Below are 72,089 nucleotides of genomic sequence, written 5' to 3'. Positions count from 1 at the left end.
TTCTTCTTCAGACGAGGTAGATGCTGAACTATAGAGATTACTATAAAATTCTTTAAATGCCTGATTAATATCTACAGTTGCAGTAAGCAGGTCTCCAGCCAGCGACCTAACAGCAGGAATAGTGGAGGACAACTCCCTCTGCTTTATATAACTGGCAAGCAACTTTCCTGCTTTGTCTCCTGACTCAAAATATGTTTGTCTAGACCTAAATAGATTAAATTCAACCTTCTGGGATAGTATGTTATTATACTGATATTTTAACTTTGTCAATTTTCTCATGCCGTCTTGTGTCATATGTTGCTTCAACTCTGTTTCGGCCTGTTTAATTACATTTTCCAATTCTAGCAGCTCCCGTGTTTTAATTTTCTTATGATATGACGTGCGTTGGATGATCCGTCCCCTGATCACAGCCTTTAGGGCCTCCCATGCAACACCTGCTGATGATACAGATTGCCAATTAATCTCCAAATAATTATTTAGTTCTGTCCTTAGCCACTCAACATTTACTGGGTCCTGCAGAAGAGACGAGTTCAAACGCCATCTGTAAGACTTTCTTCTCTCACTTTGGGGTAAAAGGTCCAAGCTGACCCAAGCATGATCAGAAATAAGAATGTTCCCTATTTCACAACCTATAGCAGAGGAAATGAGTGCTTTGGATATTAGGAAAAAATCTATTCGGCTATAGGTCTTGTGTACTGGTGAAAGAAAAGTGTAGTCTCTGCCAGAGGGGTTCATGATCCTCCAAATATCTATTAATCCTAAAGATTTGCAAATTCTCTGTAATGTTATAGCAGCCCTTGGCACTTTACGCAACACTGTCCCACTGTGGTCAAGAGCTGGATCCATTAAAAGATTAAAATCCCCTCCCAAAACAACAGCATGATTCCCAGCAGTTTGTAATTTCCTTTCAAGGTCAGTGAAAAAAGTTTGGTCATCCAGATTAGGTGCATATATGTTAGCCAAGATCAGCTTCTGAGACTGTATTTCAGCCAGTACAATTATCATCCTTCCCGAATTATCCTTAATTTGCTTAAGACAGTTAAACTGTAAATGTTTACTTACTAAGGTTATAACACCCTTGCTCTGGCTAGAGCCTGTGCTGTAAAAAACATGTCCAACCCATCCTGCACAGAGCTTCTCAGACTCCTCTTTTGACATGTGTGTTTCTTGAAGAAACACCACGTCATATTTTTTGTTCTTAAGCATCATCATAACCTTTTTTCTCTTAACCGGGTTCCCCAGCCCATTTACATTCCAAGTGGCGAGACGCATTAAACCTATTTGTGAAGGCATTCCTGCCCGCGCATTAATAACATACAACCCTTCACCAAAAACAATGACCTTACACAGTGGTGGTGTCTAAACACAATCCCCATAAAACTAACAAAACAAAGCGTGTGCAACTGAACCTGAACTTTGCACATTTCCACCCCCACAAAAGTCCCTTCAACGAAGGTCCGACGGTCCGTGTCTGGTCCGCGAGACTCCACTTGTCGTAACCCCTCACGCGCGTCGCTGCCATAACAATGAGTCTACACCAGTGTCTTTAATTGAACATTTAGGTGCTTGGGATGAGAATGAAAACACTTCCGTTATCAGCACTTACTGCATAGCGTCTATGAAAGCCATAGCTTCCCGGGGACTGTCAAACGCCCTCTCCCCCTCGTCGGTCTCGATCCTCAGTTTAGCCGGGAATAGCATCCTGAAGCGTACTTCACGATCATGCAGCTTTTTCTTGCATTCCCTGAACTTGTCGCGCTTCATCTGGGTAGCTCTGGAGTAGTCGGGGAAAAGCATAATAGTGGTGTTTTCCCAGCTCAGCTTGCCTTTGTTCCTCGCAGCCCGCAACACCGCATCCCGGTCCGACGATCTCAAAAACCTGGCCAGTATCGCTCTGGGTCTGTCACCTGGTGTGGATCGTTGGCTAGCAATCCGATGAGCCCGTTCAATCTCTCGTCTCCCTTCCATGTTCAGCAAATTTGGCAACAGCTCCTCCAAAAATTTCACCACATCTCCCCCTTCTTTGCCCTCCGGAAAGCCGACGAAGCGAACATTATTGCGTCGCGAGCGATTCTCCATGTCTTCTAGTTTATCCCATATCTGTCCGACATCTGACTTGCTAGCTGGCGGATTAGCTTGCCACGTCTCCTGCTCGGTCATTTCCAAAGACTCCACGCGCTTCTCCATGTCGTCCATTCTTGTAATTAGGGATGAGAGTTTAGTCTCTACCGACGCGGTGGTGCGACGTATTTCTGCCAACCCCGTCAGATTTTCAGATATTTTTGTTAGTGCGGAATAGATGTTACTGATATCCTGTGCTATATCGTTAGCTTGTTGCGGCACCTCCGCTCCCTCATGGTCTTGCATCATGGCGTCAGCCCCGCATGAACGCAAATGTCTTTTAATGTCTCCACAAGCCGAAGTCTTAGCATTTTTCGACATTTTTGCAACTTCTTTAGTTAGTATCAAGTATACTGGAAGCTATTATCTCTGGTGTAAATATTTTAAAGGATAAAGGCAACGACGCGAGCGGAGCTCCCCTACTCCGTGGCTTCCTCTCGCATCGCGTCACGTGACTCAGGAAGTGTAATTTTTGATTTGATCCATTTTTCTAAGCAATTCCAAAATGTTTTGGTTTGGTTGCATTCATAAAAGATATGGTCTATCGTTTCTACATCACTCTCACAGAATGAGCATTTATTGTCATCAATATTAAAGCGATTTCTTAGTAGTTCTTTTGAGGGATAAATTGCATTTAAAATTTTAAAGTGTGTTTCTTTAGCTTTGGGTTGTATGGGGAGTTTTAAATAAAGAGTTCTTAACCTTTCAATAGATTTTTTCCCAAATTTGCAAAGAATGTTATTTTTATTTATTTTCCCAGGGAATAAAGTTTCGTTTAGACAGCTTCTAATTGTGTGATTATTGAATTTTGGGTCAGTGAATGATATTCCATTAATAGACAGATAGGGTAATTTTGGGGATATGGGATGATATGTTATTATATTTTTAAACTGATTAGTAAATTGTTTTGGTAAGGCATTATATAATCTGGTAAGGCATTATACAATTCAGCTTTTGGGGGAAAGAATTGATATTTTGCACAAAATTGTTCGTAGTTTAACATGCAACCATTAGCATCCATTAAGTGTATAATAGACCAAATATTCTTCTCCATCCAATATTTGTAAAATAAGGATTTATTGCGATTTAGTATGAATTTGTTATTCCATATGATAGATGAGTGCGGCGAGTAGTTATGTACGTAGAGCATTTTCCAGTATAGTAACACTTGTTTATGGAACTCTGATAGTTTGATGGGCAGTTTATGCATATTGAAATCAGCTAGAAGTACAAGTTTTAGACCACCTATTTTGTTAAATATATAATTTGGGACACAATACCAAAATAATTGAGAATTTTAAATCCAGAATTTTAACCAATTAATTTTAAGGGTTCCGTTAAGACATTCAAAGTCAATTACTTTCAGACCACCATCTTTGATTTCTTTGACCATATGACTTTTCCGTAGGTAGTGTGGCCTGTTCCTCCAGATAAAGTTCAAGTTCATTTGGTTTATAGTTTTAATTAAACTATTTGGGACAGCAGTGTTGCAGGTTGAATAAATTAATCTTGACAAACTTTCCATTTTTGATAAATAGATTCGTCCTAAAATAGATAGGTCTCGCTGGAGCCATGAGTTAAGCTTGGATTTACCTTCTTTAATCTTGTTTTCAATAGTTAAGGTTGATTCTTGGTTGTTGGTTATAATAGTTCCCAAGTATTTAACTTCAGATTTAATTGGAATGCTTTCTTTTAGGGAAGTGTCATGAATGGCTATAAGTTCACATTTTTTTTAAATTAAGCAGTAGTCCTGAAGCCTCTGAAAAGGATTTAATTCTATCAATTACAATTGGAACCTGCTTATCATTTTTTAAGAAAACAGTAGTGTCATCTGCTAACTGGCTAATGATTAATTCTGCACCGAAAACATCTAATTTCTCAACGTCTACACAGTTTTTAAGATAGATTGCTAACATCTCTACAACTAAATTAAATAGATAAGGGGAAATGGGACATCCTTGAGGAATTCAAACATTAATGTTAAATCTAGCTGTGGTTCCCTTAGGTAAAATTACACAACTATTAATGTTTTGATATAAACCTTTAATTAAGTGAATGAAGTGCGCTCCAAAACCTAAACTTTCAAGAACTGAGAATAAGAATTGGTGTTCCACCGAGTCAAAGGCTTTATAAAAGTCAAGGAAAAGAATGAAGCCATCATCTTTGATCATGTCCCTATATTCAATCAGGTCCTTTACCAATATTGTTGTGGATTGACCTTCCTTTTAAGAAGCCAGATTGTGATTCTGCAATAATGTTTGAGATTCCTGATTGGAGACGCATGGTAAATATGTACGTTAGTAATTTATAATCGGTTATCATCTTAAAGCAGTAAAGGTTAGCCTTTATTGTTTTAGAGATCATATTAACATGACTTCAAAAATTTAGCTGATCTAAATAGTTCTCCTCTGCCTCTTTTCACCAATTCTGAGTTAATAGTTATCAATATTCATATACCATTTAACTATTTAACTAAATCATTTAACTATTTAACTGCAGCAGATCTATGAAACAATTAATATGCTCTCTTAACAAAGCAGCAAAGTGCTTTATAGAGAGGTTTAAAATAAGTTAGGTTATTAGGATATTAACAAAAACACAACTATAAAAGGCGCTACAGGAGTCAGATATCACCAATAGCTTTCTTAAAGAGGAAAACTACAGCTGCAGTGAGACTGATTCATAACAAGACAAGATAAGGTTTGTTTTTATGACACATTTAAAAACAGCCACAGTGACCAGAGAGCCGTACAAGAGAAACAATATATCAACACGATTAGCAGTTTCTAACCCTGCAGATAAATGATAAGTGAATGAAACAGTATAGCATTGGATAGAATGGGTGAAATAGAAATAAAATGCTATTTACAGTTAAAGAGATGCCACTCAACCATATTAACAAACTGAGAAAAGGAGTGAATTTTAGAACATTTTAAATAATTAGAGGTCTGAGCCGCTCTGATTGGAAAAGGTAGATTAATCCGTTTATAAGAAAAGTTTTTGTGATCTCAGCCGGCGCCCTGTTAAACACCTACATCAACTCAAGAAGCAGATAAAACAAAGCAGTGAAACCCAAGGCCACATACAGACACACGCACACGCACAAATAAAATACACTTCAATTCAATTCAAAAATACTTTATTTATCCCAGAGGGAAATTAAATGTTGATGTAACTCAATTAAATCAAGGAGTTATTATAGATGCTGATGGCTGTGGGCAGGAAAGATTTCCTGTAGCGGTCCGTTTTGCATCCAAACTGAAGAAGCCTTTGACTGAAGAGAGATGGGACTTGGTCGGACGGATTTCATGCGAGAACTCTGTCTCTCCAAGTCCAGCGCTGATACTTGACTTGTGACCTCCAATAAATACTTTGTTTAACTTAAGACTTCTCCAGCTTGTTCTTGGGCTTCCAATAAAAGAATCGGGCTAACAGCTGGTGCCGTGACACCCGGATTGGCTGACTCCGAGGGAGGACTGCCGGAGCCGATCGAGGGGGACCCTTTGTTCAGACAATTCAAGGTGCCCGAAAAAAAAAAAGAAAAAAAAGAAAACCTCTTATATATGAATATATGTGAAATTTCTGCACATTGGACAAGCTAAATTAAGTTGTCTGAATTAAGATGTCCTCTGATCAGTAAAAATCAAAGTATAAATTTACTGTTTGTTTGTTTTATTGAATGATCACACGTAAAGTATAAAAACACATAGTCTCACATAGGGAAAGAACATGAGTGTCCTGCAATAGGTTTAATTCGAACAAATAAAAGAAACCCTGTGAGAGGTTGTCTTCTAAATGGTTATCCTCATGGGAAGAGTCTGTAAAATTGTCCGCGTCGGTGGTTTGACCGTAAATAAATAAAGTGTTTCCTCATAAGAAGGACACGGCCTAAGGACACAGGGCTAGTTTTTTTTTTAATGTTTCATGAAACTGTGGGGTGGGTCGCCACTTGAATGATATTTTACTGTGATAGTACACAGATCTCAAGTGGTTTTGCATATTGGGGTTTGGAATAGAAAAAGGGGGAAGTAAGATAGGGTGTTTCAGAAATTGGTGAATTAAAACGAGTGTGTGGACTGGGAAAAGACCCCCAGCGATCAAGCGCAAAGGTGTTTTAGACCCTGTGTAGAAGCTTCTTGAAACGAGTCCTACCATTCGGGCACTGAGCCATTCACCCATTCTGACTAACATGTGTAAAAAATATCTAAATATGTCACAAACAATGATCAATGAGTGGAAAACATGTGAACCCGGCTCTTTGGGGTCGGTACTATTTGACACCTTGACTAGATGGCAGAAAAAGGTCCCAAAGGAAGAAGAAAAAAAGGGGACTGATAGATTTGTAGATTGGACGAGAGAGATGCAAAAAAGAGGAATGTTTGGAGGATGTTTGGAAGGGGCTTCGCCGAAGCTGAGTGAGTTCAGTATCTTCTTAAAACGAGCAACCGGAAGTAAAGAACAAGCAGTAACACAGCTAAAAGAGGCAGGCATACTGCAAAGAGCGAGAGCAGAGAGGGAAGAAAAACAGGCATCAATCTTTCTCGCGGACTGTCAGTGTTTTTTAGGTGAAGTTAAATTCTCTATTCAGACACAGTCCTCTGCACAAATACAGCACCTCATGCCAGTAGGGCCGCAATCTTCTCCAGGGACACATCCTGATACACAAAAAGATAAGACACCTCTACACAACATAACTGCAACCGAGGAGAATAAGACAACACTGTCTCCTCCTCCTTATGCTGAGGCCCGCAGGCTACAGCATCACAGTAAATAATGAATCGCACAGATTAAAAGCTCCAAACACTTTTTCAGATAACTGATAGCCTCCAAGCTGCTCCATAATGTTATTAGTTGTTCTCATAAAATACTATCACCCTAAGATTGTCTCATCTTAATCCTGCTTCTTCTTCTCTCATTCAGCCTGAGAGCGAGGACAGTCCAAACAATACGTTTATCTACAGACTCTGAGTGATCATTGGCCGGTACTTTAAGAGTACAAGAACTACATATGATAATTGATGTTTAGTTTTATACTAGAGCAATTATTATTACCTCATCTAGTTATTTTAACATGAACATGATTAGGAGAGATACCAAAGTACTTAGATAAACTGAAAACAGCTTTCCAATGCAATAATCACAGTGAAGAGATAAGAAGCAATAAAATGTCCAAAATAAATCCAGGAAGGACACAATGTTTAAAACAAGACATTCATACAAGTTGTTGAAAACTGTCGGAACAAAACGTTCTACAAATTGAGACTTTATAACAGGGCTATTCAAATGGTGGCCCGCGGGCCACATGCGGCCCAGAAGCAATACCCGAGTGGCCCAACTTGTGGTTCAGCCAAAAAAGCAGAGAAAAACCATGAAAAACACAGATTGCCAAAATTAACTCAAAATTCCTACGGTAGATCAGATAGTGAATGCAACGTAGCCTAGCAACACACAACCAACCCACAAGGCAGCGCGTTGTTCTGAAAGTTACTGATAGAACCATGTTAGCAGCTCAACTCCAACTGAAAAGGTACGTCTCTCTCAACCCTCAAACGAAAAATTGATGAAAATTGGCGTTTTAACCCTGCCTGGGCGGATAGATACTGTTTTATTTTACCACCAACTCCAAACGCCAAACTGTTGTGGAGAAAAGGAGTTGAATCCGCATCGGTCAGCCTCTCATGGGGAAGTTTATTTGAACATACCGTCACAGAAACGTGCATTCGGAAATGTCCGAAGATTCCCTCTGACTTCAATTTGTGACAATCTTTTATACTGCCCTGCTTCCTACAATGCGTACGTGGCTCAAGAACAACAAAGCACACGATGTAATTAGGCCATGTCATGACATTTCTTTCCCACAGAAACTGACCGTGCTCGTTGCCCACATTAGTGCACCAGGCAGCTGTACCTGCAGCAGCACCAGCAAGTTTCTTGGTGACCTATTCAGAAAAGATAAAGATTAGGAAAAAAAAAAGAGTTAAAATCTGTATTCATTATGTATACACTCAGAATTCTGCATATAAACAGAGCTGTGATACCTTTTTCGTGGAGTCCATCTTGAGGACAGAGCCAAAGATGCTTGTTATTTTGGCTTTGACCTCATGAAGTCGCCCAAGAACATCCCTGGCATAGACGGCTAACAGCCACTTGGGCTTAGGAAGCGCAGGTAAGAGGGGAGGCTCAGCGAATGCAGGGAGGGGCACAACAGAGGACCTTGTGAATGGTTCACAAGCTGTCAGGTACTGCAGGACACGCTGCATCCATGTTTCGCTGTGTTGTTCCAGCAGCTTTTTGTACAGCTGAGTCACACTGTTGCCCATCGTCCTCTCCCTCTTCATCCTCAGCACCCAGATGTCACATGAGTATCTAAGGGAAGGAAAGAGTGTAATGTCAAGAACAACTCAAATGCAAGCACCTCATAATGGTTAACATTCATTATGAATGACCTGTATGTAAGCAAAGCTGGAAACTGGCTGCGGCGGCCCATATCCAGCTGGCCTAAGATGTCCTCGAACCAAGCAGGATACTTTTTAGAGCAGCCTTTGCACTCCAGGTACTCAGTGGCAAGGTCATACCACCCGTCAATGTCCAACACCTTGCGCACCGTTTGGTACAGCCCTGCTGCTGTTAGTCTGCGCTTGCCACAGGCTGGACGGACACAGACGAGAGGAAACAGCCACATCTTCTGGGGCATCCACAAGAAGACTGGCCGACAGAAGAACTGGTCGGGTGAGGCGGGAGGCTGGCTGTGGATGAGGGGGGGCTGAGGAGGATGCCACCAAAGCTTCAGCGGAGCCACCAGCTCCGGCTTGCCGGTTCGTGGGTTGGCCTTGAACAATGTGCGCCGAATCCACTCCTGCTGGAAAGGTGGAAGCTGACTCTTCCAGTGACTGGGAAGCTCAGCCGGTGGCTGATGAAGAACCAGACCTGGTATCGCTGCTGGTGGAGGATCGGCACCGGCCTCGAGATGCACAGTGGGTGCAAGAGCTGATGAAGGAGAAACGAGGCAAGCAGGCAGCAAAACAATATTAGATTGACTGTTGCGTTTGATAGTAAGATGCCATAAATGCAGCGCACAAACAGGCGCAGTGCAGAAATACTACAGAAAGAGACTGAAGGAATAGTTTTAAGAAGCAAAGAACCCAGTGTACACTTTCTGATGCAAGAAATATGAAGCTGTGAATACAAGAAATGATGTTAAAAAAAGGTAACAATTAAATGGAATAGAGCAAGAAAAATGATGCAAAATTAATTCAGTAGTATTAATGATGCCCACAGATATGAAACATGCACAGAGACACAGTAAAGAGACCACGATTACTAATTGATTCTAATGGTTAGAACAACGAATGGCCACCGTCTGTGGGCTCAGAGGAGCTGAAGCGTGAATGAGAGGAGCATGCAGTGTAACTGCGAAAAATGGCATTAAAATTCAGGTGATTGTATTAGAGCACATGGGTGCGCAGAGTTAAGTGGAAGTGAGCTGGGGGAAGCAAAATCACAAAACAATACACAGACACCTTTGTACATCCTTAAGGTTTGGAAGAAGTGCACTCAAAGAATGCATCCCGGTTGATTTAATTCTGTATTGTGAAGAAAAATATATTAAAACACAGAAGTTTTCCACAAAATAATACTTTTTAGTGTTGTCACTAAACATTCGTATAATATGTGTGTCATATGCCACACCTGTATTTAGCTGTGCTTCACATTGCTCTGCAGCAGATACCAGTTCCTCATCATCAACCTCAGAAGTGCCTGGAGAACAAATGTTTGAACCATCAGGCCTGCTGCTAACAACACACAGAGACAAATGTACACAGGATGGTGCGTACTTACCAGAGGGGAAAAGCTGCCGTTGGGCCAAGTGTTCGGTAGGGGTTTTGAAGGTGGTGGTAAAGGCCCTGTCACACTGTTGCGTATGAGAGAAGCGTATGAGTTGCGTATGAAAATTAATCATACGCACGAAAAGTCCTTGAAAATAAAGAATGACTAGCGTATGAGTAGCATATGAACTGCGCATGCCCAGCGTACGTTTCAACGCGCCTATTGAGAATGAGGAGTCACGTGACTCCGGTCGGCAGGTCGGCCATGTTGGCAGAAGACGCTATTGGTTGCCAGGGCCAACGCCATTAACTCAGCAGCCTTTCCACATTGCTCCATTATTGCAGTAGACGACGCACTAACAACATCTCTCGAGACATTCATCTTGATCATGCCTCCCAAGAAGCAATCGTCGTTTGCCCGGGCCCTGGGCCGAGGAAAAGGCAAAAAAACACAAGAATCATTCTCACCCAAACCTGCTGAAATGCCTGATGCACCTGCGGCTGATGAGTTACATGCTTCTGAGCGATCAAGATCCCCAACTCCTCCTCCTGACCGCTCCCGTGAATCGTCGGTTGCCTGCCGCAGGCTATAAAAACGCTAGCTGTACGGTACACCTTCATGCCAACATATGGCAATTTATGTCCAGCGTTCTCGACCTATCAGTAACGTACCTATATCGTACCTCTAGCGTATGCCAACGTATGCCAGCGTGCTTGAAACGTATACAACCTATGCCTAACGTTCCCCTGGCGTATGTCAGCGTATACCAGCGTATGAGTGATAATTTTCATACGCTAGTGCCATACGCAACAGTGTGACAGGGCCATAAGGGGCACTGTGGTGCTGGAGCTGAAAAAAGTGGAGGGTCTGCGTTTTACAAGTCTGTAAAATGGTAAAGCTACACATGTAGAAATGATGGAGAGAAAATTCAAACTGCTACTCACAGGGTTCGGCTGGTGATGTCAGCTTTTTTGCCAGCTGTGAGGGAGACAAATGTTTGCTCCGTGCCAGCAGCGCTTTCACAGTGGCAGTTTTCCATGGGCCAGTTTGGATTCCAGAGGAGGTGGAGGCTGCAGGTGGAGGTGCAGGGGAAGTGGAGTCTGCAGGTGGAGGTGCAGGGGAAGTGGAGTCTGCAGGTGGAGGTGCAGAGGAAGTGGAGGCAGGTGTCTGTCTCTTCAAGACATATGCCTTGAACAAGGCCATGTTGGTGTTGGGCCGGGCATCTGCTCTAAGCAGGTACTTAATGAGGGCCTGGGCCTCCCTGCTCTGCTCCTCATAAACCTCCTTCATGGAGCGGCCCTTGAAATCTCCAAACTCCACCATCAAACAGCCCGAGTCTCCAGTTTCCCGTGCTCTTGCCTGCATGCCCTGCTTCTTCCTAAATTTCTCCAGTTCCTCTGTCATCTCTCTGATTTGGGAAGTGTACTGCAGGAACAGCTGTTTATTTTGGGATAGAGGGGTTTCTTGTGCTCTTTCATTTGAAATACTATGCACTAAATATATTGCATAGCCAAGACTGTTCTCCAGGAGCCATCTAAATCTCTGGCCTTGGTACATACCAAACTGAAGCTGGCAGTGAGCCAGTACTAAAAAGTCATCAGTTTGGTCTCCACCATGGCCAGTGACAAAGCTGCTGGCCTCTGCCAGCACCTCCTCTTTGGGTTTAGCTCTTCCAGACCTGACATTGCCAAAGCTCTTTGCCTCCTCCGATGGCGCCATGAGCAGTCTGGTTGAACTGGTTGAACTGGCTGACTGGCGGCGAAAAACTGGATACGCATGCATTCTGTGAATGAAAATTTTAAAAAGTGTGTAAATTCAACTGTAACAGAGGCTGCCCCCCCCCCCCCCCCCTCATTAAAAAAAAACAAACACAGAGCAGCTGCACACAGAGCTGAGGGAAAGTGTCAGAGATGGGGACTCGAGTCGACTCGAGTCTCTGTTTTGATGACTTGTGACTTGACAAAAAATAAAAGACTTGAGACTTGACTCGGACTTGAAAGTTAAAGACTCGGGACTTGACTTGACTTGACTTGAGACAAGATGACTTGAATTATTTGAGTGTTATTCAGTTCATGTTTTCAGTTTGAATATAAAATTAATAAATTAATTTAAAAAACAATATCGATTACCCGGTAGGAGCGCAGGCTGAATGGCGTCATGATTGGATCGCTACCCTGTCAATCAGTCATGCCCTCTCGTACCTTATGTGTTTATTGGAGAGACCCGCCCTCTCATATCAGATACGCATCAGCATGTCAGCGGGAGGGATACCGAGAGTCATCGTCTTCGGCTTTCATAATTTCAACATTGACAGCAAAAGACGGAAGTGTACAGCGCGGCTACTTTTTCCGGCTCCATGCCGAAAATGTCCACCACCGCAGCACGCTGTACATTCCTCGCCTCATCCCAGATGTGTAATGTGTTCACAGCCCAAGTCTCGAGAACCTGCTTTCTCAAAAAAAATCCAGGAGTTCATTAGACACCTTGACCAAGAGCTGCTGTCCCGTGCTGAGCAGCTCCAGAGTTTACCGGCCAGCTCCCAGAATGCCTCGAAGTCCGCCGCGTCCATGTTTGGTCAGATGAAAACACTTAGCTTGGTTCGGCATGAAGACGTGGCGTGAATGTGCAAGGATCTGACCCCGTGCATGGGGAAATCTGGAAACTAAATACTGTGGAGGGTGATTGGTGAGTGCAGCTGATGGGGTAAACACAGGTGAGGGAAGTGAAGCTGATGGCAGGGCAGGAGAAAGACTGAGGTGGCATAGCATGGCAAAAACTAAAAACAAGACCTAATGCTAAAACTTAACAAAACTAAGACATGAAAAACTAAAACATGGTAAAACTAAGAACTTAAACAGACACTAAAAACGTTGCAAAAACCCACAGACATGACATTTTTCTAAGAACAATAAGTTAAGAATCTGTTTTTTGTTGTGTGTTTAGAGCTCTCTGTGTCTCAAGATGATACAGATCAAACATACTGATGTTTCTGATGCTCTATACTGTAGTATGTTTTTACTTTCAGATGATTTTATGTTTGCCTTTTTTCTTGTTAGGCAAATAAAAGACTAAACTAGTGGCAGAAGTGAGGCAGAAGTGACCCTGTTTAGATTGAAAGCCAACAATAAATAATTTTATTGAGTCATTTCTGTTTTGTTTGATTCCATTATGTATTTTACTGATGACCAATAACTACAATCCAAATCCAAATTATTGTCATATTTTTTAGACAGGTTGGACACATTGGACAATGATGTTTACTGACAGTTACTTATATCTTGTCTTTTCACTTTATTAAGATCAGGTTCTGTGGGTAAAATTGCAATAATAAGGTGACTTGACTTGGACTTGACTTGACCTGTTACAGGACTTCACTTGACTTGCCCAAGAAAAAATGACTTGGGACTTGTACATGTGTGACTTGGTCCCATCTTCAGAGATCAATCTGTGCAGAAGTTCATGTGATCAACGACACGTCTGGCCTTTGTTTTGTCTAATCAAATGGTCCAAGGAACTTGTGCTTCTTTCCAGGTTAACTTTCAGCAACCCTGAGTCAATAATGTTATCATTGTCAGCAGGACTCGAACATGCGCGGGGAGACCCCAATGGATTTCTAATCCATCGTCTTAACCTCTCGGCCACGACAACGACATACATTCGTGTTCACCTTTGACATTCAACGGTTACAGATTATCATTTTCATGAAGGACTTCAACTCCTGAGACAGACCTAAGTTGTGGTGATCAAGAAAAAGATTGTTTTTTGTTTGTTAGAAATTGTCAGTCTTCGAAATGGGTCCGAGGAAGGAGCTGTCTCTTCAGAGATCAATCTGTGCAGAAGTTCATGTGATCAACGACACGTCTGGCCATAGTTTTGTTTAATCAAATGGTCCAAGGAACTTGTGCTTCTTTCCAGGTTAACTTTTAGCAACCCTTAGTCAATAATGTTATCGTTGTCGGCAGGACTCGAACCTGCGCGGGGAGACCCCAATGGATTTCTAATCCATCGCCTTAACCTCTCGGCCATGACAACGACATATACTCCTTTGACATTCAACGGTTACAAATCATCATTTTCATGAAGGACTTCAACTCCGGAGACAGACCTAAGTTATGGATATCAAGAAAAAGCTTATTTTTTGTTTGTTAGAATTGGTCAGTATTCAGAACGGGTCCTAGCAAGGAGCTGTGTCTTCAGAGATCAATCTGTGCAGGAGTTCATGTGATCAATGACACGTCTGGCCTTTGTTTTGTTTAATCAAATGGTCCAAGGAACTTGTGCTTCTTTCCAGGTTAACTTTCAGCAGCCCTGAGTCAATAAAGTTATCGTTGTCGGCAGGACTCGAACCTGCGCGGGGAGACCCCAATGGATTTCTAATCCATCGCCTTAACCTCTCGGCCACGACAACGACATATACTCCTTTGACATTCAACAGTTACAAATCATCATTTTCATGAAGGACTTCAACTCCAGAGACAGACCTAAGTTATGGATATCAAGAAAAAGATTATTTTTTGTTTGTTAGAAATGGTCAGTCTTCGAAACGGGTCCGAGGAAGGAGCTGTCTCTTCAGAGATCAATCTTTGCAGAAGTTCATGTGATCAATGACACGTCTGGCCTTTGTTTTGTTTAATCAAATGGTCCAAGGAACTTGTGCTTCTTTCCAGGTTAACTTTCAGCAACCCATCGCCTTAACCTCTCGGCCACGACAACGACATACATGTGTGTTCACCTTTGACATTCAACGGTTACAAATCATCATTTTCATGAAGGACTTCAACTCCTGAGACAGACCTAAGTTATGGATATCAAGAAAAAGCTTATTTTTTGTTTGTTAGAATTGGTCAGTATTCAGAACGGGTCCTAGCAAGGAGCTGTGTCTTCAGAGATCAATCTGTGCAGGAGTTCATGTGATCAATGACACGTCTGGCCATAGTTTTGTTGAAATGAATGGTCCAAGGAACTTGTGCTTCTTTCCAGGTTAACTTTCAGCAACCCTGAGTCAATAATGTTATCGTTGTCGGCAGGACTCGAACCTGCGCGGGGAGACCCCAATGGATTTCTAATCCATCGCCTTAATATCTCGGCCACGACAACGACATACATGTGTGTTCACCTTTGACATTCAACGGTTACAAATCATCATTTTCATGAAGGACTTCAACTCCGGAGACAGACCTAAGTTATGGATATCAAGAAAAAGATTATTTTTTGTTTGAATTGGTCAGTCTCCGAAATGGGTCCGAGGAAGGAGCTGTCTCTTCAGAGATCAATCTGTGCAGTAGTTCATGTGATCAACGACACGTCTGCCCTTTGTTTTGTTCAATCAAATTGTCTTAGGAACTTGTGCTTCTTTCCAGGGGCCCGTTGCACAAAAGTAGGATAAGGGATTAAGCCGGGATATGTTGGCGATCCTGGATCAACTTATCCGTGATCCGGTTGCACAAAAGTGGGATAGAGGGAAGTGGGATATGTTCAGACGTAAGTTACCATGGAGATTTATTCTGTGAAGCTAGCCTGCTCCAGACCAGGCTAAGTTCCAGGATCTATTTAATCTCATTCCTTATCTCAGTCAGCGGTCGCCACAAATGGAAACCAATATTTATTCCACTGCCTAGAACATATTGTTAAAACATTTAACTATACCCACTATCATTATTGAAACATTTGTGATCATTTAAGATAACTGATGATTTTAGATGAACCACTAGATAATTTAGTTTCCCACTGACTACACATAAAGTACGTCACCATATAAATATAAATACACATCAGAGCGTACCATGATGTTCCTTTATTGAACAAGGATGAATCAAAGCAAGTAAACCATCAGCTCCTTTCAAAACTGAAGTCACACAGTGCTCTACAAGACAAAAAGCACAGAATCAAAGCATGCAGCTTGAGACAAACTGTTTGTAAAAATGGGCTATACAATTAAAATTGCCTTGCCTATACAGCCCAAAAACCTAACAAAAATTCCTCTGCCATTGCAGGCCCAACTTAAATAAACATGCAATATTAATTAAAATAATTTAACACATATTGGTCTCCGACCAGCCGACCAGTCCCAGAATGTCCCAGTCTATGAGAGCTGGCACTCTGGGGGCCCTCTCCTTTCTCAGGCAGGCCACATTGTGGAGGACAGCACAGGCCACAATGATATCACATGCCCTGTCTGGGCTGACTCTCAGGTGGTTCAGACACTGAAAACGTGCCTTCAGTAGGCCAAATGAAATTTCTATCCGGGCCCTTGTTCTGGCATGGGCATGGTTGTATGCCAGTTGCAAATGGAGTGAGCAGAAAAGGCTGGCAGGCATACCCTCTGTCACCCAGCAATACACCCAGGAATTCATCTGTGAATACAAAATGTTACCATCACAACCTCATAAGTAGTGACATTCTTAACACAGCCATTATGTTAAAAGTGGTTGTCAATAGAGGTTCTGTGGCTCACCTTGTGATAGGCGCCGATAGATCTGAGTTCCGAAACACTCAGGAGTCGTGGACCGAGCCGGGCCACTTTGCCACAACATTACTGATCAAATAGTTAGCATTGCAGACCATCTGAAATGATAAGATGTTAAACCAATGAATGCACAGTACAGGCAATGTGTGGGCAGGCACATTCTTAATAAAAAGTACACTTGTTAAGTATTTGTCAGGGGACTTACCATTCTGCAGGATGTTCTTATATTTTACTTTGACTTGCTGCCATGTCCGTTTTGGCCCAGTCATGTTAAATCTACACACACACACACACACACACAATGAAACAGTGGAGGAGCATGGAGTTACATTTAGATAGTTTCACTCACATGCAGTCAATTTCAACTTATTTATAATCAAAGTAGGCTACAAATAGCTTTTCAAATATCGCCACCTTCCTAAAATAATCGCATAAGTCATTTTTTCAGGAAACACAAAAAAACTCCCCCCAAAAGTTAAATTATAGCATAAAATAATAATTTCAGTCAGTAAGTATGTATCAAAGGATGCTTGACATAAGAACACTTATTGTTTTTCATAAAAACTAAGATTAAATAAATGACTTAGGCATTTTTTGGACCACACCTTTGATGCCAAAAAATGACTTGGGCGATTATTTTAGGAAGGTGACGATATGTTAATTAACATTTTATTTGGATTGTAGCCTAATTGTGATAGTTTCAGTGGAGTGGTGAGTGTGTATTTGTGCACTACTTACGCATTCAGGCGGTCAGCAATGGTTTGCCACGCTTGCTCCCTTTGTTTTTTGACTGTGGCAGTATTTCCTTTTTGTTTTATTTTCTCCTTCACCTCTTCATAGGTTTCCATGTATAATTCTTGCTCCGCTGGGGAGAAATACGCCGCCCTTGTTGCCATGGTGAATCAGTGAATCTATGATCGATCGTGGGGTCTATTTAAGCAAGCCGGGTGCAGCACTTATCCGGGATCGGTTTCACCTGGCTTAATGAATCCGTGTCTGCTCATCCTGGCTTGGCCTTTGTGCAACCAACTAAGCCTGGGCGCCCATGTTTTGGATTCCTTGAACCTGGCTAAGTAACTCATCCTGGATGTCTAAATCCTACTTTTGTGCAACGGGCCCCAGGTTAACTTTTCGCAACCCTGGGTCAATAATGTTATCGTTGTCAGCAGGACTCGAACATGCGTGGGGAGACCCCAATGGATTTCTAATCCATCGCCTTAACCTCTCGGCCACGACAACGACATACACTCCTTTGACATTCAACAGTTACAAATCATCATTTTCATGAAGGACTTCAACTCCTGAGACAGACCTAAGTTATGGATATCAAGAAAAAGATTGTTTTTTGTTTGTTAGAATTTGTCAGTCTTCGAAATGGGTCCTAGCAAGGAGCTGTGTCTTCAGAGATCAATCTGTGCAGGAGTTCATGTGATCAACGACACGTCTGGCCTTTGTTTTGTTTAATCAAATGGTCCAAGGAACTTGTGCTTCTTTCTAGGTTAACTTTTAGCAACCCTGAGTCAATAATGTTATCGTTGTCGAAAGGACTCGAACCTGCACGGGGAGACCCCAATGGATTTCTAATCCATCGCCTTAACCTCTAGGCCACGACAACGACATATACTCCTTTGACATTCAACAGTTACAAATCATCATTTTCATGAAGGACTTCAACTCCAGAGACAGACCTAAGTTATGGCGATCAAGAAAAAGATTATTTTTTGTTTGAATTGGTCAGTCTTCGAAATGGGTCCAAGGAAGGAGCTGTCTCTTCAGAGATCAATCTGTGCAGAATGTTATCGTTGTCGGCAGGACTCGAACATGCGCGGGGAGACCCCAATGGATTTCTAATCCATCGCCTAAACCTCTCGGCCACAACAACGACATACATGTGTGTTCACCTTTGACATTCAACGGTTACAGATTATCATTTTCATGAAGGACTTCAACTCCTGAGACAGACCTAAGTTGTGGTGATCAAGAAAAAGATTGTTTTTTGTTTGTTAGAAATTGTCAGTCTTCGAAATGGGTCCGAGGAAGGAGCTGTCTCTTCAGAGATCAATCTGTGCAGAAGTTCATGTGATCAACGACACGTCTGGCCTTTGTTTTGTTTAATCAAATGGTCCAAGGAACTTGTGCTTCTTTCCAGGTTAACTTTTAGCAAATGGTCCAAGGAACTTGTGCTTCTTTCCAGGTTAACTTTTAGCAACCCTAATCTGCCTAAACAGTAACTGGGACTTTGATCTGAACATGATGGATGATTTTTTTTATTGTTGTTCCTGCGGGACACAAAAGGGCTTTAGAGAAGGAGTTTTTAAAGTTGTTAAAAAGGATTCTCTGTGACCTTGAGACTCTCGTGAAAAACCTCTGAGTACATTTGGAGAATATGTGACCTCGATGTTGTAACAGCATGTAAATCTCAAAAATGGCAACTCCAGCTGATTACCTAGTCATACCAAGTCATACCTGTTGTTTGTTCATAATAATTCTGTCCTGTAAAGTACTGCCCCAACAAGCAGCATTAGGGAAATATTCCATTATATAAGCTATATCGTTTAACAAGCTGCAAAATCCACATAATCAGTAAGGAGAGGAGCTGATGAAGCGCCTAAATGCTGTACTTTGATGGATGAATCATTGACTTTTGACAGATTTGACATCAAAAACCAGCAAAATTCCCTCTGTAACACTTTTTCATTTGGAAGAATCAGAAAACGATCATGTTAGGACTAAAATCCTCTCTCCAATTCCTCCTTAAGACGATTCTGTTTTGTCCTGCTGCTTTTATGAGGATGAACGACCCAAACTTGGCAGCCACACACAACAACACTCCAATAAATCAGACCTTCGTCCAGCAGTTTGCAACCTACAACTCTGCAGGAGGTGGAGCATGTCTTTAGAAAATTAATATTGTGACCAGCAAAAAGAGACTGGCATCAGATAATCAAAAAGAAAAGAAGATGCTTCTCCAAGTTTCAACATTTTTTCATTTATTTACTATCAAATGAAGCTGAAATTACTTCATTCCCGAAATATTCATTGTACTTCCCGCAGTAACTGGAGATTTTTATTACTTTAATGAAACAACTGGTGCTCTTATCTCTCTTTTTATAGTAGTTATGAGGCTGTAGCTGGAAGCGTCTGCTCCGCACTCGCAAGTCTGATGCTTGTGTTGTGGACAGGAGCCCCAGGAATTGGTTGCGTCTTGTACTCGGTGCTCTCATGTCCTTCTGATCCCTGAGTTCGTGTTTTGAGTGTTCATTTGAAACACAATCATCTGAGACTGCAGCAGTGCCCGCTGTCACTGCCGAACAGTATTAGCCTCCATCACAACAGCTGTTCTCACTTTTCCATGACGAGGAAACCAAACCACATCATCACGGGTCCACTTCACTAGTGGGAGCTGCTAGTTGGGTTTCAAGGGGAAAAAACTGAGCTCATCGTGACATAAGACTGGAGTCTTAGTAAGTTAACCTGCTGAGTTCTGGAAATAACTCTAAAATAATGTTGACTCCTTGGGAGGAATAAAGAGCTCAGCAGCTCTCTCATCCAGAGGATCTAGAAGCATGGATGTGTTTGGAACATAGCAGAGGGTGGATTCTTACTAAAGTCACGCTAACTGCCTTTTGCTCACTCTGAGATGTCAGGAGATGTGATGTGATGAAAACAATAAGAGAACTTGATTGGACTGGAATAGAGTATTGTTCTTTGTGGCATGTTGATGGGAACGACAAACTGAAACCTTTTGCAATCGCCTGAAGTGGCCGTAACGATGGCTTCTCAAGAAAAATGATGCGGCTCACATGTGGAAAGTCCAACAATGATCCTGGTGTCGGTGCTCAAAATGACATCGAGTGTGTAGCTGAACTTTGAGTCTTTCCAAAAAGCCTCCGCACAGACTGTGGCACAGAAAATGGACTGATGGCAGCACTTCATTGTTCCTTTAGATCAGCGCACGGAGATGCATTTGCAGGAGCCAGAAGTCACATGTATGGCACTTCAACATCTGAGCAGTGAAGTGAAAGCTGCTGGTCCTGCTTTGGCAAACGAAGGTTTTTATCTCATATTCATTCTTCATTGATTATCTGCTTCACATCACACTTTTGGATTTACTGTATATGACTGTGTTGATGAAGGCAATGCTCGCTTTTACTTGGTTGTTTTTTTTTTTTTATGTTGAATCAGTTTAGTCCCTGCTTCAGATTTTAAACGTCATCTACATAATAAACTACTTAAAACACAACAGGCCACGATACAGACGTAATCTACAGGAGGAAAGTGATTTATTTCCTTGGAATAAAATGTGTGTTTGCATACCAGGACACAGCTTTGGATCGATCTGTTTGGTGACTTGAGGGAGAGGCATCTGTTCAAAAGCAGCTACGAACACACGAGGCTGCTGCGATACAGCCGGCTGGGACCGCGACAGAAAGAACCGGACAAACACAAGCACCACTGGAACGCTCACGTTATCCGTCCTGTTCGGCAGTCTAATTGAACATCTGGATGAGCAGAGGTGATGTATCGTTTAAAGCAAAAACCACAGGATGACCTTTTATTACATCTACATGAAGCATTCATGGAAAATCATGGTTACATAAGTTTAACCTGAGGTTTGACTGAGGCTGTAAAAGCTCAGAACAGTTTATGTGTTTTTTATTATAAAAAAAATTACGTAGGTCAACAATAGTTTCTTCCTTGAAGCTGTCACTTTAAAATCAGTCATTACGTCTGAGAATTTACACTCATGCTTCAGTCAGGATCACTTCTGTTTTAATATTTATTTGATGGCGTATTTGAACTTTTATTATGTCGTCTTGTGGTGTCTCTGCATACAAGTCTTGTTAACTAAATCTGGCCAATCACTGGCCTGGAAGGCCAATAACATTTAAACTTCGAGTTTGAGAGAAAAACAAACCTCGGTCAATGTGTTGCTTAGTCAGTCTGGTTGTTTTTCTGTGGTTTCTTCCCAGATTCAGTGGGATGAACTGTGAATTACCAATATCTTCACAGACCCTGAGCAGCACCAGCAGTTACTGTTGGGGCCGATGACCTCCACAAAGTGGTTTGACACCATCTCTTCAGCGGCAGTCTGCTGTAGAGAACTACATCACTCTGAACAACAGGGCTGAACTTTGATCTTCATTTCACATTTAAACAAATAAACTCAACCAGTAACTGGGATGGCGAAACATGTTATTCTTATGCATTACCCTAGGCACAGAGGAACACCAGCACCTTGTAGAGTTTAAAAAGAGAAGACAGAACAGAGGACAAAAAAGCAAGTTTAAACAGGAGTTTAAAGCTAAGTGTTTAAAATCTCCAACCTGAACAAAAGCTTTTTCTTTTGGGACATTTCAAATGTTCATAGTTCAGTGTATCCCAGCCAGGACTCCAGGAGCAGCAGAACATCCAGAGTTCAAAACAAAGATACCATGCCATGATGCATTCAGGGTCCCTGCTATAGAAGTCCGACTACTGACAGCTGTTCTGAGAACAAGCTGGGGCCCAATAGGATTCCTGTATTAGTTAGTAAAAGAAGGAATCGAAAACAGTCAACCTGCTGGGTGAATTTATCTAATCTGTTAACGGTACCACGTACAACTCAGAATACATCAGAGACCAGTGTAAACTCCACAAAGCTAGCCTTACTTAATATTAGATCTGTCCAATAAGTCACTGTTAGTTAATGACTTCATCATTTCACACAATTTAGATTTTCTTTTTCTGACAGAAACATGGTTAACAGAGAGCACAAGTGCTACTGTTCTTACTGAAACAGCCCCCCCTAAAATTTTTGCAAAAAAGTTGCAAAATGACTCAATAGTAGGACACACACACAATGGGATATGGCAAAGAGTGTCTTCATTTAATGAGGGTTGAAAGTGAGAACACTGCAGGAATTGTCAGCATGTAAGTTAGCAGGCACACCGCAGTTGGGTCTGTGGCAGAGGAGAACAGGACACATGAAAAAACAGGCAAGGTTAGGTCAAAAGCAAGATCCAAAGTTTGAGGGCTTAAACACACTACCATACAAAGTAGATTAACAATCAGGCGATGAGTGGAAGGAGAGTCCAGGTTAAATACTGTGGTAGATGAATGATGATGGTCAGGTGTGCAGGAGAAACTGGGGCAGCCACGCTTGCTCATGGGAAGGTACACAGAGTTGCTGCTCACGCCCACAGACTAGAGGTGTCAAGTAACGAAGTACAAATACTTCGTTACTGTACTTAAGTACACTTTTTAGGTATCTCTACTTTACTCCATTACTTATTTTTCTGCCTACTTCTGACTTCTACTCATTACATTTTCACACAAGTATCTGTACTTTCTATTCCTTACATTTTTTGTTTTTGTTTTGAATGAATACCTCACGACCTACCTCTTGAATACTACCTCACGTGTAATTGAATTCCAATAAAGTTTGAGAAAGAACATGCTCCTTGAGTGACTTTGTCTTTGACAGTAATGGTTTTATGATTGTTGTCTTGGGCCACATGTAGAACTATTCAGTTTTCAAATTAAGCTTGCAATTCATATAGTGGCATCTACCTTTTTTTGTGTGTGTGTGTGTGTGTTTTTTTTAATAAAAAAAACATTTTTATTTAAAGGTTACTTTATACTTTTATACTTTAACGAACATCCAAGAGATTCTTCACAGTGTAGGCCGGTTGGTTGTCAATGAGCTGCGTCGGTGGTGGGGAATTAGATGGAAGACACAGGGGGCTGGTGGAAACAGGCTTCAATTGGGACACATGGAACACATTGTGAACCTTCATAGTTTTGGGCAACTCCAGGCAAACAGAAATGAGACCGATGATCTTGAAGGGTCCAATGAACCTTTGAGAGAGTTTCTTGGACTCATACTTTAAGGGAATGTTCTTAGCAGAGAGCCAAACTGACTGACCTGGGTGGAACTCAGGGGCCGGTATGCGTTGTCGATCTGCCAGGCGTTTATTTCGGTCAGCAGTCCTAAGTAAGATGGTGTAGCAGTCACAGTGCCGTGTGGATTAAGAGTTTTTCAAACTTTGACAAAACCAACATTCCTGTGGGGGATGTTTACGTATGTGGATATAAACCAGATCTTCATTTTCTTTCCACAAAGGAAAAAGAGACAGAAACTGCCTAATTTACGTTCACCTTCTACCCTCTTAAGAGCTTTTGGGAGTGAAAAAAATAAGCAACAGACACTTGCAATAAAAATTGGGATAGACTCTAACGAACAAAGAACTCACTCTTGGAAAAGTGGGACACTTACTTTCTTATCTGGACCATAACTCGAAAGTTGACACTTTAACACCCCTTTTCACCAGCAAACCGACCAGATGGCTACATACGAACTGAGAAGACTTCATAAGACTCACTTTTAGTCGAATCTTAAAACTATATTAAATGTGTTTGATAACCGTGTACAATTTCTTTCAGGTTTCCAGCTTGATCACAAGACGCATATAGAGACAATTTGTACGATTCTGGCTTAAATATTGACAAAGAACTGATCTTGGTTGGAAATGCCCAACCTGCCTGATGGAACCACATTGCCCCCTAGTGGTCTGCAGTGTTGATTAGTTGAACATTTAAATCCCAGAGGACTCAGTAAAATGGACAATATATGCAACTAGTAACTTCTAACATGTCCCTTCGGTATCTATTTGGTATTTGTTTGGTGTCCCCATTGTTAACACAGAAAATTAACATTGTGTGGTTCACTATTCATATGTCACGATTTCATAGATATTCATCTGAATTTTGAAAGTCATAATTGTCTTTATCATGTGTGTTATTTTGATGTCTTTTATATTACAAGTCCATGTTATATCTTTAATCTGCATATCTTAACAAGATGTGGTGTTTTCAGAATCACCGAGACAAATGTTCTATGAGATGGGAGTAATGGAGAAATAAGAGTTCTCTTTGTCTAAATCCAGAAATCCCCATATAGCACAGATCACCTTACACAGACATGCACACAGTTCAAGCATGTCATTGGCTGAAAAAGTAGTGTAAGCCCCGCCTCCGAGAGTCAAAACCCGGAACCCGCGAAAAACACTGGCTCTCTAGTTCTCTCGTTTTGCTGGCTCGCTTCAGGCGTCTGCTCCCTTGCTTCTTGCCTCTTGTTCCAGAAGGGTTCCAACCCAGAGTTTCAGAAGGAGATTTGAGCAGAGAACAGCTGCTCAGAGAGTTTTGGAGATGGTTTAAGCAGAAGAGAAGAGCTCACCAGAGTTTGGGAGTTTTCCCATAATCTCAGGAGAGAACGGAACGACGTGAGGATAACGATGCAGCGGACGACCGGAGGAGACCCTCCAGAACCCAGTGAGACCCCGGAGACGAGAAAGAAAGACCCGAACAAAGAAACAGATTGAAATACTCTGAAGATGCACGTTTTACGTGTTTTTGTTCGTCCCTCGCCATCCACGTCCTTCTACGTCGCACGTCCTAACCTCCGCTGTTTCACGCCATCATCACCTTTTCCTACCAAGAAAGCCAACTCCAAGCAACCTTTTATTAATCTTCTGTGAACTTAAGTTCACTTCATCAAAGAAGCAACTGAGAAGTCCGCTAAAGTCAGCCACCACAGCCAGGAAGGCCCAGAGAGCGGAAGAGAAATCCCCTCGGACCCCGCGTGGCCGCTGCCGTGTTCCGAACCGACTAAACAGAACTTCAGCACAGTAAGACCGACCCGTTTTCACCTTAAAGTGGGTTTGATGGATGTCTCGAGGTTTTCACAGAATGATACATTAATCCGAAATGTCAGTATTTAGCGTCAAATTGTCAGCCAACCTGAACTATTTGAATACATCCAGTATCTCCCCATTCCCCATATTTTATTTTATATTCACTAAGTGTTTTATATAATCACCCATATTCCATGCATCTCCTGTTTGTTTAAAGGTTCATGTCTAAGATCATATCATTGTAATAAACAGCTCATATATCTATATATATATGTTATAATCACAGATTGTGTCGTATGCTTTCTTTACGTAATGTCTGTCCAACCAAACGAGAACTTCACGAAAGTAGCGAGATATGAGACTGAATATTAATTGAAAGATTAATTTAACATACCAGGATCGTAAGATTTCGAACAGTTTTCCTACCTGACTGTGACTTAAATTAAGTCAAAACCTAGGTAGGTGGTGCCCTGAATTCGAGGTAAGGTTTATTTGAGACTGTAAGAACATCTCATAAATCCTTATATTTAATACGTATATAAATACCCAATAACGCTACAATGGCCTTGGTGTCTCTCCAAATCTTACGGCAGCGCCTCATGAGATGTTGGACGGAGGAAACAAGGGAGTCAGATTCCAGGGCTGGAAACAGAGGGGGTTGATATCCTAAGGATACTTCAAAAGGAAAGAAGTTTGTTGTTCGGAAGAGGTCATAGAGTTGTTGTGAGCATATTCAATCCATGATAATCGAGAGCTCCAAGTAGAAGGATTAGATAACACGACACAGCGAAGGGCGGCTCCTGGTTCATGCGCTCAGTCTGGCCATTAGTCTGGGGGTGAAAACCTGTCGTGTTTTATTTGGCAGCTCATTCATGCTCGAATTATTTTCTTAGCCACCTCACAGCCGTGGGTAAACTTCCGCTCAGCAGTTGAATCTGACTTCGTTTCGGTGGTGGAGTAATATCAACGAACATCCAGTCTTCAATAGAACTCAATGGGATTTACAAAATGTCAAATAAAACACGACAGAAGCAACTTTTCGCAACGAAATTTGATATGGATTACCGGTGCACACCAGTAACCACTCCGGTGAGTTGATGATTTTGAAAACGGACGTTTATGGTGCTTATACGGACCTTTTTGGACATGCACATGACTTGCCATTCTGAAGCAGGTTGAGAAGAATCAAAATTAGGCAAATACCGGAGACAGCAGTAAACATCAAAAAAGCGGTGAGGGGGGTTCTAAAACATTGCAGACGTCTCAGAAAAGAGGCTTAATGTTGAAAATACCGCAGTTCCCCTTTAATGGATGTAGAATTATATACTTAACAAAAAAGTGTGAAACAACTGAACATATGTGTTATATTCTAGGTTCTTCAAAGTAGCCACCTTTTGCTTTGATTACTGCTTCGCACACTCTTGGCATTCTCTTGATGAGCTTCGAGAGGTAGTCACCTGAAATGGTCTTTCAACAGTCTTGAAGGAGTTCCCAGAGATGCTTAGCACTTGTTGGCCCTTTTGCCTTCACTCTGCGGTCACCCCAAACCATCTCGATTGGGCTCAGGTCTGGTGACTGTGGAGGCCAGGTCATCTGACGCAGCACCCCATCACTCTCCTTCTTGGTCAAATAGCCCTTACACAGCCTGGAGGCGTGTTTGGGGTCATTGTCCTTTTGGAAAATAAATGATGGTCCAACAAAATGCAAACCGAATGGAATAGCATGCTGCTGCAAGATGCTGTGGTAGCCATGCTGGTTCAGTATGCCTTCAATTTTGAATAAATCCCCAACAGTGTCCCCAGCAAAGCACCCCCACACCATCACACCTCCTCCTCCATGCTTCACGGTGGGAACCAGGCATGTAGAGTCCATCCGTTCACCTTTTCTGCGTCGCACAAAGACACGGTGGTTGGAACCAAAGATCTCAAATTTGGACTCATCAGACCAAAGCACAGATTTCCACTGGTCTAATGTCCATTCCTTGTGTTCTTTAGCCCAAACAAGTCTCTTCTGCTTGTTGCCTATCCTTCGGAGTGGTTTCCTAGCAACTATTCCACCATGAAGGCCTGATTCACACAGTCTCCTCTTAACAGTTGTTCTAGAGATGTGTCTGCTGCTAGAACTCTGTGTGGCATTGACATGGTCTCTAATCTGAGCTGCTGTTAACCTGAGGCTGGTAACTCGGATGAACTTATCCTCCGCAGCAGAGGTGACTCTTGGTCTTCCTTTCCTGGGGCGGGCCTCATGTGAGCCAGTTTCTTTGTAGCACTTGATGGTTTTTGCGACTGCACTTGGGGACACTTTCAAAGTTTTCCCAATTTTTCGGACTGACTGACCTTCATTTCTTAAAATAATGATGGCCACTCGTTTTTCTTTACTTAGCTGCTTTTTCTTGCCATAATACAAATTCTAACAGTCTATTCAGTAGGACTATCAGCTGTGTATCCACCTGACTTCTGCACAACACAACTGATGGTCCCAACCCCATTTATAAGGCAAGAAATCCCACTTAGTAAACCTGACAGGGCACACCTGTGTAGTGAAAACCGTTTCAGGTGACTACCTCTTGAAGCTCTTCAAGATGTAGTGAGTGTGTGCAAAGCAGTAATCACAGTAAAAGGTGGCTACTTTGAAGAAACTAGAATATAAGGCGTATTTTCAGTTGTTTTACACTTTTTTGTTAAGTACATAATTCCACATGTGTTAATTCATAGTTTTGATGCCTTCAGTGTGAATCTACAATTCAATAGTCATGAAAAGAAAGGAAACTCATTGAATGAGAAGGTGTGTCCAAACTTTTGGTCTGTACTGTATATAATAATAATAATAATATACTTTTCCAAAATGTACCAAAAGTACATCTATAAAAATTCAACTCAAAATCACGCCACTAAATGACAAATGTAATTTCTATCCGGGCCCTTGTTCTGGCATGGGCATGGTTGTATGCCAGTTGTGCCTCCAGAGGGTCTGCAAATGGAGTGAGCAGAAAAGGCTGGCAGGCATACCCTCTGTCACCCAGCAATACACCCAGGAATTCACCTGTGAATACAAAATGTTACCATCACAACCTCATAAGTAGTGACATTCTTAACACAGCCATGATGTTAAAAGTGGTTATCAATAGAGGTTCTGTGGCTCACCTTGTGATAGGCTCCGATAGATCTGAGTTCCGAAACACTCGGGTCGACAACAAAGTATATGCTATATTCTACATGTTTTTTTTTTTATGAATTTTTATGTTGTAGAGTTGTGAAATTATTTTATCAATGGAGAAATTGAGCAGCCTTGCTTTGTTGTCTACAGTAGTAGATCAACCCTCATCTTACTTTGAAGCTCCCAGCTCCCAGAAGTGACGTCGACGCAGCTTTAGCAGCAGAGAAGCTATCAGGCTTGTGTTGATGATAATAATAAACTCCTGGACTATTTTCAAACTTCCAAATGCATCGTTTTGTGAGTACAGACCATATTTGTACTACTGTAGAAGTTTGGTGTCATGGCATGTGATTTTAGTGTGGTAATTTTGGAGATACTGCCAGGATCCATTAGCGCTTGTACTAAGCTATTCGGGATAACTCGGTAACTCAGCTGATGTTCAGCCAAGATCAAAAAAACTGCGGGTGGGCTACTTGGCTGGATGTCACGGTTCAAATGACCCCAGGTTGAATCTACTCAGGAGTATCGCTTTAATTAACATTTTATTTGGATTGTAGCCTAATTGTGATAGTTTCAGTGGAGTGGTGAGTGTGTATTTGTGCACTACTTACGCATTCAGGCGGCCAGCAATGGTTTAACACGCTTGCTCCCTTTGTTTTTTTAACTGTGGCAGTATTTCCTTTTTGTTTTATTTTCTCCTTCACCTCTTCATATGCTTCCATTAATAGTTCTTGCTCCGCTGGGGAGAAATACGCCGCCCTTGTTGCCATGGTGAATCAGTGAATCTATGATCGATCGTGGGGTCTATTTAAGAAAGCCGTGTGCAGCACTTATCCAGGATCGCTTTCACCTGGCTTAATGAATCCGTGTCTGCTCATCCTGGATTAGCCTTTGTGCAACCAACTAAGCCCGGGCGCCCATGTTTTGGATTCCTTGAACCTGGCTAAGTAATTCATCCTGGATGTCTAAATCCTACTTTTGTGCAATGGGCCCCAAGCTTAGGACAAAGGCGAGAGTGATGCACTATGGTCGGACAGATACAACTCACTGGCACAAGACAGGGGGAGACGCAGACTCTTAAGCACGCCGGGATAGTGGGGAACAGGTGGAATCATTCATACCAATCAGACTGGAGCACGAGAGGAAGAGCAAGTGACCTGAAACGAGAGGGAAGTTAATCTTTCAAAATAAAACAGGAAATGACGAAACAATACATGAGACGAGACAAAAACCAGCTTGACCTCACCGCGGTGTGACAGACTGCAAACACACTGAATGACAGAACTGACTCCAGCCAGTAAGTTTACCAGTGGACCAATTAAGGTTGGGGTTATGTTTATTTAACCAGGGGTGGCCAAGGACTATGGGTGTGTTAGGCGCTTAAAAAACAAAGAACTGAATGTCCTCATGGTGATTACCTGAAATAATGAGGTGCACAGAATGGGTTTGGTGGGTTACTTGTGCGATGATCATTCCATTTAACGCAAATGCTGGTATAGGCGTTGGGAGAGGTTCAATGGGGATCTTTAATTGAGAAACCAGATGGGTATCCAGGAAACTTTGCCCCGCCCCAGAATCAATGAGTGCTTAAAAACATTTATTTTCTCATGTGTCTATGCATGAAATCTGCAAGGTATCTTTTAATTTATCTAGACTGTTGCTTGTTTTTAATCATTTTAATTATTTTATTTGTTTCTCTTTATGTTCTTTTATGTATTCTTAATGCTTTTTCCACTCCCCGCTGCAATGCTTTGAAATAAAGCACATTGAATTGTTTTGTACATGAAATGTGCTATACAAATATATTTGACTTGACTTAACACGAGTCAGTCACAGAGTACCAGATTGAGGTGAAACAACTTTCAGAGAATTGGTTCAACATTTCAGAGAGGAGATATACTTCCTGATGACACAGCTTTGCAGTCACAATGTTTTCGTTAGATGAGGCTGCCTCATCTGTAACTGCTGTGCTCTTTCTGCACAAACTGGACTGGCCTGCCTGCAGTCCTGACCTCTCTCCAATAGAGAATGTTGGAGAACTTCAAAACAACCACCACCCCATACTGTTACACACCTTAGGACATGTTTACAGGAAGAATGAGACAAATCTGGGTCCACACCTGTCAGCTGTGGACAGGGCAGTAAAAGCTAAACTGAACTGAATAGTAGGAAATAATAACAGCTGTAATAATGATCATCGAGATTATGATGGCTTTGAGGGAATACAAATAGTTAAATAACCATAATAAATCAAATTTACATTTGTGGTATAAATAGAAATAAACATAGTAACATAAAGTTACTTTAGTTAGTTTAGTTCTGACTTGGTTCTGGAGGTCTTTACCTGTATATAAAAGCAGTGCACTTCAACAGACCCGACGCTCTGACGTATATGCTTAAATAATACGTCATATTTGTGTTGTGTAGAAAGTCAAATTGTTCCTTTTTGTCCCTTTGTTCCTTCTCCTGTGATCCGTTCTTTGTATGATCCAGAAACAGTCTGATGTCCTGTTCACATTGTTCATCATGTCAAAACACAGACGCTCATCTTGGGCTTAAGAAGCCTGTTTAACATTTATTCTGTTTTATTCTGAAAAGACAGAGGCCATTTAATACAACCTGGGAGTCTCTGAAAGGCTTACTTGGTGGAAATAAAACAAAAAAGATGTGAGACTGAACACAGTCTGAAACGGAACTGTTGAACAGTGACTTTGTGGACATGCACAGCAATAATCTAACTATTGGCCTTATTTCACATAAGTTTATTCATATAGCACATTTAAAACTTGGTCAAACTACTTTACAGTCAATAAAAGTTTACAGCCAACAACAAGGTTATAACAATAAATACAGAAGATGAAAACATTAAAAACAAATTCTAAATTTGGATGTCATACTCCACTCGAGCTGAAAGCCAAGAAGAAGAAATGAGACTTAAATATCTCTACAGTCTGAGCAGAGCGTATATGTAAAGGTTAAACTGTTCCACAGGTTTGGAGCAGCCACTGAAAAAGCCCCTCTGAGTTTTAACCTGGATGTTGGATTATCCATCTTATCTGTTAGGGGAGGAGCAGACTGGATCCAGAAGCGAACAAGAGACAGTTAGGTTAGGTGTCAGAAAATTGATTTTATTTACTGAGGGGAGAGTTGGGATGCCAGGAAGTGAGGCAAGGATCCAGGATATGGGTCGGCAGGGAAGGAGGCTCCGTGTCCGGGTGTGTGATCCGTGGGGAGTTGGTCTCGTGTCATGGGGATTTCCATGCGGGGGCTCGTGTGGTGAGGCTTGAAGGTGGGCTACTGGCTGGTACGGTGGAAGGCTGGGCGGAACGCTGATAGCTGGCTGTGCGCTAGAGCAGGTTTTACTCTGAGAAAGACAATCATCTGGCACTGGAGCACAGGGGAGAGCAGGCTTTAACCGGTGCCAGATTGGTGATCAGCCACAGGTGAGGATGGAGAGAGAGCGCTCCTCCAAGCTGCTCCGCCCAGCCTGAAAACAACAAAGAAAAAACAGCCAGCGCCCAGTACAAAATAAAAATATATAAATAAATAGGAGAATAATATAATCACCACATTATCCACCTTAATAGAGCTGTTAAGAAGATCACACACAGATCGCTAACAGCAGAGCGATTGTACGGAGCCAAAAGGCCAAGAATGCCACTGTCAGGTGGATTTGATCTTCCAAACCAAATCACTTCACTCTTACTTTCATTGAAATTGAGAAAGTTTGACTTCAACCTGATTTTAAGGAGGTCTTGTGACAGAAATAAGCAACCCGATCGATAAAGAACAAGTCCAAAACAAATGTTTGGGTTCTGAAAAAAAAAAGAAAAGCCATAAGTCAGACCTGGCAACTCTACTGCTCTACAACACATGCTCAGGGATTCAGTGTGACCCAAGTGTTTGGGTTTGTGTTTTATTTAGTGACTTTGGATTTGATTTCCTTGTCTTAAGTTTTCTGTGATCTGTTTGTATTCTTAGTATTTGAGTTGCTGCCTGAATCAGGATTTATTCTCTGTTTGTGTTTGTCTGTTCTTGTGTTGCCTTTTTGGTTCTGTGAAAACAAGATGCTGTGAAAACTCCACTAGTACATAATGATAATGAAATCACATAATGTCTAGGATCTGTATACTCCACAAGCTTAATACAATAATTCCTTCCTCAGAATATGACCTTATTCGGGTTAAGGTAATTAGAAAATGCTGTTTACATGGAAGTGTCTTTTTAGGATAAAGCCTTTATCAGATTAATAAAATAATACTGCTGCTGTAAACAGCTGTAAACAGCTGCTGAGTATTACAAGAGGAGACTCTTTGTACTAAACTCAGCCCAGACTCACTGAGGTACCAAATGACCTGAACCCAAAGGCGGGATAAAGAGGTTCTTCAGTGAATGTGGTGTTGAAGGTGTGGAGGTGGATCAGTGTGTCAGAGGAGACTCTGTAGAAGGACAGAATGCCAGCAGGACGGTCCACATACACTGCTACTCTGTGACAGACAGATGTGGATGACGGGATGGCTGTTCCTCCCTTACTGTGCCAGGCAGAGTAACGACCAATATCGGCACAGTCCAGACTCCAGGACTGATCATTCCTTCCAAACACATTGTCATTTCCTCTCCTTCTGATTCCTCTGTAACTCACTGATATACGAACCTCTCCACTCCACTCAACCTCCCAGTAACAGCGACCAGTTAGAACATTTCTACACAGAAGCTGAGGAGAGAAGTCAAATCTCTCAGGACGATCAGGATACATTTGGACCTCCTTCACATGCGTCACCTTCCTGTTGTTCTCAGACAGTTTGAGGTTCCTGTTCACTGTGTTTGTGTCGATTGTGAGTTGGCAGGAATCTGATGGAGAGAACAAACACAATTCAGCTGCAGTTGTTGACATCTGCATTACTTTCAGAAAATAATAATAATTCAACATGATTAAAAGAAAATGCCATGAAATTCTTTTTGAACTTCCATATAAAGCACATATCCGTGTTGTGAAAGTTTCCATAAATAAAAAAAGTCTTGACAGTAAACTCTAGCGATTCTACTAAATTATTTTCATTTAATAGTTCCAAATCATATGAAATACTTGAACGTCCAGCAACTCTACTTTGCTTGACGATTCAGGAGGTGCCGTTATCTTATGAGGCCTCTTGCCACAGCAGCTTCCAGTAAAATAAGTAGAATGATTACGTGCAAAAAAAGTTTGCCTTCTAAAAGCTGAGAAAGTCTGTATCTTCATGCAAATTAAAACACACAACTGTCTGAGTGGCTCAAGCCCTTCATCGGTTATCAATTAAACAGTCCAGCTGTGTGGATAGGCAAACAATGTGTCGGTTAAATAAGGCTCAAAAACCAACTACTGCTGTAACGGCAAAACAGCGGCTTCACAAACATTTAAAAACCATGTAATATTAAGTTATTAATAAAGTACAGATTATAGAATAGAAAAAAGAAATCCAATGTTACACAGTCGTAGCAACTATTTATACAGGTATACTGTATGTGTTAGGTGTCTCATGTGAGAGTCTGATGTTCAGATATACAGAAACAGTCTTCAAAACTAAAGCTGCATTTAAAAAGTGGTAAATGTCATGAAAAGGCTCTTTTTGTCGCTCTTCCTGTCGCCCTCGACTGGTATGACAGGCTTTTTGTAACAAAGTGCCGAAAGATACTGTTTAGAAGTGGCTCTTTGCTAAGTTGTCTGTTATGTGTAGACACAACACTGGTTCATCCCTTGAGTTGGGAGCCTTTATACGATTGAATGATTCAAAGGAGTCAAGTGGCTTTTTGAAGAAAAGAAAATGAGTGAAAAAGCAGCCAATGTCCAAAAAAAAACTTTGAAAGACCTTCAGAAAGCCTGAAGAACTGTTGATGAAGACCACTTTAAAAGATTACAGGAAAGTCTGGCTGCTTGGAAGGAAACAGAAAGAAATGAGGGCTGGATCAAGTCCATTGCACAATGCTGCATCATTTGTTTATTTATGGACACTGATGAATACTAATCAAAGTGTGATGTGACAGTTTGAAGGTGACTGAATGTGTGCTGCTTTGTTGCCTTGAATCAACTGAAAAACGCACTTACACTTCCTCAATCCCGGTGTCAACCATTGTTGTCCAGCAGGCTCCGACCTGAAAGGAGGAGATGGGTCAGAACAAGGTTCAGTTTAGTCCAACATCCACTCTGTTAATGAATCAGACCGCTAACATGATGTATAATCAAGCAGCTTTTCAGCATCTATCAGCTCTGCTGTCGAGACAAGATGAGCTGAAGCAACTTCATCTGTTCAAAGATCTCTATTCAAAGCCAGACAGTAACAAATCTGATATTCAAAGCAACACAACGAACAGTGGAGCACACTAATGTTTTTCTACTTCCAAACACAGCTACTGTCTCTTCTGCACTGCTGATTATCACAGAGCTTTCACTCATGTATGTGTTACCACTTTTTTTTTTAAGGTAAACACAAGAAACTTGTGCTAAAGAAAAAAATGATCACAGAGGAAGGCTGTGCTTCTCTGGCTGAAGCTGTGACCTCTAACCCCCTTCAGACTTGGTAATGAAAATATAGAGGGTGCCAGAGGTGGAGGCATGACAAGACACACTAGATTCAGCAGACAAACTCATCTAAACCGTCCTACAATCACAAAAATACCAGCAAAAACAAAGCCAAACAACTCACTCAAAGCCAACTCACCCTAAACTGACCCCACTGACTGGACTTTACTGCCTCATCTGACACTTCCTTCACTATTTTCCTCACACTGTCCACTTACACCCAGCTCCCTCAGCATGGAGACAACTGACTTTGCAACAAAGCCTCTACATCCTACTTCCACTGGACATATCCTAACTTTCCATCCTCGCTGCTCTGCTTCTGCCCCAAACTCCACATACCTAAGCTTTTTCCTTTCATATGCTTCTGCTACTAATTCCTCCCAAGGAACAGTCAGCTCTATGAAATAGACTCTCATTCTACTTCTAGACCACAAGACTATATCAGGCCTTAGATTTGTAGAGGCTATCTCCTGGGGAACAACAAGCTTATTTCCTAAATCTACCTGCATCTCCCAATCACAAGCATCCTCCAAGCTGCCGTGCCTCCTTATCGTCTTATTAACTTTCTCCCCCTCTTGAACAAACTGAATTGCCACTCTCTTCACCTTAGACCCTCCTAAGTTTACCTGCCTTCGTTTATCTTCAATACCTGCAGCTAAGCTTCTTAATACTTGGTCATGTCGCCATATATACCGGTCTTGTGACAGACTAACCTTACAACCTGACAAAATATGCCTTAGAGTTGCAGTACCTGAACATAAGGAACATAACGGGTCTCCATTTATCCAGAGTTTTAGGTTCTGGGGCGTTGGCAATACATCATATGTTGCCCCTGTCAAAAATCTAATACTCCTTTCGTCCATACTCCACAGTTCTTTCCAACTAAGCTTTTTCTTCTCTACACCTTCCTAATTCACCCACCGTCCCTGCTTAGCCTGAGCCACTGCCTTTGTACCCCTTAACATTTCCTTCTTTCTATAAACCTGCTCAACAACTAGCTTTCTCTTCTCCTTGGGACCTGCTCTACTCCACACTGGTTTGCCTGGGCCAAGCCCCAAGCCTCCCCGGCCTATTTGCACATTACCAGCTCTGCCCTAACTTTAGTCCATTTAAACTCCTCTACTAGACTAGATACTGGGAGCTGGAGTATGCCTTTCCCATTCAGTGCCACAGTACTTAAGCATCTAGGAACACCTAGCCACTTCCTAATGTAAAAACTAACTAATCTTTCCATTTTTTCTGCAACAGATAATGGAATCTCATACACAGACAGTGGCCACATCAACCTAGGAAACAATCCAAACTGCAGACACCACAGCTTCAACTTTCCTGGAAGCTCTGATTTATCTATTCTATCCAGTCTCTCAGCAACATCTTTCCGAAACTGCACTGCCCGCTCTCCATCATTCATGTCTGCCTGGTACCACCTGCCTAAACTCTTCACTGCCTTTTCCCTTATTATTGGAATGCTTTCTTCATCTATTACAAACTTTCTATCACTTAATTTCCCTCTACTTATTGAGATACTTCTAGACTTAGTAGGTTTGATTTTCATTTCCCCCCCCTTTAGATTTTTATTAAGTCTCTCAAGTATTCTCTTCATACATGGCACTGTTGTAGTCACCAACGTCATATCATCCATGTATGTTCTAATTGGTGTAAGGCGCATGCCATCCTGACGTCTCTCTCCACCTACGACCCACTTGGAAGCTCTAATAATTATCTCCATCGCCATTGTAAATGCTAATGGAGAAATCGTACACCCTGCCATAATGCCCATTTCTAACCTCTGTGCCTAAGTACAGCAGGTTTCACAACAGGTTGGCAGTCTAATATCCTGAAAATAGGCTCTTACTAAGTTAACAACTATTATGGGCACTCTAAAATACTCAAACGCTTTCCAAATAAGGCTATGTGGCACTGAACCAAATGCATTTGCAAGATCAAGAAATATAACATGCCAGTCTTTTTTCTCAATCTTGGCTGTCTGAATCTGATGCCAAATCATGCTAGTGTGCTCTAAACACCCTGTGAAACCTGGTATTCCTGCTTTCTGCACAGTAGTATCTATAAAGCTATTCTTTTCTAAATAACTAGCTAATCTCTGTGCAACTAAACTAAAGAAAATCTTCCCCTCTACATTTAGGAGAGAGATCATCCGGAACTGACTCAGGTCCGAGGACTCTTTCTCCTTTGGAATAAGAAGGCCTCCTGCTCTACGCCATGCTCTAGGAATAAACTGTTTCTCCCGAATGATTTTAAATTGCCTCCACAAAAACCTTAGGACATCAGGTGCACTTTTATAAACCCGGTAGGGGACTCCATTTGGCCCTGGGGCCGACGAAGCCTTTGCACGCCTGACTACCTCGTCAACCTCTTTCCACCTAGGTGGTCTAACATCCATCTTATGAGCTATCTCTCCTAATGGTGGCATGTCAGGTGGAAGGCCTACTACTCTACGCTGCTCAAGATCTGAATATGTATTTCTTAGATACTCTTCCACCTCTAACTTTGTTGCCTTAAGCTGCCCTCCCTTTTCCTGGTTAAACAATCCTTTAACAAACTTGAACAGGTCCCTGTAAAATGCCGTCCTTACATATTCTTTCTTCTTTCTCTTTTTCCTAAGATATTCAGCCCTTCTGAGTATTGCTACCCTGCTTCTCAATTCTTCCTGCAAAACATTAATTCCCTCCCTCTCTTCTTATGTAGCTCTTTTCCACTGCTTTCTTAAATGTCTTCTTTCTTTAACCAATTTCTCCATCTCTTTTTGCTGTCTAGACTTAACTAAATGTATTCTGTCAACTCTATTTCCATCTTGAGTAAAATATATCTCCCATCTTCTCTAGCCTATCGCTCGCATTTCCTCCTAACCTACCTAATATTATTGACAAATCTTTATTGACTGCCTCCCATTCTTTATTGCTATTTGCCCTAGGCCACCTAACTCTATCTTTCTGCTCCATATTTCTCTCTATTACTGGCCTATTCACCTCAGTATCAGCTGCATCCCTTCTTAGAACCTCCTCCTCCCCCTCCGTAGCTGTGTTATTGATATCCTTCGGACTGTGGTTTTGTACCTGCCGCTGGACTTCATCCGACTTACTCGATTGACTTCTTAAAAAGTACTGATCGATATGGCCACACTGCCCTTCTTTTACCACACATCTCCTTCTTCCCATATGCATTTTAAGGCCTCTAACTGATGTTACTTTCTGCCAGCCACAAGGACAAACCTGGAGCATATTTCCCTCTAGCCTACCACTTTTATTTTGTCCAGCTACGCTCTCTTTAATCTGAGAATTATTCTGGCCAGTTCAAGCGATAGAGAATAGGTCCGTGCCCCTATTTTTCACTGAGTCACGTCTCCACCTCATAGTCATGTTCGTTCCAGTGTCAGTTACCGTGTAGATTGCCTAGGGATGGGAATTGATAAGATTTTATCGATATCAATGCCATTATCGATTCTGCTTATCAATCCGATTCTTTAACGATTCCTGTGGGTTTTCTGTGTGGAAAAAGTAGGCCTTACAGTTTTTCAGTGTCAACAAAACACATTTATTATGAGTCTCTGAACACTGAAAAAGATAGATAAACTATTTGTGTAGAGACAGTGTGCTAAAATAAATTAAATTAACTTAACTTATCTAGACTGTTGCCTGTTTTTAAATTCATTTAAATTATTTTATTTGTTTTTTTTGTATATTCTTTTATGTATTTTTAATGCGTTTTGCACTCCTGCTGCAATGCTTTTATTTATGTAAAGCACTTTGAACTGTTTGTACATGAAATGTGCTATATAAATAAATTTGATTTGATTTGATTTGAAAGTGTATCTGTTAGAACAAATATAAAACTGTTCTCTGGATCCTAGATCTCTTACAGTATTAAATTAGAATACAAAGCTACTGCTTAAAACTATAAAAATATAGAACTCTGAAAACAAATATAAATTTGGTCTCTGGATCCTAGATCTCTGGACGTATAAAAATAAATCTTAAATCTGTCTCCTGTACAAAATCAGCAGTTCTTGTGCAGAAAGATAAGCATATCTGCTTTTTATGAGAGGATCCTGGATCTTTCAGGGCTGATTGTGTTTTCTTTCTTTGTCATTTCCCTACAGAATATTAAACTGATTAGAATAGATTATACAACTTAACATTCATTTTACTTCTTGTTGAACATCAATATATCATCTATATTCGTCACATTCTCATTGTAAGTTCAGCCGTTTTTTGCCAATACAATATTAATTAACAGAGAGCCATGGTGGTCATTTAAAGGTGCCATGGCATGAAAATAAATGGAGGCTTTTATATATTTTTATAGGCTTTAGTGGTCCCCTAATACTGTATCTGAGTTTTTTTCCCCCAAAATTCTGCCTTAGTGCAGAATTACAGCCAGTCCCAAAAATGAGCTTTCCTTAGGATCCTCAGAATGAGCTGTTTAGGGTCTGCAGCTTTAAATGCAAATTAGGAGGAGAAAGGCGGGACAAAGATGCTAGCGACTAAAACTAGCGAAACCTGTTGAAATGAGCTTACCTTGACAATATGACGAAATAGTTAGTGAACAACTTTCCTAACACAGTCAAACATCAAGTCCTACACAAGTCACAGCAAGACGACAAAAAAGGTGTGCGTGAAGGGGAAAGCAGGAGTGAGGATTTTGACATTCTCATCTGATTGCTCTGGTTTGCAAAGATGCACGTAGCGCGAGTCATTTCAATCAGGGGAAAGGCAGATATCGTGCGCGCCATAACACCAACAGCAGGACGGCTATCAAAACAACAAATAAGTACACAACACTCACGTCACAGTAAATGAGGTGTCTACTCGCATACCTCATGCTATTTACCGTTACATTAGCGACAGTGACTGAGCTATTAGCTGCAGAGCTAACGACACAGACAGACTGAACGTTTTGACTCCATGAATGAATCATTATCCTGATGAAATGCACTGAATTTGCGGATTCATTGTTCTTCAGGAAGCTTGAAGTAAGAGGTTTTGGTCTAAAATGAGCAAGCTAACCATCTCATGGGCATGCAAACACCTCCAACAGCCCAGTTGGCAGAGATAAGAGCAGGGCTCTCAAGTTCTGGAAAAATCGGTGAAATGTTTGGCGCTCATTTTGCCCTTTGCGGCAAGTGTGAGCGGTGTTTGCTGTTGGCTAAAGAGGGGGGGAGTGGGGCTGGGACATGGAGCTGTGCTTGCAACGTTATGCCCCTTTTTCACCAAACATTTTTGTACCGGTACAGCTCTACACGGTGCGACTCTACCCTGATTGGGAGCTTTTCAATCGCGGGGACACGTTACGATTTTTAGCACCGGCTAGTACCTGCTTCAGAGGTGGGTCTAGTCGGTACTAGCCGATACTAGAACGTCACGTGATCAGTGCTGTCCACTGATTGGTCAGGTGAAATTACGTCATACACGTGACAAAGCTCGGGGAGCTTTAAATAATCACCCGCCATGTATGAAAACACACCTGCGAGAGCAACAGAGAATAAACAGAATTGCGAAGATGGAAGACCAGAGAAGGAAAGCCAACCCATGGACGATGAGCGAGGTGCAGACCTTTCTGTGTTTGGTGGCTGAGGACCGCATACAGAAGGAACTGGACGGAGCGACACGAAATGAGAAGGTGTTCCAGGATATAGCCAAGCTGATGGCTAGCCATGGCTATCACCGGAATTCTCAGCAGTGCCGAGACAAACTGAAGAAGCTGAAGAGTGATTATCGGCAGGTAAAGGACCACAACAGCCGGAGTGGGTCAAACCAAAAGACATGGAAGTGGTTCGACCAAATGGACGGCATTTACGGGCACCACCGGCGAACCGGGGCAAGGAGTTGTTGGAGGCGATGGAAAATGGTAAGTTATCCCCTTGGTGCAACGCTTATATCTTAACAAATGCATGTTTTATATCGTAACAAATACATGTTCAGTCTTTAACTTGTATAAAACATTACACAGGTGTCTCATGTAAGTTGTTCTGAGTGAGCTAGCAAACAACGCTGTTTTGGAAGGCTAGCACAGTGTCTCACCTATGCGGTTACGTGTATGCGTTTCGTATGTTCACACTTTTTTTTTTTTTTCCCTCAAGACTCGGTTTGTGCAACCGATGAGTGTTCGGTTGCTGAGGTCAGCGAAGATCCTGCAATCCCGCAGGCTTCAGAACCGACATTGGCATCGCAATCTGCAGCTGAGGCAACAGCTGCTATCTGCATTCCACCAGCACCAACACTGGCGTAGACGCCTGTATCTGAGACAACTCCTACTGTTAACTTTTGTATTGTCATTTTTAATAAAGAGCTTGGTTTAACTAAACAATATGAATTGCATTACACATTACACTCCATCGTTGTGTTTACTTTTGACTAACCGCGGCGTGACACTTTGTAGTCACCTGAAACCGACGTCACGTTAGTGGTGAATGGGCCGACTCTGCCCACTTCCAGGCCACGGTTTGTGTGGAAAAGGAAATGTTACTGGTGCCGTGTCGTGTAGTGTAGTGTCACGCTATATCGAACCGAGTAGAGTAGGGCTAGCTCGGCGGTGGAAAAGGGGCATTCGCTTGGGAGGTAGAAAAAGTAGCAGTACTCGGTCCTTCACCGCTGTCATCTAAAATGGATCAAATGAGATATTATTTGTACAGCATTCATTTTCATCTACGTCAAATAACGTTACAGAATCTGTCATTACTTGCATTGTGCTAATTTTAACATAGGACATTACCCTCACTGCTAGACTGTGTAGGACTGGATGACTGGCGGCATAGAGCGTCAAATACACGGCACTCCTGATACTTTATGCCGTGCGCTGTCAACAAATGCTTTAGCATGTTGCTGTTACCCTTGCATGAAATGATGGTGTGGCACAGGTCACATGTTGCGCTTCTGTCTCTCCGCCATGGTGTTGCTCACCCTGATCACCTCTCGCGCGAGTGTGACGTCATTGTTTTGATGGGCACGGCTTCGATAAGGGAATCGTTAAGCATAAAGGCAAATGATGTCAATGGATTGAACCAATCGGAACCGGTTCTCGATTCCCATCCCTAAGTCTGCCTGTGAGTCTTCCACCCCTGCTCTGGCTGACTCTAGGGGTATTCTCTTTAATCTACTTGTAGATTATGCTGGTTGTAACAGCTGCTAGGCCTCGCTACCGCTACCATGGATTGCTAGCCCATGGCAGCACCTTTGTGGTCTTTGCCTCCTGTCAGCTGTCTTTCAAATCTGTCACATGGTCTTTCCCTTGTTGTCAGCTGCCCTGTTCACAACAGTCACTAGCTAGGCTAGATTTGGATTTAAGATAAACACAAGAAACTTGTGCTAAAGAAAAAAAAAAAATGGACCAGACTCAGCGAATAATTCCCTATACTCCCTATAGGGAAGGTCCAAAAGTACTATACTAAAAGTACTATACTGTGACAGCATGTTGCCATCTTCTGAATTCTCTCATCTTTGCTGCACGATTCTCACATATGTCACTTTGCACACGTAATTACACACAAGGGGTTTGCAGCCACACAAGTGATGAAAGGTCCTGGTTGCTGTGGGACCACAAGCTCACCGGAGTACTTTTTGGAGTAATTTTTAAGAAGATATTGGAGCTACTCGCCACAAGAGCCAGAGACAAGAGAAAGTTTTTATTGTTGGGATTGTTTGCCATTTGTCACAAAGATATCCTGAACAAGAAATGGGTTTTCCAATTCAAGAGAATTATCCAAGTCAGACTGTCAACATCAGTTTTCAAGTTTTGTCACAAACAAATGGTACAAAACACAACTCAGTTCCGTACTGGGCCAACTGCTGTTATTCTGGGTGCTGTGGTCACTGTCTTGTAGCCTGTGTTACAGTTAATTATAAATAAAAAATCATCAGCAACTGTTCTTTTAGCTTCATTGGCAACATGGCATGCTGTTCTAGATTAATATCAATGATCAACAAGCTCATTACTCCTTTATTGGTCACTGGTGCTTAGCTTTTGTAAACACTCATTCTGAGTGACTGAGCTGGTTTTGTGTGTTCAGCTGTTCTGCATTCTGTGCCCTGGTCAGTCGTCACCATTCCACAACCGTGTGCACAAACAGCTTGTGTGACGGTGTGATTAGTGGCCAGTAAGATTTGAATTATCCCCAAAACATGAGCTATTTCTTATTCTGACTCATTTTTACTGTTGGTCGACTGTATGAGAGGATAGTAGCAAATTGTTCTTGTTTTGTTTGGTTTCAGCTCTTCCTCCTCTATCAGATATTGTGTGTGGCTGCAGCAGGCCTCTCCATACCTGAGTTTGTGTGGATCCTTCAGTGCAGCCCTCAGCAGCTTCACTCCTGAGTCTCCTGGATGGTTGTAGCTCAGGTCCAGCTCCCTCAGATGGGAGGGGTTGGAGGTCACAGCTTCAGCCAGAGAACCACAGCCTTCCTCTGTGATCAGACAGCCGGACAGGCTGCAGACACACAGAACAACACAGAAACTCTGAGAGAACTGCTCTGAAACTGAAGCTAATCCTGGTCAAATGTTGACCACTAAATAAAAGTGGGTCATGTCCGCCAATGCAAATCATTATGAGGACAACAGGAAACAGGTGTCATTACAATTTGTCCCAAAGTTGTTGAAATATTTAAGTTAATTTATTAACATTAAGTTATAACATTAAGTTATGGCCATGAACAACCTAAAAGCCGCTGCCAGAGATGTTCACAACATCTAAATATGTTTCAGACCAAAAGAGAACAATACAAGAGCATAATTTATTTTAAAATAAACAGAAAGACTAATATCAGACAATTATCAAAATGTCTCAAGGAAAGAAACAACCTGATATGATTCAATATAATTTCACCAATCAAAACAGACACAATCCTTCAAAGGTCAGCAGTTCATTCATGTAAACTATCATTTCCAATGGTTATCAGTTTAAAAGGTCAATAAATCCTGACCTTAGACTTTCTAGTTCACAGCGTGGACTCCGCAGTCCACCACACAGCTGCCTCACTCCTGAATCCTGCAGGTTGTTGGTACTAAGGTCCAACTCTTTTAGTCTGGAGGACTGGGAGCTGAGAACTGAGGACAGAGCTTCACAGCTTCTCTCTGAGAGGTTACAGTCACTCAGGCTAAGGATACACATAAAGAGAAAAAAAGCTCAGTCATTAATGGCTTATAAAAAGTAAAAAAAAGATAATCAGCAATCTATCCATCCATTTTTATCTGCTTATCCAGGTCTGGGTCGCAGGGGCAACATCCTCAGTAGAGTTCATATATGAAGGCATTGTGGAGTTTCTATTATGTTTATGTAAGATGTTATGAAATTAATACCCAGCTGCTTCCCTGCATTAATGAATTACTATTTTATAAAAAGTTCTTTCTAAAGAAGAAACTAATCACAATAAAACTGTGATAAACTGAAAAGTGAATTTAATCTAATACCATTTAAAAAAGTAAGCATCCAATTTAAAAAGAAATAAATTTGTTTGTAACACACCCTCCAAAGGATCACCACCTTAAAGCAATACAATGTAACTTCTCAAAAAGCCCACTATGGAGCTCCCCCTACAGGCTTGGAGGTAAAGTACGGTTACACTGTCGTAAATACAACACCCTTTCGCTTTCACGTTTCACGTTTGTTGACGAACCGGCGAGGAGTCAGAAGGTGCAAGCTATGTCGACCGAGAAGGTAAGAGTAATCAAATGTACCTGGGAGCGTGAGAGGGTCTATTTGTTTTTGCGGTAGGTGTTCCAGAAAGCAAGACGAAGTACTTCCGCTCAGCTCCTGGGCCGGTCCAGCGAAGTTACATAGCGCAGTTTTTCCAACTCAGACCCCCGAAGGGCATAGGAGACAGGCCAACCGTAATATTAAAACCGCACAATTTTTTTCAAGCTGTTATTTTAAGGTAGAAATGTTACATAGTATTGCTTTAACGTGGTGGAGGGGTGGAGTATCCCCATGATCCTGAGAGTTGTGTTGTCGGGGGTGTTAGCCCCGGTGGGGGGTCTCCCATGGCAAATTGGTCTCAGGGGAGGGGTCAGATTAAGAGCGATTTAAAGACCCCAATGGAACGGCACCAGTCAAGGACAGTCAACTCACCCAGAGACAAAGGAAACCATATGTCACGGACACTGGGGTAAAGCGAGGAGCAGAGCTGTCAACTGATCACCACCTGGTGGTGAGTTGGATCCGTTGGTAGGAAGACTGCCGGACAGACCTTTAAGCCCAAACCTTTCGTGCTTGGTTGTTGGGGTCACCTGAAGCAGCTGACAGATACTGAGTGGCTAAAAGAGCTGCAGCACTGGTTTGGGAGGAATTTGTTTAGGCCATGGAGAAAGACTTTTGGTGTCCCTGTATAACCAAAGCAAGAGCTGTGCCCGCATTCTTGGCACTAGGTCAAACTAGTTTACAGTGCGTGTTGGACTGCGTCAGGGCTTCCCCTTTTCACCGATCCTGTTTGTGATTTTCATGGACAGAATCTGGAGGTGTAGTTGAGGAGAGGAGATCATCTGGTTTTCAGAACATAAGGGTTACATCTCTGCTTTTTGCAGATGATGTGGTTCTGTTGGCTTCTTCAGGCCATGACCTTCAGCTACACTGGAGCGGTTCACAGCTGAGTGTGAAGCAGCCAAGATGAGAGTCAGCTCCTTTACACTGAAAGGAATCCATTGAGGTGATTCGGGCATCTGGTTAGGATGCCTACTGGTGCCCTCCCTTTGAAGGTTAGAGGGATTAGATTTTGCCTGTCTGGCGTGGTAACACTTTGAGATCCACCAGGAGGAGATGGAGCACGTTGCTGGCTCCTGAACCTCTTGCCTCTGCGACCCGACCTCGGAAAAGCAGAATATAATGAATGGATGGATTATTTGTATTGTTTATACTTACAGAGCTTTGTTGGAAGCTTTGACCACTGGCAGCAGCCTCAGAAGAGCCTCCTCTGAAGCAGAGTATTTCTTCAGGTCAAACACATCCAGATCTTTTTCTGATGACAGTAAGATGAAGACCAGAGCTGACCACTGAGCAGGAGACAGTTTATCTGTGGAGAGACTTCCTGAACTCAGGGCCTGTTGGATCTCCTCCACCAGAGAACGATCATTCAGTTCATTCAGACAGTGGAACAGATTGATGCTTCTCTCTGCAGACAGATTCTCACTGATCTTCTTCTTGATGTAATCGACTGTTTCCTGATTGGTCTCTGAGCTACTTTCTGTCTGTGTCAGCAGGCCTCGTAGGAGCCTCTGATTGGTCTGCAGTGAAAGACCCAGGAGGAAGCGGAGGAACAGGTCCAGGTGTCCATTGGGACTCTCTAAGGCCTTGTTCACAGCACTCTGGTAGAAGAGAGTCTCTGCACATGGATCTTCTTTTGTTTCAGAATTCTGGGATGTTGTTTGTTGATCTCTCATCAGGTTGATTCCAGAGTTGATGAAGGTCAGATGCACATGAAGAGCAGCCAGAAACTCCTGAACACTCAGATGGATGAAGCAGAACACCTTCTCCTGGTACAGCCCTCTCTCCTCTCTAAAGATCTGTGTGAACACTCCTGAGTACACCGAGGCTGCTGAGATATCGATGCCACACTCTGTCAGGTCTGATTCATAGAAGATCAGGTTTCCTTTCTGCAGCTGCTCAAAAGCCAGTTTTCCCAGAGACTCCATCATCTTCCTGCTCTTTGGACTCCAGTGTGGATCTGTCTCAGCTCCTCCATCATACTTGAGCTTCTTCACTTTGGCCTGAACCACCAGGAAGTGGATGTACATCTCAGTCAGGGTGCTGGGCAGCTCTGCTCCCTCTCTGGTTTCCAACACATCCTCCAGAACTGTAGCAGTGATCCAGCAGAAGACCGGGATGTGGCACATGATGTGGAGGCTTCGTGATGTCTGGATGTGGGAGATGATCCTGCTGGCCTGCTTCTTATCTCTGAATCTCTTCCTGAAGTACTCCTCCTTCTGTGGGCCAGTGAACCCTCTGACCTCTGTCACCATGCCGACACAGTCAGGAGGGATCTGATAGGCCGCTGCAGGTCGTGTGGTTATCCAGAGGCGAGCAGAGGGAAGCAGCTTCCCCCTGATGAGGTTTGTCAGCAGCACATCCACTGAGGTGGGCTCTGTAGCATCAGTCAGGGGCTCCTTGCTGTGGAAGTCCAGAGGAAGTCGACACTCATCCAGACCGTCAAAGATGAACACAACCTGGAACTCTTCAAAACTGCAGATTCCTGCTTCTTTGGTCTCAGTAAAGAAGTGATGAACAAGTTCCACCAAGCTGAACTTTCTCTCTTTCAGCACATTCAGCTCTCTGAAAGTGAATGGAAACATGAACTGGATGTCCTGGTTGGCTTTGCCTTCAGCCCAGTCCAGAGTGAACTTCTGTGTTAAGACTGTTTTCCCAATGCCAGCCACTCCCTTTGTCATCACTGTTCTGATTGGTTCATCTCTTCCAGGTGGGAGTTTAAAGATGTCTTCTTGTCTGATGGTTGTTTCTGGTCTATTTGGTTTCCTGGATGCTGCTTCAATCTGTCTGACCTCATGCTCATCATTGACCTCTCCGGTCCCTCCCTCTGTGATGTAGAGCTCTGTGTAGATCTGATTCAGAAGGGTTGGCTTTCCTGCTTTAGGAATCCCCTCAAACACACACTGGAACTTCTTCTTCAGAGCAGATTTAAGTTTAAGTTGAGAAACTGAAGGAATAAGTTCTAAATGACCACAACAAACAAGACAAAAATGAGTTAGTGATAAATCAATTTCCCCAAATAAGTAATATCTGAACATCTGTTGTTCTGTGTGTTGAGACACCAGTAAATGTGTCATTAATCCAGCAGGTTAAATCTTTAGAGGAATCCTCTTACTGCTCTGCAGACAGTTAGCCAGCTCCTGCTGCTTCATTCTCCTCAGGAAGTGAACTGTGATCTTCACTAATGCCTCTCTGCTGCTCCTCTGCTCTTCATCCTCACCCTCCCTCTGACTCTCTGAGCATTCTGGGTAATCTGGACTCAGAACGTTCTGCATCTTCTTCAGCTCCTCCTTCACAAAAGTGAGCATGTTGTCCTCCAGCAGCTGGAACAGAAAACTAAATGAATGAGCCAATCAGACTGAAATCATGGAGCCAAACATCAGATCCATGTTGGACACACTGACAGTCCACTGGTCTAGAAAGTGCAGCATGGAGAGGACTGTGAACAGAATAGATGGAAAAGTAGTTGTTGTACATGTACAGACCATAAATATGGAGTCCAGCTGTGTTTGATGCTGCTGGGCAGACGGACCACTGGGACCCTCTGAGCTCTGCTGGTCCACTCTGTGGAGGAATCATGAAGAATGAGCTCACATTGTGTCTGTCCACACAGAGAGCAACACAAGGTAAAGCTTCATCTGCATGTGAATAGTTAATATGCCTCCCTGGAGAGGAATACGTTCAATGTTACTGAGCCCACTGAGAGTTTTTTATGCACGTTCTTATAACACTGAGAGAAGCAATATCTTCTTCACAATTTTCTGAAATTCTTTTTTAAGTTGTTCTTAAAAAATTCTGAAAAAAACTCTAAGTCAGCCTCGTGAATATGTTTTTAGAAGGAAAATTGTTTGCATCTTTGCTCTTGGTGCAGTGCAGCAGAACTGAACTCAGAGATTCGTAAGACCACGAACTCTCCTCTGAACATCCCCCCACTGAAGTGGTACCAGCAAAGCAGGCACAGGAAACAGAAGAGGGGGAAGAGAGGGAGACTGAAGGCTAAAGCTGGATTTTTATTTGGCGCGTCGCTCATGGCGCGTGACGTCAAAATGACGTTTCTGGCCTGGAGCGTGCCATGAAAAGATGGCGTGGCGCTGTGTCGTGCACCAGTCGAAATTTGTAGCTTGGCGTGCGCGGAGAACGACAAACCGGATGGACCAACTCGAAAACAGGCTCACGGCAGACGGCTGTGTCATGTAAAATACTTTGTGCAATTATTTGTAAATAAATGATGTCGTTAGGAATTTGCTGTTGTGTCAGTCACTGGTATACACTGGAAGCGGCTTTGAGTATGATCTATGCCTATGGCTTGTTCGATTGTGGAGCGAGTGCGTGCGTTCATCTGATTAAATAAAACCTCCTGGTGAGTCTGAAAGTTGGTCAGTGGAGTTATTAACCAGGAGGTTAATCCTGGTTAATAACTCTTTGATTTTCTAATAAAAGAAATCATGATAAAACGCTACTGTAGCAGAACATTTTAATTCTTAAAAGATATGTATCAATGAGCCATGTATCACCAGCTGATCGCGCGGCTGATGGACTCTTATCTAAGAACAAAGGTAAGACAAATCCTGGATGAGAAAACATTGGTGAATGCCAAAGTCTTCTTAAAAAGTGTGTCAGCAGAACTGTTGGTGAAAGAGGCCCAATGTATGCATCAGCAAAATCTATAATGTTCAAACATTTAGGTGCAGCTCACCTATTTGAAGCAGAAGGTTGGTCAGTTTGAAATGAAATACCAAGACCTTTTGACTCATTGCTCTTTAGGGACAAACAGCTGGGTCCAGGTTCAGCTTCAAGTCTCTGATGGATCCTGAAAGAACAGTATTTCTCTTATTAAAGCTCACACACACTGTAAAATTCACCCTGACATTTGATCTATATGCTAACCCGTGTGAAATAATTCTGAATGCGTGCATCCATTTGCCTATTTGTTTGCTGACATTTGATCACATTAAAAAACAAGAAATACAACTTGCTCCCATATTTTAAATTATTTCACCACAAACCGTTATCTTTGGAGGCCTTCAGTCACTGATGAAACTATCAACAATGACGTCTCAGGCTCTGTTTACATTAATTCATTTCACCATTTCTTCGTGTCGGCGTCTTGCAAACTATTTACATTTACACTGTAACGGGGATCGGCTGATTCGCTAGTCACATGACTAATCAGCCATCACATCACATGATCGCCCTTGCATCTGGAGCATGAGCAACTGCTTTATATTAACAGATTTATCAGGGCTGCTCTGGACATTCGAAAGTTCTCGCGCCATTCTTCGGCGACAACAACTTGGTCCACGAAATTGTTCCACCATGCGCTGCTTCTTCCCGGTCTAACCCAAAAGCGGCGCTCCGTACGGCTTGCGTTGCTGCTGTGGCTGGGTTCTCATTATAAAAGCCGAGTAGCTAGAGCTCAGCACTGCGTATCCCCGTTTCTCACCGTTTACAACTGCTAAAATCAGCATCGTATGCGAACGCTTACGTGGGCTCCGGCGTATTTGAATCCTTCCACCTATGAAGTCGTATTCCAGTATTTTAATGTAAATGGACAGTGCATCCGCGATAGAAACGATATAGAAACAGATTAGTATAAACGGACCCTCAGACTCAGCACAGGGAGGTGTTTTGTCATGGTGTGATCCGGGGCCTAATCAGTCTCATCTCTTGCCCTCCCCCTTCTCTGTGGGCTCAATTGCAGAGGCTTAAAAAAAACTATGTGTACACTATGAGGTGGGTAGACATCTTGTTTCCAGCATGTAAACAGCCGCCCGTGATCGGTTAAAGAGGTCTGCTCTCTTGTTGATATATTCTACAAAAGCTTTTCAGAAATCATTTAAAAAGTTTGACTTCTATGTGAATTTTTATTCAACACCTGCAGTTGCAGCACAAAAAAACAACTCGAACTGACTCAGTTATAGTTCACATATTTCCAACATTTACATGCAACTCACCTATTTGCAGCAGAAGGTTGGTCAGTTTGAAATGAAATACCAAGATCTTTTGACTCATTGCTCTTTAGGGACACACAGCTGGGTCCAGGTTCAGGTTCAGGTTCAGACTCATTTTCAGGTTCTGGTTCTGGTTGGTTCCTGTGAATAAAGGTGGTTTGGTCATGTGAGTGCTGAGCTCTGACATGGAGAAGAGTCATGGACAGTTAGAAATGGTCATCTCACCTCTGAGCTTTGCTCTGGCTCTCATGTTCCCCACACAGAGAGGTTTTAGTGTCCTCACACTGATCCATGCTGCTGAATTCACAGGAAACATCTGCAGAGGAAATCTGCAGAGGAAACACAAATGATCAATTTTAGAAGCACAGCAGCTTCTTCTACCTCACGCTGTTGCTGGTATACATCCATCTATCAGTCCACTCGATGAAGCAGAGTGAAGAGCAGCCCAGCACACACAGGAACCTTTTCACAGTTTAAACTATTGGAGGAAATTACTGATCTTTTTGTGTTCACCCCACAGGAACTGTGGCCAGTCGTAGTTTCTAGAGTTCATAAAAGTACAGCTAGACTTTTAAAATGCACACAAAAATAATCTTACAAAATCAAAGCCCTTAAATCCAGACTAATGGATCCAGATAATGCAGATGGGGACTGAATCACTTCTGTATGTATACACTTAGCAAGACTCAGTGGTTCTAGGCACTCTAGCGCATATATTTTATAACAACAGTAAAGTGTAAGTGTATATTAATCCAACTGAATTACCAATAAAGCTGCTCTCATTCACATATTTTTCTGTTTCTTTTGTCAGAAACTGAGACTGAAAATTAGCCGATTAAGACTACGTGTCAACTCACTTAAAGCATTTCCAGACTGTCGCTCTGCCCTAATAAAATCCTGATTTTATAACCACAGCCTCATCTGACAAAATCAACATTAAAGTAATTTAAAGACAAAGTCTGTGCAGTGAATTCAGCTGTACTTACTTCAGTCAATAACTGGATTACCCTTCCAAGCATGTATTACTGGGACAAGGACAGTGGTCAAATTAAATTGCGTGTGTGTAATCAAACTGCATGGTGATAGGTTCAGTTGTATAGCACAGTGATTGGTTGAATGTACATATGCAACGTAGATAGCTGCCAGGGAAAAAACAAAAAGAAACTTGTAAACACTGGTAAAATGTTCATGTTCAGGGAGCTCTCTGGAGCCCACAGCGCTCACAGAGTCCTTTGACCTGCTTGGTCTGAATGTCCCTGTGATACATGAACCAACGTTGTGCAACACAAACTGATTCACTTTGTTCTGTCATTCATTCAGGACGGTTGTTGGCAAACATGACATGGTAGATCTCAACTAGTGCGAGACATTTGAACAAAACAGATAAAAGACTAAATATTTCTTTTCAACCTGAAGCAATATTCGTGTCAACAGCTAGTCGGCTGCAACTCATTTTCAATTGGTTTCTGCATAAAAACTTCAAACAAATAGGTCTACGGTGTAGACCGTGCAGGCCGAAGTGCAGACCGAGCAGTCCCCTGCTTCCGAGCAGTAAACACCTTGAAACAGGTGCGGCTATCGGCAGGTGGCAGTCCGCAGTGATACGAAGGGAGAGAAAATAGCGCCAAGCGATTGTGAGGTCTGACTTTTTCCTGGATAACGATTTTGTGATGCAAATGTATTACTCTTTTGAACGTATATTGTTTTGAGAAGCAAGACGCTTTATTTTTTAAACCCCAGCCAATTAACCGGACCACCTTCGTCAACACCAAAACTCGGCTGGAACTCGGCTCACAGGACGCAGCAGGGGGTAAGAAAATGTTCATAAATGATATTGCTAATATGGGATGTCATACAGCTTCATGTCAAAAGAGGCGAACTATCCCTTTAACATGTTGAAGTGCTATTCAAACAAATATTGATGTAATTAAGAAACTGCTCCTAAGACAAGGTGCTGATGCTGATCAGTGACTGGACTGAGGACCTCAGCTCTGCTCTCACTGTTTCCTCTGCCGGGGAAGGTAGAAAGTCTCTGAAAGCTTTCAACATAACCGATTCATGTTGAATTACAGCTCCAGCAGCCTCTGCATGACTGGGAGAAAAGGTTCTGCTTGGTAAAAAAAAACACTCACACTGAGTCTGTAGCCAGCTATACATTTGAACTGGATGAAGTGACTTTAAGTACAGCATTAAAATTCACACTTCTGCTCTGAAATGGGGTACAAGTATAAATCAGTAAAACACAAAAATATCAGATCAAACCTGCAATATAGCTGCTAATATATAACAACATATATATAAAACATAATAACATATAACAATGTTAGTTAAATGTTGCCCTGTTTACTTTTAGCACTTTAACAGTTGTAAAGCCGGTTAAAACAAATGAGAGACCATAAAAAAAACTCTTGTTGGAAATATTGATATAATCAGGCCCACGAACCCTTAACGACATCCAGGGGGCTTTAACGGGTCACCAACTGTATCACAGGAGTCTCTCAATTTGCATAAGAAGACGCAGACAGACGGAGCTGCTCTCCAGCGGAGGTCCGGCCAAAGTCAGGCCGCGTTTTGCAGCTCAGACAGCGGGGAAAGCAGCGGATGATCTCCGTCTCCTCAACATGTTGATTCACTTTGTAAAAAGCGGCGGGTTTCTGCTGGAATAAGTTGCCGAGAGCAGGCGTTAAAGAGCACAACAGATATGACTGCTTACCTTAACCTGACAGAACACCAGCTCACTTTCGCGTACTTGGAAATCGACAGAGACGTTGTGATCTGAAGTTAGAGATCAGACACACACACACATACAGTTCGGTTGGGTTCGGCGGGATCCGAACTGTTGAGGAAGATACAATGTTTTCTAAACATCTGTGAATGGAACAGAAAAGGTCACACTCATATGAATATGTTTAGAACTAAATAGTTGTTAGACTGTGACGAAAGTGTTTTTGATGCTCTTGCGCCGGGGTTTCCTTTTCCGGTCTGACATCACTGACGGTGCAGCGCGCCTGTGGTTTTCCTCTGTAACTGTAGATATCATTCCGGCCATTCTACCCTTATTATGACAGCGCCAACAGTTATCACCATGCCATTATTATGGTCTGACCCTTTGAATCAGTGTAGATATAAACATAACTATGCATTTTATAAATGCCCAGAAACTACAGCAACCTGGCTCCAGCAGGAGGATCATTAATGAATCAACCCCTATAGAAAAAAAAAAGTAGTTTAGTTTTCAAAAAGTAGTTTATTCAAGTGTTCTACGAGTATACTTATTTTATACTAAAACTGAGGCAGTATACTTGAGGTTTACTTTTTATATACTATATTTTATATACTTAAGAATAGTATAGTGAAGCTTACTTGGCTGAAAATGCTTATACTGAAAAGTATAAAGAAAAGTCTAAGACTAAGTACATTAATACTAAGACTTACACTTGTACTTGAATACTAAAGCTTATACTTGCACTTTAGTATACTTTTGACTTCTTTCTGCCATAAAGTACTAATACTTAGTTTGCCTTGATCCAAGTACAGAATAAGGTCAAGTCATTGATGAAGAAGGACTTAATTTCATTGAGGCTCTTTGTTTTTTAAATGCACATCTTTTATGATTTAAGCAGGTATTTGTAAATACACTGTATGGTATCTTTTAGAATGTTACAATACATTACATGTAAATACATTACAGTGTAGTATAAAGACAGTATGAGTTTGAGTATGAGTCACTTTAGTTATAGTGTAGTGGTAAGATTGCCACCTTTCATGTGGGTGATCTGGATTCAAATCCCCTGCATGAAAAGTACTACCTCCAGTAGGGGTCCTTAGGCAAGACCGCCTTAGTGTACGTCACTTTGGATAAAAGCGTCTGACAAATACATAAACATAACCTGTCACTCCCATGGACTCTTGTTTTTAGTTTTAGGTCACGTTTTTTGTGTTTCGGTTCATGACTTTCCCTGCACTCTGTTAATTAGTTCACTCACTGCACCTGTTTATTCCCCACCAGCTGCACCTTGTCCCCAATCACGCTCACTCCCTATTTAAGTTCTCAGTCCTTTGTGTTCCTTTGTGAGATTCTTACCCCAAGTTGCCATTCCTACCTGACCTGCCTGTGTTGATTCCCGTTATGTCCATGTTCCACGTCGTTTTCACTAAGTTAAGTATTTATTTATCTATGCCATGCCAAGATCTTTGTTTATTTTGTCACAGTTTGGTTTTCTGAATCCGGCTTAGCCGCCCACGCCTTTAGTTTGTTACTTTGTTTTTGTACAATAAACCCAGTTTTTGCCTTTGAAGTCCGCATCCGTGTCCTACCTTCCCCTTCACCCTCAACCCCAAAACCTGACATAACCAGTATGCTACAAGTAATATGCTAAGCAAACTTACAAGTATACTTAAATTATAACAACATGTAAAATAGCAGAAAAATAGTATTGTTTTAGAAATTCTAAGTTCATAAATGTATACTTGAAAAAACTAAAATGTGGACTGGAAGTATATTCCTAGTACACTAGTAGTATATAGATGAGTGTACTTGTTGTATACTTGAAAGTGTACTTTTGTAAACTTAAAATGATCATATAATGAATACTTAAAGTATACTTTTATAAACTGAAAAATGTTCCAATTTAGTCCGAAGTATTAAATTAGTATACTTTCTAGTACACTACAAGTTCATGGTACGTAGTATACTTGCTATACTTATACTTATACTCAAGCCTGCTTAATAAAATTAATTTCAAGTATACTACTTTGTGCTAAGGGTCCTGGGGTCTAACAGTCTTTCTTATTCAGGAAGGTTCCAAACTGAATGAAATGAATAAAATGGAAGTATCTGAGCAGCTGCCATGAAAGAGCAGAAGCAGACAGTGAAGGGGCGGGGTTTATTCCAAACTCTCAGCTGGTCTCCCATTGGTTACCATCTATGATGTCAGAAGCGGACACATTTCTACTGGCTCCTGAATCCAGGAGGCGGTGTAGTGGAAGCGGTTCTGGATGAATGGCTGATGGTTCCTGACTCCCAACGTTCATGTCTGTCACAGAGCTTCTTCTGGACTTTGACATCTTCAGTAATCTGACACTTCAGACTTTCCTTTCCTGCTCTCACACATTAAAGCAGGAGCGTCTGAGCTGTGAATGTGATGAGCATCGGCCATCTTCACATGTCTGAGTTTACAAGCTGAGATTCCTGTTTGAAATCTATCAACCCCTCCAAAGTATAAAACATTCAGAGTAAAGGTTTGATCAGAAACACAAATGAAAAAGATGTCCCTTAATGAAGAAAATTCTATCAAGATCTCCTCTAACAACTTTTTCTTTAACCTTTTTCATTCTGCATCTTTCTAATGAGTAAAGAGAGACTTTAGTTCCAGCTTCATCTTCATCAGGAGGATTTATGTGTTTCCAAAGTGGATCCACCAGCCGATCAGCAGCTTCACTGAGTCTCCTGGATGGTTGTAGCTCAGGTCCAGCTCTCTCAGATGGGAGGGCTTGGAGGTCACTGCTGAGGCCAGAGGAGCACAGCCTTCCTCTGTGATCAGACAGCCTGACTTCCTGGAAACCTGCTCAGCCCGGCCTAAGGCCCAGAAACCAGAAACTTCAACAATGATGAATTATACAGCTTATAAATCATTTATTTAAAATCTTTTTTGTTTAACCCAGGCAGCTTCTTATCCTTCATCCGTGTGTGCAGCCACGCCTTCATCTCTCCTCTGTGAAAATATGTTGTTTGGCTGCTCAAACTGAATAAGAGAAAAGTTGATGGCTGGTGTCCTCGAAATTGTTTTGGATTGTATGAGAAATATTATCATTACATGTGTTTACAGGAAACCAGGGTCAAATATAGAAACCTTTAAGGACAGGTTAGATGAGTTAAAGTGACAGTTCGGAGTAGATTCACCCTGGGGTCATTTGAACCGTGATATCCAGCCAAGTAGCCCACCCGAAGTTTTTTCGATCTTGACTGAACATCAGCTGAGTTACTGAGTTATCCCGAATAGCTTCGTACAAGGGTTAATGGATCCTGGTCCGTATCTCCAAAATTACCACACTAAAATCACATGCTATGACACCAAACTTCTACAGTAGTACAAATATGGTCTGTACTCACAAAGCGATGCATTTGGAAGTTTGAAAATAGTCCAGGAGTTTATTATTATCAACACAAGCCTGATAGCTTTTCTGCTGCTAAAGCTGCGTCGACGTCACTTCCTTGATCTGGGAGCTTCAAAGTGAGATGAGGGTTGATCTACTACTGTAGACAACAAAGCAAGGCTGCTCAATTTCTCCATTATTAAAATAAATTCACAACTCTATAACATAAAAATTCATGTAGAATATAGTATATACTTTGTTGTCTGAGCCATTCACTCATTCTGACTAACACGTGTAAAAATATCTAAATATGTCACAAACAATGATCAATGAGTGGAAAACATGTGAACCCGGCTCTTTGGGGTCGGTACTATTTGACACCTTGACTAGATGGCAGAAAAAGGTCCCAAAGGAAGAAGAAAAAAAGGGGACTGATAGATTTGTAGATTGGACGAGAGAGATGCAAAAAAGAGGAGCAGTGGAAGCATCACTCTCTCCCTCTGTGCAATCTACGCTGAAAAAAGTGGTTGGACTAGCAAACTTGACATATTTATTATGGGCTGCCCATGTCACTCAATACATTGATAATGAAATCGAAGAACGGGAACAAGAGAAAAAGGAATTAATTTCCCTGCAAGCACAAGTGGCAAAATCACAACTAAGAGCAACAAGATAAATTATCCTGGCATCTAATTAGCATTTCTTTTTTTGTTGTTGTTCTTATACCTATAAGAGAAAAAGATCAACAGAGTTGGAAGCTTGGCGTGAGAGCAAAGTTTCTAACTAAAGATTAGCTGAAATAATGAATCACACAGATTAAAAGCTCAAAACACTTTTCCAGATAACTGATAAACCTCAAAGCTGCTCCATAATGTTCCCAATTTAAGTTTATTAGTTGTTCTCTTTGTCTTAAAATACTATCACCCTAAGAATGTCTCATCTCAATCCTGCTTCTTCTTCTCTCATTCAGCCTGAGAGCGAGGACAGTCCAAACCGCAAAGACACCAGAGCAAGCTGCAGATGTTTTATCAGCATGCATGGCTGAGGTTAGTCAGTGGCTCTTCAAAAATCAATTAGTCCCTAATCTTACAAAAACAGTCTCTATGTGTTTTTAAATCAGAAAACAAAAATTAGATCAAAATTTTAAAATATTGTTTCAAAATTGCAAAATACAACAGGTAAATGAAATGAAATATTTAGGATTGGTTCTTGACCCACAACTAAAATTTGATGCACACATAAAGAAAATATCATAAAAATTCATAGTAGTCTTTGCCAAAATCCAGGATTGAACCAGGGACCTTCAGATCTTCAGTCTGACGCTCTGCCAACTGAGCTATTTCTTTATAGCCTTTATCTGGCTCCCCAGCTTTGTCGACTAAGCTCCACGCAGCGAGCTCCCGGTTTTAGTTTCCAAATGAAAACGGTCATTTTGGCCCTGTGTAGCCGAAATAGCTCAGACTGAAGATCTGAAGGTCCCTGGTTCAATCCCGGGTTTCGGCAAAGACTACTATGAATTGTGGATGTTTGTCCAGGGGGAAACACAGCCCATGTTAGGAAAGTGAACTGGTAAAAAGGAATTATCTCAAAAAATCTGGATCAATGAAAACATACAAGGCTGGTAGGAAAGTGAACTGGTAAAAAGGAATTATCTCAAAAAAGCTGCATTAATGAAAACACACGAGGCTTCTTCCTCATCTACAACAGTCAATTATTGAATTTTTGTGGCCTTTATCTGGCTCCACAGCTTTGTCGCCTAAGCTCCACGGAGCGAGCTCCCGATTTTAGTTTCCAGATGAAAACGGTCATTTTGGCCCTGTGTAGCCGAAATAGCTCAGACTGAAGATCTGAAGGTCCTTGGTTCAATCCCGGGTTTCGGCAAAGACTACTATGAATTGTGGATGTTTGTCAAGAGGGAAACACAGCCCATGTCAGGAAAGTGAACTGGTAAAAAGGAATTATCTCAAAAAACCTAGATCAATGAAAACACACGAGGCTGGTAGGAAAGTGAACTGGTAAAAAGGAATTATCTAAAAAAACCTAGATCAATGAAAACACACGAGGCTGGTAGGAAAGTGAACTGGTAAAAAGGAATTATCTAAAAAAAGCTGCATTAATGAAAACACACGAGGCTTCTTCCTCATCTACAACAGTCAATTATTGAATTTTTGTGGCCTTTATCTGGCTCCACAGCTTTGTCGCCTAAGCTCCACGGAGCGAGCTCCCGATTTTAGTTTCCAAATGAAAACGGCCAGTTTGGCCCTGTGTAGCCGAAATAGCTCAGACTGAAGATCTGAAGGTCCCTGGTTCAATCCCGGGTTTTGGCAAAGACTACTATGAATTGTGGATGTTTGTCAAGAGGGAAACACAGCCCATGTTAGGAAAGTGAACTGGTAAAAAGGAATTATCTCAAAAAACCAAGATCAATGAAAACATACAAGGCTGGTAGGAAAGTGAACTGGTAAAAAGGAATAATCTCAAAAAAGCTGCATTAATGAAAACACACGAGGCTTCTTCCTCATCTACAACATTGAATTTTTGTGGCCTTCATCTGGCTCCCCAGCTTTGTCGCCTAAGCTCCACGCAGCGAGCTCCCGGTTTTAGTTTCCAGATGAAAACGGTCATTTTGTACGGTGGCCGACATGTGCAAACGCGCTGCAAACGGCGAAACAAATCCAACAATAAAATGCTGCAAGAGAAAAATGCGGCAATCACAAACACGACCAGAGCGCACGCGCTGCAAACATCAAAACACATGCAAAACAGAAACGCTGCAAACATCAAAACACGTGCAAGACAGAAACGCTGCATACATCAAAACACATGCCAGAAAAAAATGCGCTGCAAACTTCATAACACATGCAAGACAGAAACGAAAGAGAGGAAAGTCAAAAGGTACGTTGTCATTTATGTCTTTTTTAAACACTTGGCCGTAATCTTTTACCTTATAATAGCGACATAACTCCGCTGCTCTTCTATAATAAAGTAAAAGATTACGGCCAAGTGTTTAAAAAGGACATAAATGACAACGTACCTTTTGACTTTCTTCTCTTTCATTAATATGTTAGATCTCCCATAGTCGATCCCCTATCCCACAGGTCGAGACCCCCGACTGGCCTGGCGAACTTCCGTTGTGTTTTGAAGTTTGCAGCGTTTCTCTCTTGCATGTGTTTTGATGTATGCAGCGTTTCTCTCTTGCATGTGTTTTGATGTATGCAGCGTTTCTCTCTTGCATGTGTTTTGAAGTTTGCAGCGTTTCTCTCTTGCATGTGTTTTGATGTATGCAGCGTTTCTCTCTTGCATGTGTTTTGATGTATGCAGCGTTTCTGTCTTGCATGTGTTTTGATGTTTACAGCGCGTGTGCTCCGGTCGTTTTTGTTATTGCCGCATTTTTCTTTTGCAGCATTTTATTGTTGGATTTGTTTCGCTGTTTGAAGCGCGTTTGCACGTGTCGGCCACTGTAATTTTGGCCCTTTGTAGCCGAAATAGCTCAGTTGGGAGAGCATCAGACTGAAGATCTGAAGGTCCTTGGTTCAATCCCGGGTTTCGGCAAAGACTACTATGAGTTGTGGATGTTTGTCAAGAGGGAACAACAGCCCATGTCAGGAAAGTGAACTGGTAAAAAGGAATCATCTCAAAAAAGCTGCATTAATGAAAACACACGAGGCTTCTTCCTCATCTACAACAGTCAATTATTGAATTTTTGTGGCCTTTATCTGGCTCCACAGCTTTGTCGCCTAAGCTCCACGCAGCGAGTTCCCGGTTTTAGTTTCCAAATGAAAACGGCCAGTTTGGCCCTGTGTAGCCGAAATAGCTCAGACTGAAGATCTGAAGGTCCCTGGTTCAATCCCGGGTTTTGGCAAAGACTACTATGAATTGTGGATGTTTGTCAAGAGGAAAACACAGCCCATGTTAGGAAAGTGAACTGGTAAAAAGGAATTATCTCAAAAAACCTGGATCAATGAAAACATACAAGGCTGGTAGGAAAGTGAACTGGTAAAAAGGAATTATCTCAAAAAACCTGGATCAATGAAAACATACAAGGCTGGTAGGAAAGTGAACTGGTAAAAAGGAATTATCTCAAAAAAGCTGCATTAATGAAAACACACGAGGCTTCTTCCTCATCTACAACAGTCAATTATTGAATTTTTGTGGCCTTTATCTGGCTCCACAGCTTTGTCGCCTAAGCTCCACGCAGCGAGCTCCCGGTTTTAGTTTCCAGATGAAAACGGTCATTTTGGCTCTGTAGCCGAAATAGCTCAGTTGGGACAGAGCTATAGAGTAATACAGAGTTGCGACACGCTTTGAAGTCGCCGCTAGGGCTGTCACGTGGTTCATGTGAGCCTCCGGAGTTCCAAACATCACAGCGCTGTCAGTCAGTTTGAACGGGTTTTAGCGGGACGGAGCACAAAAACGATAACTTTAACATTTACGACGCAATTTTCGGTAAATATTGACCCATAATGTGCATTGATCACTTCACCGACTATGTATTTTAATCAACGTTTTTCTTTTTTGGAGCACAGAGACACATTTATCACCATTTTAAATCGTAGAGGGTACCCCTGCATGCTAGCAGGGGGCAGCTACCTCGTCCTCCTTTATACTGAATCATGCCAGTGGTCCAGCTTACCTTCAGATCTACATCCTTCAACAGAGCATGATGTTACTGTCTGTTCCCAGGATTTACTCCTGTTGTCCCAAACACTCTATCTGTAGAAGATGTCATTCAGTCTGTCTGTTCTCTCTGGTGTCAGATGGACAATGAGCCCCCCCCTCCCGCGACCCGATCGACGGATTCAGCGGGTATAATGAATGGATGGATTAAAATATGAATTTAACTTTTTTTCTGGTTAAAACCATATTAATGACAAAATAAATGTGTCAGTTGTGAAAAAAATAAACAAAACAGATTTAAACCAAACATTTTATTATAAAATGTCATCATAGAACATGTAAAACAAGCCTTAATAAAGAAGTTATTTTACTGCTATCTCTACTGTTGGGTAGATTAATCTGCAACAATGAACTGTATTTGATCAAATTCAAGGGTTTGGACATTGTAGAAAAGTTCTGAAGTCCTAAGGGTTGATCCATGGCAGCAGCCAGCACCACATCTGCTGACCTCCCTGACAACAACAGAGAAATTAATAAATTTATTATCACAGCTGCAAAGTCATGCTGAAAAAAACTTACTTAATTAAAGAACAGTCAGCTAATGCCTCACTATGCCAAAAATGTAGTAATTTAATCAATTTACCGGAGAAAATACGTCAGAAATACCAAAAATGTATTAAATATATAGTATTTTGGTAATGTTTTAAAACCTAACAATCAAAACAACTTTACACAATGTCACCTGACAATAAAAAGTTAACGGACTTTAGTGAAATGATCACGTTAATTACCTCACGTTAGCCTCCGTTACCAAGCTTTAAGCTAGGTCCCTAAATCCATTCCATTTTTAACATCAACATCGACATTTCATGCTAACCAAATGTAAAAATAACGATGTCTAAGAGTATACTTCTGATAGATAATGCTTAAAAATGTAAAAAAACGTTTAAAATGCTGTTATTTTATTAACTTACCAGTAATTGTTCTTGACGAGCAATTGAGGTTAACGGAGCTGCGTCCGTTGTTTGGAACTGTGGCGTCTCCGTGACCCACGTGACTTCCGCATTCCTTTCTTTCAATAGAAGTCTATGGGAGTGTCGCCACTCTCTTTTTACACCACTCTGAGTTGGGAGAGCATCAGACTGAAGATCTGAAGGTCCCTGGTTCAATCCTGGGTTTCGGCAAAGACTACTATGAGTTGTGGATGTTTGTCAAGAGGGAACAACAGCCCATGTTAGGAAAGTGAACTGGTAAAAAGGAATTATCTCAATGAAAACACACGAGCCTGGTAGGAAAGTGAACTGGTAAAAAGGAATTATCTCAAAAAAGTTGCATTAATGAAAACACACGAGGCTTCTTCCTCATCTACAACAGTCATTTTTGCATTTTTTTGGCCTTTATCTGGCTCCCCAGCTTTGTCGCCAAAGCTCCACGGAGCGAGTTCCTGGTTTTAGTTTCCAAATGAAAACGGCCAGTTTGGCCCTGTGTAGCCGAAATAGCTCAGACTGAAGATCTGAAGGTCCCTGGTTCAATCCCGGGTTTCGGCAAAGACTACTATGAATTGTGGATGTTTGTCCAGGGGGAACAACAGCCCATGTTAGGAAAGTGAACTGGTAAAAAGGAATTATCTCAAAAAAGTTGCATTAATGAAAACACATGAGGCTTCTTCCTCATCTACAACAGTCATTTTTGCATTTTTTTGGCCTTTATCTGGCTCCCCAGCTTTGTCGCCAAAGCTCCACGGAGCGAGTTCCTGGTTTTAGTTTCCAAATGAAAACGGCCAGTTTGGCCCTGTGTAGCCGAAATAGCTCAGACTGAAGATCTGAAGGTCCCTGGTTCAATCCCGGGTTTCGGCAAAGACTACTATGAGTTGTGGATGTTTGTCAAGAGGGAACAACAGCCCATGTTAGGAAAGTGAACTGGTAAAAAGGAATTATCTCAATGAAAACACACGAGGCTGGTAGGAAAGTGAACTGGTAAAAAGGAATTATCTCAAAAAAGCTGCATTAATGAAAACACACGAGGCTTCTTCCTCATCTACAACAGTCAATTATTGCATTTTTGTGGCCTTTATCTGGCTCCACAGCTTTGTCGCCTAAGCTCCACGGAGCGAGCTCCCGATTATAGTTTCCAAATGAAAACGGCTATTTTGACCCTGTGTAGCCGAAATAGCTCAGACTGAAGATCTGAAGGTCCCTGGTTCAATCCCGGGTTTCGGCAAAGACTACTATGAATTGTGGATGTTTGTCCAGGGGGAACAACAGCCCATGTTAGGAAAGTGAACTGGTAAAAAGGAATTATCTCAAAAAACCTAGATCAATGAAAACATACAAGGCTGGTAGGAAAGTGAAAAGGAATTATCTCAATGAAAACATACGAGGCTGGTAGGAAAGTGAACTGGTAAAAAGGAATTATCTCAAAAAACCTAGATCAATGAAAACATACAAGGCTGGTAGGAAAGTGAAAAGGAATTATCTCAATGAAAACATACGAGGCTGGTAGGAAAGTGAACTGGTAAAAAGGAATTATCTCAAAAAAGCTGCATTAATGAAAACACACGAGGCTTCTTCCTCATCTACAACAGTCAATTATTGCATTTTTGTGGCCTTTATCTGGCTCCACAGCTTTGTCGCCTAAGCTCCACGGAGCGAGCTCCCGATTATAGTTTCCAAATGAAAACGGCTATTTTGACCCTGTGTAGCCGAAATAGCTCAGACTGAAGATCTGAAGGTCCCTGGTTCAATCCCGGGTTTCGGCAAAGACTACTATGAATTGTGGATGTTTGTCCAGGGGGAACAACAGCCCATGTTAGGAAAGTGAACTGGTAAAAAGGAATTATCTCAAAAAAGTTGCATTAATGAAAACACATGAGGCTTCTTCCTCATCTACAACAGTCATTTTTGCATTTTTTTGGCCTTTATCTGGCTCCCCAGCTTTGTCGCCAAAGCTCCACGGAGCGAGTTCCTGGTTTTAGTTTCCAAATGAAAACGGCCAGTTTGGCCCTGTGTAGCCGAAATAGCTCAGACTGAAGATCTGAAGGTCCCTGGTTCAATCCCGGGTTTCGGCAAAGACTACTATGAATTGTGGATGTTTGTCCAGGGGGAACAACAGCCCATGTTAGGAAAGTGAACTGGTAAAAAGGAATTATCTCAAAAAACCTAGATCAATGAAAACATACAAGGCTGGTAGGAAAGTGAAAAGGAATTATCTCAATGAAAACATACGAGGCTGGTAGGAAAGTGAACTGGTAAAAAGGAATTATCTCAAAAAAGCTGCATTAATGAAAACACACGAGGCTTCTTCCTCATCTACAACAGTCAATTATTGCATTTTTGTGGCCTTTATCTGGCTCCACAGCTTTGTCGCCTAAGCTCCACGGAGCGAGCTCCCGATTTTAGTTTCCAAATGAAAACGGCTATTTTGACCCTGTGTAGCCGAAATAGCTCAGACTGAAGATCTGAAGGTCCCTGGTTCAATCCCGGGTTTCGGCAAAGACTACTATGAATTGTGGATGTTTGTCAAGAAGGAACAACAGCCCATGTTAGGAAAGTGCACTGGTAAAAAGGAATTATCTCAAAAAACCTGCATTAATGAAAACGCACAAGGCTTCTTCCTCATCTACAACCGTCAATTATTGCATTTTTGTGGCCTTTATCTTGCTCCAAAGCTTTGTTGACAGAGCTCCCGGTTTTAGTTTCCAAATGAAAACGGCCATTTTTGCTCAATAGCTTCCAGGTAATTTGATCAATTTACTCCAACTCAGTTTGGGATCATGTAACTACACTTGCTACACGAGATACGCCTTTTATTTTTACATTTTAGATCTGTTCATATTTTTCATTAATTTTTATATGTAAATATTAGCATTTTTGCTCAATAGCTTCCAGTTCATGTGATCAATTGACTCCAAATCAGTGTGGGGTCATGTAACTACACTTGCTACATGAGATACACCTTTTATTTTTACAATTCAGTTCTGTCCATAATTTTCAATAACTTTATACACAGTCGCTCATCTCTGCTTTAAATATAATTTATTTTTTTCCTTTTATTTTATTTTGAAAACAGGAAGTTGGAACACGCTGCAGTCGTCCTCTCCGTGTGTTTACTGTAAAGTCTGCAATACGGGTGCACTTGAAATGTTGGAGTGGCTTGCTTGCGAATGTCTGTCGAATATCCAACTTAAAACTAACTTCACCTAAGTCTGTTTTAGATACATAGCTAGCTAGCTAGCTAGCTAGCTAGCATGTTTTGATAGTAAAACGGATTATAGTCAACTGATTAGGTAAACTAAGATATATAATAGATTGACAATCATAAGTTTCACAACTACAATAGGTTATAGATTTGTTAAAATGCTGTCATGATTATAAAAGTGATAGAATGTGCATAAATTCTCACAACAATAAGATGCCAAACTACCGGAAGGCAGGTTGTCAATTGCCTACGTTGTCTATACAACGTATATGTAAACAATGACGTTTCTGACGCAGGAAGTTGCCAATTTTCAGAGAATCTTTTCATTCATCAAAACCACCACCAAGATAGTTTAATGTACACTGAAGAAGATTAAACTTACGTGAGCGAAATGACGGCTGAAATGACGAATGAGACAGGTAGCAGTCGGCATGATGCTGATTGGCAGAAAATCCCTGCTCAATGATTGGTGGGTTGAGCGCTCAACTGTGTTCAACAGCGCTCAACCATTGGTCGCGATAGGGACTTGGAGGGGAGCGCGCCTGGGACCACCAGGTGCTGTAAGCCTTTTCACTTCGCGCTACAACCTGCAGGGGGCGCTGCTGCTCACTCACTCCCAAACTTTTTAATAATCTTTTACTTTTCATTTAACAGCAGATGAGAACAACTTCCTCTCTTATACTGGGAACACAATAAATGAACACTTCTCGTCTGTGGTGAAGCCTTTCGCACTTATCATTTTTTTTTTCTCAGAAAAGTACCAAATCATTTAGTTTAAGCTAATTATGCATAAAGTGTACTTTAGGCAGCAAAATACTTATTCCTTAATTTGGTATTATTTGTTAAGTGGAAGCTGTGGACAGCTTAGTTAGAAAACTCCTCCTTTCATTCATTGTGTATTAAAGGACATGTACGCTGAAGAGAAACAGATTTTGGGGATCTGTGCTCAAATTCCTTTGACCTGCTGAAAAGTCAGAAGACTTTTCTTTTTGGCTCCTGTTTATGTGATAAAAGGCTCTTCACTCATCAGATTGAGATAAAATATATATTTTTACATCTTTCTTAACATTATTCCCAGAAATGTTAGGTTTAACCAACTTGTTTCTCTTAGACTGGAGATATGAACTATGGTGCCATTTATACTAATCTGTTTCTATCACGGATGCACTGTCCATTTACATTAAAATACTGGAATACGACTTCATAGGTGGAAGGATTCAAAGACGCCGGAGCCCACGTAAGCATTCGCATATGATGCTGATTTTAGCAGTTGTAAACGGGGAGAAACGGGGATCCGCAGTGCTGAGCTCTAGCTACTGCGGACGTACTCCTCCCTGATTCGCTAGGCTGGTATCGTTGGTCATGTGACTTGAGTGCTGGGAAACTAAAAACAAACAGGCGTGCTTCACTTCAGTTACACACTTCCTTTCTATTTGTGTCATCGAGAAGAATATGGAAATCATGGACAACCACGATCAGCATGGGAGCCTGCTCCATGTCCTACTGCTGGTAGTACGCTGTGCACAACAATACGTGGCAAGGAGGCGCCAGATTCAACAAGCTGTTATGATGAGAACCCAGCCACTGCAGCAACGCAAGCCGTACATGGAGCGCCGCTTTTGGGTTAGACCGGGAAGAAGCAGCGCATGGTGGGACAATTTCGTGGACCAAGTTGTTGTCGCAGAAGAATAAATAATAAAGCATAATAAATAATAAAGCAAGGGCGATCATGTGATGTGATGGCTGATTAATCATGTGACTAGCGAATCAGCCGATCCCCGTTTCAGCAACTTTGTGTGTAAATGTAAATAGTTTGCAAGACGCCGACACGAAGAAATGGTGAAATGAATTAATGTAAACAGAGTCTTAGACTCAAAATAATTGCTGTGAGGAACATAGATAAATGTTCTCCAGTTTCAATTTGTATAGATAAGGAGGTGTTAACAACCACACCTCAACTTCAGAGACTAGCCCCTAACTGAAGAGCTTCACCGGTGCCTCAGGCTACGGCTACACGAAAACGTTTTTCACTGTAAACGATACTTTTGCTTATCGTTTGGCTGTCGCGGCCACACGGTTAGTTTTTGAGAACGGGTTCCAGAGTGGGAAGATCTGAGAACGGCCTCGTTTCGTTTCCATTGTTACAGCGAAAACGGATTCGTTTACATCTGCGTCACAGCCACATGGCTAACGCTAGTGACGTATACACATACGTCAGTGACCAGAACAAAAAGCGGCTTCCATTCAAAATCCGGAAGAAGAAGACAACACAACAAGGACAGACAGCGATCATCATGGACCCCACAACATTGATAGCAGCACTGCTGCAGACACTGCTAACTACAGCGGCATTGTTGAAGGAACAACGTGAGCTTCGCGCTGGTAGAAGTAGGGGCGTACACGCATGCGCATTGCTTCTTCTATTGTTCTGGTGTAACCGGTGGGGGTGGCTTACAGCGCACCTAGAGGTGTTTTGTGTGTACTGCATCGTTTCCATTAGGACACAGAAGCTTCCCCGTGTGGTCGCAATAATTTTCGTACCCGTTTTAAAAAAAAAACAACCCTCGTTTCGTTTTCGTGTAGCCGTAGCATCAAGCTGAAACCACTGCCCATCAACCGTCCAACCAACAGAGCAAATAGTCATTAGCAAGGAAAAAGAAACAAGTATGCAACCCTTTTATCCATTTTAAAGTAGCTCTTTAGCTTTGCTCCTCTGAGCCCTGATGGGACAGGTGAGCATTGTTAAATATAAGCTTTTTCACTTCGCTCTACAACCTGCAAGGGGCACTGCTGTACAGTCAGTGTATACATGTCCAGAAAAAAGGAAAAACCTAACCATTTCAAAATTTTCATGCTACACAAATCGCAGCAAATAATTCACTCATTAAAGATAAACAAGCCTGTTTATGTTTTTCCAAAATGTTTGAGAACTTCAGTGTTTCTATGATATATACCTCTAACTTCCAATCCAGTTATTTATGCCACACCTAATAATTACATTATATTAATGAGGGTCCAAAAACCTGTGTTCTTTTGTTTCAACTTTTGATTATTGAACACACACTTAAAAGTACAGCATAATCTATAGTTTGGCTTAGGTTCCACAAACAGGTTTTACAGTTCCTGCAAAACCAAAAGAAACTTTAAAAAGCCCTTTCAAATAGTTGCTGACTGATAAAGTGCATCTAGAGACACCCAAATTGTCAAGAAAGGCAACTTTATTTTTCTCACATCGTAATGAAACATCAGGAGCACAATGTCAAGACCTTAAAGGCTTACAACATTGTAGCATGTGAAGCTCAAAACATTTGTACATTGTTACAAATGTGACAAACAAAACAGCAGAGACAGCAACACTGTCATAAATCAATATACAGTTATTTTTCCTTTCTAATAGGCATTCAAATTTTCCTCTCGTACAATAGACAGCTCGTGTAGTAGGTGGTGATCGACCTTTTCAGTAGCCACACGACATTCTATAACTACAAGGTCACCTGCTAGAACTGAATAAATAGATCACATCAGACATGAACAAGACAGTTAATTACTCCAAATGTTCAGGATCTGTCCTCAGCTTGAAGGCAGGAAAGAAGACATGCAGACAGCCAGTATCTTCTGTCAGCAGACTTGTCTGGAACAGCTTGAAGTTGACTAGACTGAGTCCTATCAAAGTTAGGGCTGGATTGTGGAGGCCCTGTGTGGCCTGATCCACTCAAGACAAATGGAGTCATCAGAAAAGACTTATCAAGAGGAGGAGTAGGAGTTATCTGAGCCGATTGTTGATTGGAATGAAGCGACTCGTTCTCCGGTTGCACATCATTCTGTGGCAGAGCAGAGCAACTGGTGCTCATTTCTGATTGGTTAGCTTCTGTTTCTGACTGTTGGACTAAGGCTGTCAGCCAGTGGGGCTGACTATCCTCAGTCTGATGTGACAGATGTAGAGGAGAGGAGCTGTCACAGGTGGAGCTGCAAGAACAGAGGAGTGTTTCACAAGTTTTACTCCAAATAGAACACAAGTTATGGCCAAAGGTAATATATATGAGAACCATCTTTAAAGTGTTTATTTGTAATGTATGATGAAATGTCAGGCAAGTTTCCATTAGCAAAGGGGTAGATGAAGGATTTACCTGCTGAAAGTTGTCTTAAGGGAAGAGAAGGAGGAGGAAGAATAAACTAGTCGGTTTTGTTTCTGTGGACTCTCCATGGTAACGTAGTCATCCTGAGCCAATTCAGATGAACTGTGGCTGACCTGAGGGGACATGATCATGTACCCTAGTCCTTCCTCAACCTCGGCTGACATCCAGGTCTGCATCTTCCAGACTGCAGCTCTGCAGAGGTCTTTTTTCATTTCCATGTAGTTGCCATTCTCAGGAGCAGAGCTTTGCTGGAGTCTGGGAGGGCTGACATGAGAGGTCAAGCTTGGGGAGGAGTCAGGCTTCATTTCATCTAATGTGTGGGGCCTCTGGTGACACTCTACAGGAGTACCCTGGTTGTCAGAATTTCTTGGGTACAAGACCAGGGGGCCGAATGGTCTCATATTCCCGAGCCTGCCTCTGTATTTGGGTCGGCAGTGCTTTGAAGCCAGAACGGCTGGAGGCTGATTGTGACTGGAGGTTGGTGATCTGCTGAAATCTGGAAGAGCTCGTAGAGCTCGTACCGTCTCCCGAACCGCCTCGTGAATGTGCTGGGCCAGTGCTGGGTTTCCTGTTAAGTGCAGGCAGAGAAAGACCACTCAGAGCTCTGTGTTGAGGCAAAGCTACATTAAAATGTACACATTTGTTATACTTAATCACCTTGTTCTCTTGCTTCCATCCAAATCTCTCCAGGACCATTTGGTGCCGACCTACCGAGCTCCATGAAGAACAAACCATTGAGGTGGCCAAAGCGGCGAACGCTAAGCAAAGGTATCGTTACTGATGGCAAATCATTACTGGCTCCCATTCGCACCAAGATGAGCGATGTTGCTGTGAGGCAGAGCCGGTTCTCCCCTGTGAAAGGTTTGGAAGTGCCCAGACCTCTGGGCTTCACCGTGACAGGCCAAACCTTAGATCAAGGTGAAAGGAGCAGGGCAGAGGAGGCAGCGACATTTTTACATCCGATGACGACGCGGTAATATTAAAAAGGTGTCACTAAATGAAAATTATTACACATCACATATAATTATTATATGCTTGTGAATAACTTCATGATCCGAATATCAGAAGTCAATATAGAACTGTTGAATCAAAAGCTATTATTCCGATAGACGGTTTTATACTTATTGGAACATTGGATTTCCTGGTTTCTTTCAGGGGTTTCAGCAGTTATCAAATATGTTCATAAATGAGATGGTGTTGCTTTGGTGCCTATAATATCTCCACTCGTTGCTTACTGTACTTTTGTTTTTCATGCTATTTATTGTCCATCAAGACGCTCACAAACTTTTCTGCTGTAAGTAGTTGATAGTTGGCTTCAATCAAGCCATCTTAGTTTATACCAATTGATCTCATCTGAATATGGTGTAATGAAATTATAAATCTGGTCCAACCTCCTTCAGGAAAGCAGCAGGGGGCAGAGTGCAGTACCCATCATCCTCTTCATCGACCCCTTCTCCTTGCTCTTCATCCTTCTGCTCCTCCTCCATCAGTTTCTTTATGGCTACATACCAGTCCTCCTGTTGCTGTTGGTCCTCCATCACTAGTACCATGGTCTGATCTTTGTCGTACAGCGCCACTGTGTGGCCCTTACGGGAATTGCAAATCCGACTCGCACCAAGACAGCAGCGCAGGTAGATCACTCTGGAACAAAGAATTGAATTTCATGAATTATGTTAGATTTAAATGTTTGTCTAATCACATTATTAAACACAAAATAAGGCGCAGCTTCATAACGAATGGAAAAAAAACATGCCACTGGAGTTAATAACCTTATGATGATTGAGTGAAGAGTGAAACCTTTTTTTCCCCTAAAAGGTCAACCTTCCCCTGAAAAAGGACCAAGAGAGGTAAATTCAAGGTTTGATCACCAACCAAACAAAGCAGGGAACTTACTGCGAAGCTTAGGTAATGAACGCTATTCGTTGAGCGTGCACATTTTCACCGACTCATCATTTGTTGCCAATACTGCAAGCTATCCAAAGCAGTGGCACAAATCACTGTGCAAATGCCTGCTGATTCCAAGCAACAGTATTTGGTGTAGCAATACAAAGCTGGTTATTTTGACTGATTAAAGTTGAATAAAAATGTGCAGATCTTAACTGAAGGCATGGGTTAATGCAAACTGTGAGGATTTATTTAAAACTTTTACCAACCCTTGCTTGTTCAACCCAAACAGCACAGTTTTCCCTGAAGACTTCTCCATTGCTGTGAACTTCTCCTGGCTCTTGTACCACTCAAGTCGGCTGGGCCCCGTGTGACTTCCTGCTCTCAGGACAAAATATCTTCTGTGGTTCCGCTCCAGCTTCCCCAGATAACCTTGTTTCATCACATCGCTCTGCGGCCCGGAGGACGCCATTAAGGCACCAGTCAGAGGGACCAGAGGGCCGGCACAAAAAAGCTCCTCATAGAAACGCGATGAAGGGCACGTGCTCGACTGCATCTCGATGCGACAGTCCCCAGAGGCCTTGTCCTGCTCTGTGTGACAAAAATTCCAGGGAGGCCGCAGTGGAGATTCAAATGGCAGCCATGTTTGTGTGGAGCTGCTGCGGCGAGACAACAGAGGAGAGCAGGATGGAGGTAGAT

The 72,089-nt window shown here is 41.9% G+C and overlaps 1 protein-coding gene and 3 non-coding genes across 4 annotated transcripts; all 4 read right to left on the bottom strand.

Moving 5' to 3' along the window:
- Positions 1–13,898: 13,898 nt before the first annotated feature.
- trnas-aga (transfer RNA serine (anticodon AGA)) lies at positions 13,899–13,980 on the bottom strand. Its single transcript has one exon. It is a non-coding gene; the product is annotated as a tRNA-Ser (tRNA).
- Positions 13,981–14,274: 294 nt separating this feature from the next.
- trnas-aga (transfer RNA serine (anticodon AGA)) lies at positions 14,275–14,356 on the bottom strand. The gene has a single exon. It is a non-coding gene; the product is annotated as a tRNA-Ser (tRNA).
- Positions 14,357–14,963: 607 nt separating this feature from the next.
- trnas-aga (transfer RNA serine (anticodon AGA)) lies at positions 14,964–15,045 on the bottom strand. Its single transcript has one exon. It is a non-coding gene; the product is annotated as a tRNA-Ser (tRNA).
- Positions 15,046–30,991: 15,946 nt separating this feature from the next.
- LOC142391732 (NLR family CARD domain-containing protein 3-like) lies at positions 30,992–53,438 on the bottom strand. Its single transcript, XM_075477759.1, has 11 exons — positions 52,904–53,438; positions 50,686–50,789; positions 50,464–50,601; positions 49,206–49,319; positions 47,995–48,073; positions 47,625–47,832; positions 45,668–47,471; positions 43,737–43,910; positions 43,082–43,243; positions 34,328–34,374; positions 30,992–33,096 (listed from the first exon to the last, which is right to left on the bottom strand). Exons 1-11 carry the CDS (start codon positions 52,913–52,915, stop codon positions 32,570–32,572), a joined length of 3,369 nt encoding a protein of 1,122 aa, XP_075333874.1. The 5' UTR covers positions 52,916–53,438; the 3' UTR covers positions 30,992–32,569.
- Between the last annotated feature and the right edge of the window lie 18,651 nt (positions 53,439–72,089).

Source organism: Odontesthes bonariensis, chromosome 11 (assembly GCF_027942865.1).
Source record: "Odontesthes bonariensis isolate fOdoBon6 chromosome 11, fOdoBon6.hap1, whole genome shotgun sequence".
Taxonomy (NCBI): Eukaryota; Metazoa; Chordata; class Actinopteri; order Atheriniformes; family Atherinopsidae; genus Odontesthes; species Odontesthes bonariensis.
Note: the sequence above shows the minus strand (reverse complement) of the source record. Positions and strands in the feature narration are given on the sequence as shown.

Bases quoted from the DNA above. Each gene is read 5' to 3' on its own strand.
- LOC142391732 (XM_075477759.1), bottom strand. The intron at 48,074-49,205 runs GTGAGCTGCACC...ATTCCTCCACAG, and splicing joins CAACCTTCTGCTTCAAATAG to AGTGGACCAGCAGAGCTCAG. The intron at 47,833-47,994 runs GTCTGTACATGT...TTTCTGTTCCAG, and splicing joins AGCTGGACTCCATATTTATG to CTGCTGGAGGACAACATGCT.